At 40.4% G+C, this 58,081-nt stretch overlaps 1 protein-coding gene across 1 annotated transcript; it reads left to right on the top strand.

Annotated features, from left to right (window-relative positions):
* Window positions 1–24,840: 24,840 nt before the first annotated feature.
* On the top strand, window positions 24,841–53,742 carry TRUB1 (TruB pseudouridine synthase family member 1). The gene is given in 9 exon segments (XM_017804129.1): window positions 24,841–25,001; window positions 26,704–26,796; window positions 30,049–30,104; window positions 43,598–43,679; window positions 49,229–49,301; window positions 50,489–50,628; window positions 51,755–51,811; window positions 53,200–53,408; window positions 53,410–53,742. Coding segments are annotated over 9 exon segments (894 nt in total). The 5' UTR covers window positions 24,841–24,856; the 3' UTR covers window positions 53,449–53,742.
* Window positions 53,743–58,081: the final 4,339 nt, after the last annotated feature.

The raw sequence follows: 58,081 nt of genomic DNA, 5'->3' as shown, positions 1-58,081 counted from the left end.
TCCTGTGGAGCATCTCCTGTAAATGAAGGAAGTTGCTGCAATCTGAGAAAAGCAATTTTCAACTTTCTAAAATGCAACTCCCTTACATAACAACCTCTCAGCAGAAGCAGCACCCATTACACCCAGCCGGCGGCACGGCTTGATTAGCAGGGCCAGGATCCCTCCTCCCTCCCCCCGTGCTGAGCTCCTCGGAGAGGAGAAACAAATTACCTGTTCTCTGAATCGTCATTATCCTTTACTTGAGGAACCCACTTCTGCTTCCCTCATCTCCACATTGACAGGAAGCACCTGTCAAGTTCATATTTCTTAATTTGGGTCATGAATTTTTCTTTCCTAAGGCTTTCAGAGACTCCCATTTTCGCTGTTGGCAGGCTGTCCATCAACACTGCACATTTACAGATAATTTTCCTTTCAGTTTCCTGAAAGGGGAAAAAAATCCTTGTATTGTTTATCCTGCCTTTTAGACTCACATTCTCCTGCCTTGTTAATTCCATCCTTTCAAATCCCTGAAAATGTTTTTTGTCTTGTCCTTCACCTGGAGGATTCAGCAGTCAGCAGTTTGTGCAGCTTAGCATATACGGACAACAGAGATAAAATCAGAGCTGCTTCTGCCCACCCAGGTCCAACTGCAGGATCTGTAGGGGAAATCCCATCTGCATAGCAAATGTGGTGGGCTGGTCAGAAGGAAAACCTGAACACGCTGAAATCTATGGAAATTTTGCTGTCAGTTGAAATGCATAGTCTCTCCTCTCTGCTTCCCATACTCAGTATGTCCACTAATATTTTTTTTAGAAGGAAAAACAGGAATGAAAAGAAAAAAGTGGATTACTGAAGAAAACTGGATAGCTTGGTCGTGTTTAAAAGAAAGACACCTGAGCAGATGTCTTCTGCTAATTTAAAGAGCATGTCGGCACAACTACTGACCCAGCAACAGTTTCAAGCTTGCCAACAGCTGTGTCTGATACCAGCTCATCACAGGGACAGAGGACGTGGCTTGGCTCGGGCATGTGTGGGACAACTGTTGGCTTGGACCAAAGGAAATGCAACAGCTTGTAACCCTCAGAGGGGATTTTACAGCATTACCACAGAAGTAAAGTATTAACGAATGAGAGGAGAAGCTTATTTCGTATATATTTATATATGTCATGTATGTCATATCTGTGAAATATATATTTCATATCTTTTATATTCCTGATTGCTCAAAAGTTTATTATTCTGGTGCTGTTTCTTTGTTCAAATAATCAAACACAAAATACTAAAGAACCTAAGCCTGAAGAGTTTGGGATCAAAATGTAGTCACCTGAATGTCATGGCCTTGCTTACATTGGCAAAAAATTGTCAGGATCATATAAGATACGTATTTAATCCAGTGATAACTGAAGTATTACCCTTCAGAGGATACACCAGAAGGCTGCTTCTCTGTTGGTAAATATGACCTTACATTAACAGCTTAGAATTCTGCTGTTCCCTGATTTTTTGCTGAAATTTGGGAGAAGTAATAGTAATACTGGCTAAATCATGCATCAAAATTGTGCAAGGACTTTCATGCTATATATATTAAATGTCTGCTTCTCTGGATCTCAGCTCGGATCATTAAATAAGGAGTTGGTTTATTATAAGCCAACAAATCAAAATAAATCTTGATGTTTCCAGGATGGCAAATATGCTTATCAGACCTTATTTTTACATTCTAAAAGATCAAGAGTGAGCACAAACCCTTTTCCCCCTCTTTTATAATTAATTCCAAATGTCAGTTGGATCTGCTAATATAATTCTAATTGCCAAATTTCTAAAATAGTGTTGCCTTTTTGTTTCTAAATATCAACCAAACGGAATAATGAAAAAATAGATGCCTTAATATAATTAAATATGATCTGATCAACCAGTGGGACAGGCCCACAGCTTCCAAACCTCTCTCTCTAGTTTATGTCTCAAGTGAGATGCTGACAAGGAGCATTTTGGCTGGTTTTGTCTAAGAGGGGAAAGGTGCAATATGAAAAGTTTCTACCTTTTACTTCTGGGGTAGAAGGTAGAAGTACATTATGATGTGTACTTTTGGATTATGGCATATAAACTTATCCTGGAAACCATTATTTTATTTTATTTTAATTTATTTTATTTTATTTTATTTTATTTTATTTCAGAAAGAAGCAAAGGTGTGGAAACTGTAAATAATGCTATGGTAGTAATTCCAGCCAGCATATGCAGTAGTTGTTGCCATTTCAAGGCAAATACTAGTTTTTACCCCTGATCACTATGTCTTGTTCTGCCAATTGTTTAGTTATTTTTAAGCAGTTTGCTTGCTCACCACGCACTGAGGTGATGCTGAGTAATCTGAGCAGTTTTGTTGGGTTTGTGGTTGAGTGGCAAATATGGTTTTTTTCTTCCTGTGACAGATGGATGACTTAGTCTGTTAATAGAGGAAGCTGTCACAGAGGAATTACACATATAGACTTAATTTACATTTTTAAAGTACAAACTATATAGGTGCAATTTATCTTTTCAGCTCTTGAAAGGGGCTTGACTTCTTAGTCTTGACTCAGTTTTTTGCAGAAACTTTTTATGCTCAGCAGCTAAATGAACAATTATCAGAAGCCCCTAAGAAATTGCTCCAGCATTGGCCCCATTGTTTATTACTTTACTGGAAAAGTGTGGACTGCAAGAGCAAGCTGACCCAAGATGCCAGATAAAGATCATCTCCAGGTTGAAACTAAAATTTGATAACAAAAACTTGCACCATCATGAGCCAAGGTCAGTATAATTGTGTTACTCTACTGTTTTAGCAGCTGAAGATTCCACCTGATTAACCTATTTATAGCTTTGTATTAATTCAGTAGCACTTATTCCAGCGGCTCCATGGAATTTCATAAACACAGCCAAGGAGACACCAATCCCAAGTGCATTATGGAATGAGTTGGCTTTCATTAAGTTAACTCCTGATGTTGGGCTGATCTGTGTACCTGCAGCTCCCTACCTTGGGCAATGTATTAGCAGGGTCTGAGTTGGATGGGAAACAAATGGGAAACTTCAGAATAGCACAGTAATGCAGCCATGTAACCCTTTTGTGTTGTGTTGCCATTGCTACTAACAGGCCACAGATTTTGCGGTGAATTTGCAAGGCCTCAGGGCTGAGCTGTGACAGCCCCGCTTGGTCTGAACTTTATTGACCTGCCTGCAGCTTTGTTTTGATTTGAATTATCTGCAACAGCATTTTTTCTTCTGACCAGGTGGTTAGGGCTAAATTCTTTTACTTTGCTTGTCATTGTAATGGTGCTGCTGTAGTTCTACAGTTTAATGACACATCTGGGGCTGGTAGGATGGCCGAGGGCTGGAGAGCATCACAGCAGAGGAATACTGGCATGGGGAAAAGAGATGGGGCACAGGCTTCACACCCACGGTGAGTTCAAGAAACACAGACCTGGAGGTGGACAAAGCTGGGTTTAGGGGTAACAAAGAAATAGTATCTAACAGATTTAAAAGGTGCTGTACATAGAAAATGCAGATAGGATGTGGAGGTGCAGAACAATGAAGGAAGAGGAAAGGTATAAATGTGTTAGCAACCATATTAAAATGAGTAAGACAAAACTATCAACATGAACAACCATAATCTTCCTGGGGAAAGACTCCAGAAACCAATGACCTGCTGCATCACAACCACCACCACCAGAATGACAGCATGGACTACAGACCCTGAGGAGCAGGGGAAGGGACCATCAGGAAACAGAGCAGGACATAGGAAGAACACTTTTAACAGGTTTATTATTAGCATTGAATGTTTTTGTGCCTAGACAAAGCTGCTTTCTGTAATAATTACATCTGAGCTGATGGTGACTGTTGGAACAGACTGCAAGTATAGGAAGTAAGAGGATCAAACACACCAGAAGTGCAGTCTCCTGCTGCCAGGGAGAAGACTCTGACAAAGCAGGGACAGATACTTCTATATTCTGATGGAAAATGTCATCTGTTGTGCTGTTGATTTTGATCCTGATGCCCTCCATGCTGTTGAAAAGCTGCTTGTGGGCTTTTCCTGTATGAGAACAGTGACATTTGATCTGAAATCTGTCTGGAACTGAGACTGGGGATATGCATAAGGCTGTTGGTAAATACCATTCTTCAACATTTAAATAGTGCTGTAGCTCCAATTTGGAGACTTTAGCTGAGTGCAGCCATACCACCCCTATTAAAGAAACAAGGGAACACCTGAGTCCTGCCTCCAACCAAGCATCTTATAACAAAAGCTCTTTTTCTTTCGTTTGAATCTGGACATATCTACTCAAGTCATATTCAACTCTGCTACTGCCTCCAGGTTTAACCAGAATAAAAAATGACTACTGTGACAGTCAGTATGACCAGACTGCTAAAATAGAAACACAGAATTTCATTTGGATGCTCATCATTATTTAATCCAGCAAATATTAAAATTTCATTTTACCAGAACATATTTTGCTTTGGATTGGGTCCCAAATAATTTCATTCTCTGGTTATTGCATTGTTTCAGTGACAACATAACCACAATTATTCTTAGGGGGATCAATGTGCATATGGGAAACAAAGCACTCATCAGTGGATACCATTCTTAGTATCCATTTGTCTCTTGGTTCCCTGAATCACTGTTATGAAGCATTTCCAGGGAGCTGATACTTATGTTTTAAACCATTATGTTTTCTACCATCTATAAGCATGTCTGAGCCAGAAATCATTCCGTGGCTGTTGCTGCTGCATCCTTCAGGGACAAAATGTTCTAAAGAGCTAATGTTGCTCTTTCATTAAGAAACCTATTCAGAACCACAGAGAGTGATTTTGACAGTGCAATTGGTAGTTGCTCTAGGGCAGGAGCTTGACAGGAGTCCTATTTTAAGCTAAATGAATGTATTCTGTTTATTTAAAGAAGCAGAGCCAGTTATAGATTTTGGTGTGCATGCACAAATATATACCTGTGTATCTTGTGCACTCTGCCTCTCCAGATTGCACAAAATAATTCTGCCTTGATACATAAAAAAAAATAAATTGTTGTTTCTGGACAGCCCTGGCATGGAGAGTAAGAAAGAAATAGGAAAGGAAAAAGGAAAAGAAAATGAAAAAGAGAAAGATGGAAAGAGGAGAAAAAGATAAAAATAAAAATTAAAAAGAAAATAAAAGATTCCTACAAACCTCAGATCAGTCATTTTACTCTGTCTTGTGCTTTTCTAGCATAAACATATTTTGCTTTTTCATACAGAATCATAGAATCATTTAGGTTGCAAAGTACCTCTAAGATCATTGTGTCCAACCATTAACCCAAGCCCATCACTAAACCATGTCCCCAAGTCCCACATCTCCATGTCTTTTAAATCCCTTCAGGGATGGTGACTCCAGCACTACCCTGGGCAACCTGTTTCAATGCCAGACCACCCTCTTGGTGAGGAAATTTTTCCTAATATCCAATCTTGAGGCTGTTTCCTCTTGTCACCTGGGAGAAGTGACCAACCCCCACCCATATGTTTTGTTGGGTTTAAGTGTGGGTGCAGACAGAAGGACATTTAGTGAATAAGGGAAGTTAAAGTGATGGGTGTTAAGGTTCAAAGTGACAGAAGAGATTAACTGCTTGCAAAAATGAACAAGGCTATAGTTTCACGTCAGGGTTCTTCTGGTGGCAGAGCTGGTTTTAAAAAATTCCTATCAGCTGCTGGGCATTGTGTTATATAAACAACATTACACTGATTATTGCATCACAACCCAAAAAGTTCAACCAGCACAGCCAAAGGTTATAAACTGCTGCATGAAAGTGGAAACATGAACTGGGGGGGAACGAGCAGTACATTTCTCTTTGTCTTCTTGAAGCAGAACTGGAAAGAGCAGCAATCTCTGAGAAGGAAGGATGCTTGTGTGTCTGAACCGAGGTCTGGGGAGCTGGAAGAAGCTGGTGTCTGTTCCTGACCTCTGTCACTATAGCATGGGAGAAATATTACTGGAAGTATTTTCAGAAGGATGTAGTCCTGTCTCATTAATGCAAGTGTAATGGAAGATGGCATAAAAACACAGCATTGTTATCAGTCCCTCTCATCTTTATAAGTGTCACTGCACAGGTAATTGCAACCTTTCAAAATTTGATCTCCTGGTAGTGCTACCACACACTTACACTTGTGTCTTAGCAAAATGTTCTTTGCAAGGGCTTTGGAGATCAAAGAAAGTCGGAACTTGATTGGAAACCAATTATCTACTGCTCTGTGGACCTTTGAAAACTAACAGGATTTTTACTTCCTTTATCTTTTGATCCCCAAAATGAGCAATATAAAGATAAGGAAAATCAGAACAAAAGAACAGGTGTACCAAGCAAAGAGTGGAAAGGGAAAGCAAGAATGTGTGTACAGGTTAGTTGGATAAATTTAAGAAAAATTTTTAAAAATCAGGTTTCTGGATTAGAAAACTCCAACAAGCTACAGGCATAAGTAATATATCTTTCAGCTCATTATCTTTGTAACTCAGAAAAACATCTAACCACGGAGCTGCAGTATGGATTACCCATGGATATCCATAGGAAAGACATTTTTTTGCTCCATATGCAAATTATAGAATTACTTGTGCTGTTGGTGCTACTCAAAGTACCATTTCTCCAGCAGTACATTGATGTACCTTGGATCTTGTTGCTTAATTTCTTTAGCCTTTCTCCTACTCTTTTCCTTGTTTGGCTTCATTTTCCAGGAAGAATCTAATGCCTAGAAGTGTGTTTTACCGTTCCCACTCTGCCTTGTCATTTCCAGTGCTGTCTGCAGTCTGTGGGCCAAGGAAAGCAGATGCAGATCCATCCACTCCTGTAGCATTTCACCCACTTCTGCGGCCCTGTTACTTTAATTTTAGTTTTGCTGTCTGGGGTCAGTCCTTGTACAGAGACAATTAACACTGAGCATCTGAAATCTGATAGGGATTTAAAGCAGTGGGTGAGTGGTTGCCACCTGGTGAGCGGAGGAGGAAGGAGGGGGAGGATGAATGAGCTGGCCCTTTTCCTTTCCCATCCGGCGCACATTAGTGGATCAATGACTGAAATGGATGAGGGTGCTGCTGAAGTGTCACGGCAGTGTAATGATGTAGCTGCTATTAATGGCTAGAGCTCCAGCCCGGAAATTATAGATGAAGAAATGGAAAAAAATATTTCTGTGGGCTCTGAATTGGTGATTTGAGGACTGTAATTTAGTGCTTGCTATCATATTTCATAAAATGGCTAGTGTGCACATTTTCAGAAGTTCACTTGTTAGTTAAGGAAGGAATAAAGTCAATAAAGTGTGTTTGATCACAATTCTTCCATTTCCCATCTAAGATACAACACACAGTCAGCAATGGTGTCTTTCCTTTAAATCAAGGTTCATGCTTTTCAGCTGATCTGTTTGCAGTGGGGCAATGTACCTTCAGCCCTCTGGCTGTCTGGATTTAGAGCAGATATGCAAAATATGGTAGTTTATATAGCCTGTGAACTCAGCATATTTCAAGGTCAAATTCCTATTTCACTGAAATCACTGGCAAACCCATGGTTATCTTCAGGCAGCCTGGATCTAGACATAGTAAAAAACCCCACAACTGATCAAAGCAACCCAAAAATCCCACACCATAAGCACCTCATCTTGCAAAATTGTTGAAAAGGACAAATCTGCTATTCTCAGCTAAGTCTGTGACCCAAGGGAAGCTGTACCCTTCTACCAGCAGTTTGACCAATACCAGGATCCAAAAGGGTTTTATCCATATTGACTTTCTCTGGGCTGCCCTTCTTCTACAGCAATTAGACAGGTCAGAGGGGAGAGAGCATGAAGGGAGGGAGTTCAGCTCCCTCTTCACTGGAAATAATGCAAAGAAACGTCCTCTGCTTCTGAGCCACTAAAAAGTGAATATACAGAATTCTATAAGAAAGATGTCTGTAAGAGCACTCTTTCCACCCACATCTTTCAGGCTAACCTACTTTCTGCTGCTTGCTCTGAGGCTTTTCCCTTTGTCCCTGCTGCGGGTGGCTGCTGTAGTTGCTACTGAGGCTGTGGCTGCCCTTTCTGCAAGCAGGGAAGGGGAAAGCATCCAGCATGGATTGGGTGAAACAACTGACCAGATCACTTAGTGGTTAATAGCTGGGCCTGAAAAACAGTTCCTACCTAAAATCCACAGCAGTCAGACCTGCTGAGATAGGGGGAACTCTGCCCTTCACATGCTGAGGCACCCTCTGGTCCCCACTCCCAGCCCTTTCTGCCTGACAATTAATTCTCCACAGCTCTCTTAGTGGAAGCTTCAATGTGTGTCAAAAAGGTTTTTCTCTAATTTCAGCCTCCTAACTTTTAATCTGTGCTTCCTAAATAGCTAAGGCTGTCTGATAAGGCAGCCTGGGTTGAGCAAGGAGAGGAGGCCATGAGATAAAAACAACGGGTGATTGGGCATAAATATTTCAGAAAAATGTGTCATCGTAAAAGGCATGGCTGCAGCTATTCCTCCTCGGGGGTCAGGTTGCAAAAGCCTGTTCCTCACTCCCCCAGCATCTGCCTCCCCGGCTCTGAGGTGTGGACACATCCAAGTGCGTAATAAATTTCCAGGATGGGCAAAGCAGGAAAGCAAGTATTTACTTTGCGCTAGTAAAACAGTGATTATAATTCTGCCTTGTGGCTGGCTAATTAAAGCTCACACAGCCAGTTCATCTCCAGTCAAAGGCTGCGAGCCCTGATCATCACCAGGCGGTTCTGCCCCCGTCAGACCCATCCCGATGTGTACCCGAGTGTTTCACTGTAACTGAGCCGCTCTGTGCGCGCCGCGTCGCGCTCGGCTGCGCCGGCACCCAGCCCTGGGTGAGAATGGGAATTGGCACATCAGCGGTTTGACCCTTTTCTCACAGACTGTTTAATAGAAAACGCTTCACTGCAACTGGTATTTATCTCAAAATGCGCATTACAGAAGAAAATCTGTAGCACCCTCCCCGAAGGATCCGACACACAGATTCAGTGCACCCTGGGGGTTTCTGCTGCGCTGCTTCAGAAGGCTGCTCTCCCCCCACTGCCCACGGCTTATCTGTCCCCAGAGCAGGGGCAGCAGAAGGGCATGATGCATCTGCTCCTGACCTCCCCTGCTTCCCAGGCCAGCTACTGCCCTAAATACATCTGGTATATCCTGCAGAACTGTAGCACAGCTGTGTTGCACTGCAGGACAGCCAACCTCAGCTTTCAGCTTTGCTGAGAAGATGGGAACATCTTTGCTCTGCTTCATTTTGGTGGGAGCTGGAATCTGAGTCCTCTTATGCAGCCTGTTAGTCCAAAATATCATGTATTAAAGACTGATGAAGAATGGGGGAAATTCCTAAAGGCTATGGGCTGTACCATGCTGTATGTACACCCTGAAAGTCACACTGGGCCCAAATATTATGTCCACAGAAGCGTCTTTAAAAAACTCAAGTTGTGTGAATTAGAGTACATGTCAGCTTGAGAACTCCTTATGGATGGATTCAAGCAGTGGGACTGCTCTGTAAATAAGAAGGTTGTTCACTGTCCAACTTCATCTAACATTTATGTTTTCTAACAATCAGAATGCCTAGAGGAAAGGAAATGCAGCAACCTCTCGAGTTCTGGGTTCATCTGAGGGCTCACAGGTTCCTCTTGTGCCCTTCAGAGCTCAGCCAGCCTCGGTGCATTGTAGCCCTGTAGTCACAAGGCAAAACATCCTTGTGCTCCCAGAAGGAAAAATGCTGCCAGAGACTCGAGGTTCAAAGGCCTTGCTGGTGGAGTATGGGGCATTTTATAAAAGCTAGGCGGTAGTCCACTACTACTAATTGGTAGTAGTGTAAGACTTTGGAGATCAGGAATTATCCAGCTGTCCAGCGGGATAATTTTGTGACCAAAATCTGAGTCAATATACAATCAACTCAGCCAACTACTGCCCTTCTCTTAAAGAGCTTGGGTTCATTGATTGACCAGTGTCTCCGAGACAGGTCTGATATTGAACACTACTAAGCCCTGTCTCAGGTTACACCATTTTTTTAACCACTGGTTAGATTGCTTTGCTCATTGATAATTTTTCCTCTGGTTCTCATTACGGAGAATGATACTGCTAATCAGGACATTAGAAAGTCAATCAAATATTGCAAAAGATACAATAAAGGCCTATTATAAAAATATTTCTAATTTTTTCCTCTGTCTATCTCTGTAAACTCACCTGACTATATTTACGTTCAAGATAGATAATCAACATAATTTTAAACTCCTTTGTGGGAGGGAGATAGTTACTTTATGAACTAGATGTGTTTTGAGAAAATACAGCCAGAATGTGGATTTTCCTTGTCAAACCCACTGCTTGGAGATAAATGATTCATCTTTGTTTTAACATGCAATTTATTAATTTTTAATTAATAGTACAGACAACACTGGACAATTATTGTTACTTTTTTTGGCCTTTTCCACTTATCATGGAAACCAGAAAAATAAAGCTTAGCATATTCAAAAAGATTCAACAAAATGTTAGTTCTGACCCTGTGTAACTCTCAAGGTCATTTCACGTAGAAAATAAAAGTAAATCTAATACGTATTATTTGAAAGTGTAAGGGCAGAAGCCCAGAACCAACACAGTGGTCCCAGCTTCTTGTCCTCTAAAGGTCAGCTGTGAGGATGTGACACTGTTAAATTACCAGGGCAAAAGAAGCTGAAATGCAAAAGAAAGTACAGAAGTACAAAAGAAAAAGAAGTCTTAAATAATTCCAGGTCACTCTATTGTGGTCCTCAGAGCATCCAACTGCTCTGTAAATGCTGCTTAATTAAATGAGCTTAGATTGATAGCAATATTTAATTCCAATTGCATTAGAACAGAATCACTACCTGATGATGATGATTATTATTATTATTATTATTAACTAATTCCAAATACTGCAGCAGAAGCAAACTAGGGGTAGATCTGAATTTACATCCTGATCAAGAATTTATGGTGCAGGTCCAAAAGCATCAAGTCAAAGGACAATATTAATTTGTTACAAGGTCATACAGACCTCCACCTCCTTGATTCATGTTCTCTGCTCCCAGCTTTACAGAAGACCTGCTTAAAGGTCAGCTGCTTAGTCTGAATGTCTTGAAGAAGAATGAAGCAAATATGGTCACGCCTTCAAGTTTTAGCTTCCTAGAGAAAATCTGGTAGTAAATCAAACAGATATTTATCTTGGACGCTGTGGGGAGTGTATGCATTTTGGTGCATGGGGCAATGGCTGAATGAGAAATCTGACATGACTACAAAAAAATGGACTTATGATCTGTAGCAAATGAAGGTCTGTCAGTCAGACAAAATGTGAGACTCTGCTAAACCAAATGGGCTTGTTTATCACTGTAATTATATAGCCTTACAATGATAAGGTATTACATCTACATGTCTTACTCTGTGCCAGGAACTGTTTTACTGCAGCAACCCAGTAAATTTAATTACTAGAGGTAGAAAAAAATTCCTTTATTTCATGATCTATCCACCCCTGCAATGATTACTCTAGGGAAATTCTCAGTGAAGCCAACCAGATGGTTCCTACCTTGTTGTACACCCAGCTTATTTTCTTTTAAGCTATGAAGTGGTTTACAATGCCATTTTTCTCTGGAGCTGCCTTGCATTTGGCAGAGTTCTGACTGTGGATGAATTCCTTTTTATTGTATATGTGAATAAATTGCTTGGTTTCTTTTTTAACCCAGATAACAAATCCCATTTTGGATTTATATAAATAAGGACATGAATCAGACAAGTATCTAGTCCAAACACACTTTAAACAAGATGACTCCCACTGACTTTGTTACAAGGGAGTCAGATTTAATGTCACTGTCTCTGGTGCATTTCCACAAACATCCGAATTGAGCTCTTAAACACTTGTCTGTGGACCAATATTGTGTATTTCTGCTTCTGACCAATCCCTTGTTCCCATTTTACACAGATATGTACATTTGCAGCAAACCTGAACAGATGTTGGTTTGGTGAGGGAGCTGCCTGCTTTCCTTGTGCTGCTGGTAACCAACATTGATCCTAAGGGCAGGATGAAATATGCCTGTGATACTCTCCAAGGTAAACTTTGTCCTTGTGTCAGAAGTCAGCTCAAGCCCTACACACTGTTCAAGGGATTTACCAAGGACAGAGGTGTGGTACTGAATTGTTCTCAGCAGAAAGGTAAAATTCTGCTATTTCTCCTTTCTTCTTATAACTATTTCAGACTAGCAGGGCTCTCAGAAGAAATATCATACAGGTTTTGGAAAAGTGATGAACACTGATGATATATCTCAGGAAACTTTTCTTTAAGTCAAATCTTTGTAAAACTAGAACTGCCCAGATTAAAGGCTAAACCCAAATTGGCAGGTGCCTGATTGAGGAATAGTATATACTTTATCTGATTTGAGACTATGTAGCTCCAAGGAATTCTTTAAAGAGAGATAAATCATTAATCCCCACAATCAGTTCAGAGCAGCCAGAATAGAAGATAAAGTTCCCATGTCTTTGTGCCACATATACCTCCAGGCATCTTCTAACAGATTTCTCTGCAGTTTGAATTCAGCTCTCTACTTCAGAGTCGGAGACACAGAGGGAAGCTATGTTTGAAAGCAAAGAAAATAGCTGAAAACTCTCAAGAGATATAATTTAAAATGGATGGTGTGGGGGGGGAAATTTATTTGCAAGCATTATGGCATATTTTTCTCTGATACCCATTAAGGGCATACACAATACCTGGATGACTTAACCTGTGACCATTATTTATTGTAACCTACTTTTTCCCCCGAGTGAATGCCTGACTTTGAATCTTCCATTAATCGCTAAGTGCACTTCTGGGAAGGGTAAATACAACAGCAAAGGCCTGGATCCTCAGGCAAGAAGCACACAGCAATCAAAACCAGAAAGTAGAAAAGTGGTTTTAAGTGTCCTCTTTGCTCCCTGAGCCTGGACAGGCTGTATAAGGCTGGCCCCAATGGAAATGAGAAGACCCTGCAGCTCGCTCATTCTTCTGAGAGTTTGCTTCAATCCTTCCCTTTTTACTGTGGAATAAAGAACCTATTTTCAGGCTCAGGGGAGAAAAACATCCACCCAGGAATGGCTCCAGCACAGTGATTTGTGTGGAGCAGTGATTTGCCACACAGTATCTTTGATGCAGAATTACTGTGATGATCAAAGCAAGTTTAATCAGCTCAGTGGTTTGTAAGTGTTTGCAGCCCCTTCTGCCTGCCTGCAAGTGGCCAGGATGTCTCCTTCACTTTGGACAGCAATGATGCAGGGAAAACCAGTAATAGCTCTGTGGCAAGCCTTCCCTCAGGCATGTTTTCACCCTCATCCTTCAATGGGAGGACAGATGGAAATATGAATTACGAGTGGGAGACATTGCCAACTCTACCCATTGAGGGAACAGCTTCTGAGGGAAGGTCATCCTTTCTATCTATTCCCTGCCCCATGAAACCTCTCAAACAAGCTCAGAAGGTTTTCAGAAACGTTTGGAAGTGAGTGCCTATGAACTGAAGCTTGGCCTACCAGCATCATACAAGGCTGTTGTTTCAGCTGCTGACCCCAAGCACAAAGCACAGCTAATTTTGGAGACATGATAGTGATTCTCTGACACACAAACACCTTCCTGGAGCACCTCATCTGGCTTCTCTGTCGTTTTTATGCTGGTCAGACAACATGGAGCTTCCTGGGGAAAAAGCAACTGTACTGTGTTGCTGAATCTCACAAACCCCCTGGTTTTCAGTGTTGAAACAGTTGGACTTTGAAGCTAAATCCGGATGAATGCTTCTGAAGAGGAAAGCAGATCCTTTTAGTGTCTGAACCATTAAGAATGACGAAAAGGTCTCACAAGTCTTGTTTAATACAAGCTGCTATTCTAGGCTTCATTCCTCCCCCAGCTGGTATTTCCTGCTCTGCAAAACATAGGGGAAGGCTAAGGCATTATTTAATGGGATTTCTCTGAAAGAGAAATCTTTAAACTCTGCTATGGCACAAGAAACACAGGTGGCTGGGGGAGCTGCATGGCTGGTACCTGCCCAGGAGTGTGTGCTGTGCAGACAGTCCTGGTGAGTGAAGAGCAGAGAGGCTGCTATTCCACAGATCTGTCTCTGCAATGTCCAAGACAAATCTAATATAAGCTTTATTTTTGAGGATTTAAGTGGGGAAAAGCCTTGTCCTTCTTTCCTGCACAAGAGATAAGCTCCCAGCAGCTGGAGCTGCTGGCCATGGAGCAGCTACGATAACTGTTCCACTGTTGCTGAGAAGTAACTTATTAATTCGACTGTCAAATCACAGATTTCTTTGTGTCCCTCTCTTCCATTGCCAGTACTGAATGGGCAGGTTCCCATATTAACTTTTTGAGTTGCTGTCATTTGCAGCAATTCATCTATTCCGACTGTTTCCCCCTTAAGCTCTTTTGGACTGGAACAACTGTAAGCTCTTTGCAGTTCATTCATGGGGGCTCTCACTTTGGCAGAGTATCAGACTGAGCCAGGACAGCCACGGCCATGGGATTTTTTTAAGGACATTTAGTTCCTGCCATCTGTCTGTTGGCTCAACTCTAAGAAATTTAGATTCCGCTGCCTTCCCAACGTTTTTTTTCCCCCTTGGCCTGCTGTCAGGATATGCAATCTGTCTCTGTGAGTCTTCCAGTGAGACAGCACTTGAGATGCAATAAAATTCCTCCAACTCTTACATGTGTTACTGTATTTCTTAAGAACAGGTGACGATAAAGACACAGTACCACACACATCACTTGAAAGGCAAAAAGAACAAAGAGCTTCCAAACTTTTAATGTGGACTTCGTGTATTTTAGGAACAGTGTAACAACACTTTCTCTGCTATTTCCTCATTTTGGCCTTTTAGAGCAGGTTGTTTGGTCAAGCTGAGGTGTGAGATGAGTGACTAGTTTTTGTGCTGCCACTAATCCAGTCTGGAGGCAGTCACAGTGGGGCCCTTTCATGCAGCAGTGCAGGCATTGAGGAAAAAGTGGGGCTAGTGCACTGCTCCAGGGATCCTCCTGCTTGCACATAACATAGTTACACCCCACCTTATTTTTCATATCTATTTTCCTCTGAGATGTTTTGAAGGAGGCGGTATTTCACTGATGCTCTGGTACCCCTCCCCTTGAGCCTGGGTTTGCCCATGATGTCTGACAGCCCACTAGACCATAATAGCACTGAGAGACCTCAGAGCCAGTGCCCTGAGCACCTGATCCATTTTGATGCTGGGCTTATGTACATAATGCATTGAAGGTTTAAACTTTGGAGTGGTTTATGAATGATTCCCATGAGAACAGAAAGTCTCTAGTAGAAGATGGGATCAGAGGACACAAGTCTCCTTAAGTGAGCTGTTCTGCTTTTGTGAAAGTTGGGATACATATTTTACAATCGGGTTTTCATATATGACTTCTAAGAATGGGACATTCCCAATGATAAATCTGAAGGTGTGACAGATTCTGTCTGTTTTGGTAAATATCTTATGAGCCCATCAACATTTACATTATAATTTTAGAGACTGCTTGAGGGACCAGCTAGGTTTAGATTAGACCTTTTACCTTACAAGGTTTATTTATTTTAAAGACACTAAAAATATTACATTGATAGTATGTTTCTGGATCTAACCCATACAAAAGAGACATTTAATTTATAGAATGAAACAATAAAAATCTAAAAATGTGGGAGTGCAGCTGGTTAACATGTGTGTTCTTGTCTAATTGACATTTTTTAAAAATGTCAATTAACTAGAAAATAAAATCACTGCTTTTAACAAAACACATCTTCACAATCTTACTTGATTGCAGGGCTCACATTTTATATATATAGCTGAGGTCCAACTAAATGATCTTTGTTTTTAGCTGACTGCAGTGCTTCTGCAGAGAATGATGATAAATCTTCAAGTGACAAAAACTGGATGTTTTCAGTTTCAATAAAAATTACTTATTTTTTTAAAGTGACAATAACAACAAAGAGGCACAAATTAGACAATGTAGGATTTAGATAAATTTAGGGTTATGACAGCTCGCTTGCCCTCAGCCAGTATAATGAATAATTTAGAGCCAAATTTAGGGGCACTCCAGGACTAAAGTATTACATTATCTAATTTCTGTTGTTACTCTGAAGTGTAAGCAGCAAGCTTATTAAATATGAATGGAGTAATCAGACAAATTCTATGACTCTGTGTGTGAGCTTCTCATTAATGATTCACAATGAGGCATCATGAAAGACTAAACAGACTGCACTGGATTTAAAGGTAATAAACGTACTGCAGAAACAAAGTAATTTAATGACCTTGCTATGAACGACAGGGCTTAAAGCAAAAGGATACTCAAGCAGAGTATCCTTATTGAAGCACTAACTCAAGTAGATCATCTTAGATCATCTGTGGCACATCTCTGGTCACCTCTTGAATATCAGCCTTGCCATGGTACGCCTGTTTAATGCCTCTTTCCATGCTACGTTTATAGCCTGGTAGTCTCAGCCACCACAACACCAGGATTCCATCACTGCACGGAATGATTACTGGAAACTGGATTCTTAGTAGGACACAGCACGTACCTTCAAGCCAAGTGAGCAATTAGGGCATGATTTTGAGCATCCTTTACCTCTCACTGACTTCAACAGATAACACTCCTGGGATCAAGCTCTTCAGCTGTGTAAGTGAATACTGCTTCAAAGGGAAATTTTGAGCTAAAAGAAAAAAATACTTTGGCCTTTTTTCAGCTTTCCAAGAAGCAGTTTTCAATATCTAACAGAGAAAAAGATTCCTTAGTTTATTTTCTATGTTTAAGATTGGGTGCACTGATGTTTCTTTCAGCAGTGGAATGTGAATCAGGATATTGAATATGAACAGCAATTCTTTCCCTCATCAAACAGTTGAAACAGAGATTCAAATTAAACAAAACCAGTTTAAATTTACTTTCTAGGTGTTATCAGATTTATAGTTCTAGCTAATAGGGGTTTTTTCTAAGCAAAAATATTTTAAATAAACTTCTCATTACCATTTCCCCATAGTGATTACTACGAAACCCAAATGTTCTCTTTGTCCAGCTGTCTAGAAAATATCCTTACAAATCCTGCAAGATAAAATAGCCAATGAAGGAATGATAAAAATACATGAAAACCTGGAAGAGATGTCAAAAAACTGACAAATACTCAACTCCATTTTACTTTCTCATTTCAAAGAAAAGTACAGGTCTTCAGACATGACAGGAAAAATACAGTCTCAGGGTCACTTGTTGTCCATGATCAAGATATGAGATGGGATAACCCAGACTGAGTGGAATACTGATCTAGGTATATGTGTTGGCCAAAATATTTATTACTTTGTTCACACAGATATGGTAAATATAGAACATAATTTTAATGATTGCAACTCAGAATAAAAAATCAGAACTCATCAACTTTTTGATCTCCTTGTTTTTAACAAGGTACCTCTAAAATCAATCTTTTTTGTCTCTGCAATTTTAAGTCCAACTTCACGAAAATAAAAAGCAGGCATTATTAGTTTAATCTTACAGTTGGCAAACAGCATCTTTACAGACTCCAAAGACTAAACAATTAAAAGTTGAATAATTTATGGCAAATGGAACAATTCCTGTCAACAGTATTATAACATGCATTTGAAATATACTTTGCTGCCTGGAGCTGCCTGATGATTGATTCTGGAGTGCTCATTAGTGATGCAACTGGAGCCCCCCCGCCGTGGGCAATGGCTACTTTTGTTTATCTGCACTTCTGAATTAATTGGAACTAATTCACGGTTACTTCAGCTCATTGAGAGTGAGAATGTGCCAATGAAAGAGGGTGGAGGAAGTGTGCTACGGTTGTCTTCATGCCAGCAGGTTCTGTTCCAGTCAAAACGTGCCAGAATGGCCACTGACTCCTCCGGCCAGGGAACACAGCAGACGCTGCCTCAGCTCCAATTTCCTTCTAGGGACAATGGATAGCAAGTTCACAGCTTTGACTTTCTTATCATAGGTAGGTGCTGGTGATGTTTACAAGCCTCTCACAGCAAAACAGGTGTTTAGCTGGGCAGATATTAGAGAGCAGCTACAAGGTGTGCATGATCAGGTAGAGGAATATGGGGACTGTCTTTCTTTGAAATGGTTAAGAGCCAAAAGGATTGAATATTTCTAGGGAATAAAAGCACCAACAAGATGGCTTGGAGAAAACTGCCAGGTTAAAATGAGGTTGAGAAAGGCCAGTTTCTGCCAACGCGTGGGGCATGTCTCCACTTAGAGGAGAGATTTGTTGACTGAGGTCATGTCTGGGGAGTAGTCATTTACTTAATGATCCTGCTCTTGGTAGGAAGAATCTGAGATACTTAACCATCGCCCTTTGTGGGGTTTCTGGACAGCTCTTCCCCTTCAGTGTGAGGAGAGATATTTTTTCTTCTTATGAGCATATGGCAAACCAGAGCTTTTAAGCAATTTTTACATTTTGAGCTGTAACTCCATGACCCTCATGTGGAATGAACCTTCATCTCTAAGCTTCTTCTAACTGCCTTTTGCAGAAGTGCTTTTCAGCTGGCTCTTCACTTTCCTGTGAGTCACCCAGTGCAGGCCATTCTTGGGAAGGATGTGAAGGCCTGTCAGACTGGGAGGAAAGACATAAGCAAATAATGACATGTGCTATCCTATGTCTGCAGAGAATTATTCTTTCCCCCAATAACTGGTGTGTTTGTCCCTCTAAAAGCATCCATGCAATGGAAGATGGAGGATGCAGGGAGAAAGAGAACAGCTCTCAGGCACGAGGCAGCTTCCCTTGCAACACATGAAGTGTCAGTCAGGAAGTGTGGTGAGGGCCTGGGACACCTGCTACCATCTATCCCCTGCTCTGTTAATGATGCTACATAATCTCACAGGTGCAGAAAGAGGCTCTACAGCTGCGCCCAGAAGGTCAAGCTTTGCACCTCATAAAGAGGTCAAAAAAATAAATTGGGTGTTAAGAAGTTTAGGAAGGAACATAAAGCATAACAGAAGGTCTTGTCATGCCGTGCTGTAAAATCAGAGCATGGCCAGATTTTAACTGCTTAGTAAAATTCTGGTGATCCCATATCAAGAAGGATGTTGTAAAATCCAAAAATAGATGGAGAGAATAGAATCATAATGATGATTATAAGCCAACAAATAGCCTCTGTCCAAGGAGCGACAAAATAGAGAGCTTCAGAAAGAATTAATAGGATTCTTCACACTGAGAAGAGACAAATAGAGAAGAGCAAGATATGATTTAAGGCCTTTCAAATCATGAGAGAAGTGGAGGAAGTAAATGTGTGAATTTTTCATTTTTCGTTGTATGGGAATTGAGAGGTACTTAGTGCAAGTCAAGGTAGCTGGAAGTAAAGGACAAAATAAAAAGGACTCCTTCATATAGCCTCCAACGAACTTGAGAAAATCACTGCCACAGATTAAAAGCTGAATGTACATATTGTTTCAAACAATTAGGCAGATTAGACAACAGCCAGAAGATCCATGGATAAGGGGTAAATATAATAGTCTACTTTCCAGCTTTGGCTAAAAATACCTCCAATTGCTGACTACAAGAAGCCGAGAAGAAGGAAACTCCTTGGAGTTTTTATTCTTATGCTTTCCCCAAGGATTTGCTCAGGCTCCCAGCAGTGGCCTTGAGACCTGGGCTTTTGGGTTGTTCGTGCAGTTACAGCACATTAAATCTGGAAGTGCAAGAGTGTTTCAGAAGAGGAGCTCACACAAGAAAATTACACAACATTTATTTAACTTTGATATGAGTTTAATGGTAGATGTTGAAGGCGGCTTTTTTCTAGAGGTACAGTCTCTTCCTTCACTTGAATGAACAGTTGAGGAAAAGAGGTCATCTGAGGAGCTCAGGTATGCGCTTTTCTGCACATTCATCATAAACCATTAATCAGTCTATATGTGTGCTCACAAGATGAGAAAGAGTTCCCAAAGGACAGATAATTAAACTGTTTATTTATCTGAGTGCTGAAATTGTACAAAGCCAATTGAGAAAACAGGTATAAATTCGAACTACTAGTGAAGATACAGCTCTGTGTATTTCCTTGTCTCCCACTATCTCCAAATCAAGACTGAATGTTTTCCAAGAAAACACACTCCAGGTCAATCATTGTTGAATTTATTTTCTAGCTGTGGTATTTAGCAGCTTCTCAGATTTAACTGTGTTTAGGTCCTTTTGACCTTATGTTCTGAATCTAGAGAGGGGCAGGTTGGACTTAAATTGTCCATATAAACAATCCTTTATGTGATGCTTTCTTCCACAGATACATCTAGTGAGTTCTTCATCATTCCTAATTACAATAAAGGTAGTTGGAAAATTACTTCTTTGAAAGAAACTGTAATAAGAAACTGTATAAATTTAAACAAAACCTGAGAATCCCACTGACATTTTCTTAGCAACAAAATCCAAGATTTTCAAAATGTATTTTCTTTTTTTTTTCCCTCAGCATCACTGAATCTTCTGATTGCATACTATGCTTAGTCCTCTGTCATTATAGACAGACCTGGGCATGTATCAGAGATTAAAAGTTTTTCCAGATCTGTCATCACTAATGCAGTATGTTTATAAGGGGTCCATAAGGAGCAATTGAAATCACATCTGTATCATATTTTTCTGTAGCTCTGCATCTACCAGTGGTGAGGAAAAATTGCTGTGTTCTTGTTTAGCTAACTGCCAAAACTGCATTTCACAGGAAGATGGAATAGCTAAAAGCATTTGGATTCTACTGTAGTCTATCCAACTCAAATTGACACTATAAATGTGCATTAAATCAGCTCACCAAAACCTCCCCTTATCTCAACTATTCGCAATTAAAAAGAATCCCTCTAATATCAAAGAACCCAGAACAAAAATCTAAAGAAAATATTCCTATAAATAAATAAGTCTAGACTTAAAATCCAGATTGGTGTAAACATTAACTGCTGATCCTCTTCTGAACAAAATGCAAAAAATCTGCTCATGAAATACTTGCAGTTTAGGCATCTTTTTTCACGGGGAGAATGACTAACAATATTTGCCAAACCTAGATGAGTGTATGCCGTGGGTAGTTCTATCTTTCCCTTGCATGAAGTAACTGATATTCCTTTTTTTCAAAACTGCTGCAGTTCAACAAGATACTGAAGAATTTACCTTTGTTCAGAAGAACCACACACATGATGAGTTATGTGCTTCATGCCTGTTTGAACAGGACCAAATGAACTAACAAGTTGATGTTATTTATCTACACCTTATTATCCAAACAGATGGAACAATTAGAGGGGAAAAAAAATCTAAGTATTTCAGACTTTGATAGTTCCTACTACAGACAAAATCCCTCTAGCTGACAAGGGAGCTGTTTACATGACTGTGACCTGAACCTTCAAACAGCTGCAACTCTTCGTTTTACAGGAAGACCATGAGCTGTGATTGACCTCCTTGCCATTGTTTGCTCTGATTTTGCTACAGATGATAAAGCTGGAATATGAAGTGAGCACAAATACAGGAATGGCCTGTTGCTGCTGAATCTACTTAGCTGTACTACAGCACCATTTTCCTCTGCATTGTGGTCTGTGAACGTTACCTCATACAAAGCCAGGCTGAAAGCACACAGAGCAGTGAGCATTTGCTGGAGGAGGTAGAAGAAAGTGTTGCATCTGTTCTGCACAAGCAAGTCAGGGATTTCTCCTCCTCTGCAATAGCACTCATCTGCTGTTTGCATGTACAACAGCTACTATCCATTATCTCTTCTGTATAAAGCATAATTGCACCAGATCCTTGAGGCATTACTCTCTGTAATTCCAGATACATAAGTGGAGGATTTGGCCTGCCTCTAGTAGACCTGTCATGTTCCATGCATAAAGCAACATTGTCCTTTCAGCCATTTACTGAGCCCCTTTATTAAGGTTGCAAATAAAGTCAGTAACTCTAATCATACTTCTGGTTGTTGTGAATCCTGGCTTGGCTAGGAATCGTTGGAGATAAACATCTCATTTCAAATCAGCCACTGAGCAGATGGTAATGACTTCTAATCACAAGCAACACAAGGAAAATCTGAAATAAAGCCCTTGAGATGAACACTTTTGTGCATCATTCCCACCATTCTGAATGCTGAATAACCTTGTCCCACAAAGAGAGCCATGTGTGATTTATGTACACATACACTTCCAGCTAACTAAAATACTGACAGTCATTAATTGTTTTTCACAATTCTAACTTTGGGCCCTTGTCCAATGCCCACCGAAGTCAAAGCAAACATCTTCTTTCTAAGCCTTCAAAGACTCCATCTGCTGCAATTACAAAGTGTTGTGTTTTAATTGCGGATGCAGAAGTTTGGGGGACCTACAAGAACTTCCTGCTCAATACTAAAAATGAGATTGGGGGCATGATTAAACCATGTCTGCAACAAAAATTCCATCACAGTTTACAACATGCCTTCCACAACTCTGCTTAAATTCTAACTCCATGTAAATCAGCGGCAATTTTCCTGCTGACCTTTCACCTGAGTGTGGCTTTGCCGTTTTATCTTCTGGAGAAGGACTTTGACACCTCACTTCATGTCCTGCAATGACAGCCATGTGTACCACTCATCACCACCCTCGCAGTTTATGGTAATAGCCAGATTACAGCCCTGTAGATGAGATCTAAGCAAATAAGGTGCCTGGTTAATAATACACACAAGAAGTGTGCAGGGGAGGCTGCTCAGTTTTGCTGGAGGCAGGAAGCCGTTTCCCGTCTCATGGATGCAGTGGTGGCAGCTCCAGCTGGAAGCTCCGTGCCCCATGCAGCTGCTGGGGAAGGTGTGAGCAGGCATGGAGTGAGCCACTGACTCCAGCGTGGGCTGAAAACCCACACAGGGACCTTGATCCTGCTCTGCAGAGAGATAGCCATTGACTTCAGCAGGAAGATTTGCTTCTCTCAAGCTCTGGGAAGGTCTGGGAACACGCAGAGCCCTTAGCTAGCCATGTATTTTTTTCGCTGTAACAGTGTCTCTTCATCTGCAGGCTCTTACAAATGAATAAATGAAATCCATGAATGAAACATCTAAGCTCTCAGTGCCTTGCTGGAGCATAGCTTGCTCAAATGCCTTGGGAATGTTGTCAGAGAAATGAGTCTGTACAAATCAGTCCTGAAGAGGAAATCCCACACACTCTACTTATGTATGGAAGTGAGAGATTCAGATGAAGCCTTCCCAGCATTCTCTTACATGACACATAAGAAGGCAGGAAGATTAATGGACACAGCAACTAGTCAGCAGATTATCACAGAATCAGCTGTGTTGGAAAAGACCTCTGAGATCATCGAGTCCAACCTATGACCCAGCACCACCATGTCAAGCAGACCATGGCACTAAGTTTCACATCCAGTCTTTCCTAAAACACCACCTCCAGGGATGGTCACTTCACAACCTCCTTGGGCAGCCCGTTCCAATGTCTAAACACTCTTTCTGTGAAGAAATTCTTCCTAATGTCTAACCTGAACCTCTCCTGGTGCAGTCTGAGGCTACCTCCTCTAATCCTCTCTAATATAATTCTTTCAAGTTGAGCAATGAATGTACCACGACACGCTGGTCAGTGAACTCTCCCCAGCAATACCTGCAATACCCTCTGTGTCTGGTGGAGCCACAGTGGGGAGCATCTCATAGCAGACAGCCCACCAGCCAGCCGCTCCCTCCGGCTGTTGGGCTGTGTTGGGGGAGCTCTCCTTGCCACCCAGCAGATCTCTGTGGTGGTGCCTCTTTCCAACCCCAACATCTCCCCCCAAAGGCCATACTGTGATCTCAGAAATGCTTATTAGGTCTTCACCTTGACAAACAGCACCTGGGCTAAGCTTCTCTTGAGCTTATCAGAAATGTGGTCTGTTCCCAGGAACTTGTACTGTCTAATGAGCTCCCGTTTTTAATGAACAGCCTTGGAAACTTATTTTTCTTGCCTGAATAACAAGCTAAGTGGAATGATATTTTTGTTATCAAACTTTCAAAGAAAGTTACTGAGCTGAATTGCAGCCAGGATGGAAAATCACTACGACTAAAGCCAAGTCTTTTGTAACCCTATAAACAGCAGTACTAAGAGAGACCCTTTGAGTTCTCCTGGACCACACTGGGCTGTGACCAGCACCTCCCTCTGAGTGGGGCCTCTCAGAGCCCCCACGTGAGTCAGTGAATTCTCACGTTTGCTGTACTTTGAGGACCATCACCAAATGCTGATGGAGCCCGGGCTGATACCCCCATTCCTCGAGGCTCAATCCTTCATCTGTTGAGAAGATGCAAAGGCATCTGACATGAGCACTTTCACAGGTACAATACCTTGTACAGACTCCTTTAGGAGTCTGTATGTGCAAGTGTGAATATGCTATAGCCAATGTACCATGAATGCTGCTCTCTTAGATTCTTAAGTACTTTAGATTTGTAAGTTATGCCTGTGAGTTAATGTAGACCTTATAATAAATTCTATATGAATCCTTTGTTAAATTGTTTAACTTAAGCTATTGAATACAAGTGCTTTAAGAGCAGTTAAACCTTTAGGGCTAAACTGTTGGTGAATTTCGGGGGTTCAGTTTGTCAAGGGGGTCCACTCTGAACCTTGTCATCAACGGGAGGGTCTCCCTTATTCCTCTTAATCCTTACCCTTTCTTATCCTTACCCTTTCCCCCCCACCCCTCCAGCCTCCACATAGATATTTTTTGGAGTTGATTTCGGTTTCAGATTGATTGACTTTACAGATTTCAGTTCGCTTTTTCTCTGCGTGCATTAACCCCCTAGTAAGCAGCAGCGCGAACCTTGCCCACGAGCTGCTTCGTGCTTTCGCTTTTGCGTTAAACCCACTTTTGCCGAGACCTTTGCCGGTGACTCTTTAAAGCGACCTTAAAAGCGCCGGTTCTCGCCGCCCGGACTCCATGTCCCAGCGGGCGCTCCGGGCGCGCTGCCGGGAGCGGGGCGGGCCGAGGGCAGCATGGCCGCCAGGGAGGCGGGCGGCGCGGTGCTGGGCACGGCGGCCGAGAGGCTCTTCTCGCTCAGCGGGCTTTTCGCCGTCTACAAGCCCAAAGGACCCACCTCGGCCGGCGTGCTCAACCTGCTCAAGGAGAGGCTGCTGGCAGGTGAGGGTGAGGAGAGGCGGCCGGGCCGGCAGCGGCACAGGCGCAGGGATGCCCAGCCCGGCGTGGCTGCGGGATGGGTGCCATGTGCGTGCGTTCCTTGGGCATGCTGGAATCACAACCCCTGACAAGCCCCCGCACCCTCTTTCTCTACAGTCTGCAAACTGAAGGAGAACTGGGGTTTGGTTTGGATTTTTGTTGCTGTTGTTGTTTCTTGGGGGGCTTTTTTTTCTTTGTTTGGTGGTAGTTCACAGCCATGGCATGGCCCACTCGGGAATGCATCCCTTCCTGTATACGTCCTGGCTCGCTGCACCAGGGGAAGTTCAGGTTGGACATTAGGGAGGGATTTCGTCACACAAAGGGTGATTAGACATTGGAACGGGCTGCCCAGGGAGGTGGTGGAGTCGCCGTCCCTGGAGGTGCTTTAGGAAAGGCTATCCCAGCGAGACTCCGTGTGTTGGTCCCACTGTACTCGGAGCCGAGACCACGTTCACCGCTCTGTCCTGGGGGCGGGCACCTGCTATCGGCTCAGGTACAGCAGGATGTGAACCGTCATTTTGGATGGGGATGAGATCTGCCCCAGCAGAAAGCTGCAGTCCTGCCCAGTGCAGGGGATCCCAGCTTGCTTGGAGAGCTGTCCTATGCCAGGCACAGCGTGTACCTGTCTGCCGGAATGGGTGTCAGCAGCATCTCTGCAGTGCAGTGCTGGCAGAGTGTTCTGCTGCAGTCCCACTGCCTATTGCCTCTGAAAAAATATCACCAAACGTGTAAAAACCACAGTGTGCCAAGGAGTTTGAAAGTCCTGGACGCAATCTGCAGAAACTGCTTTTTCAGAGTACGGGAAAACCTGGATGTCAGATATTAGGGAATAACATTGCAAAGGTGTGAGAGACTATGGCCTAGATCTTTTATATAATAAGGGGACTTAATTTATTATGGGGACTCGATCATCTAATCTGGGCTTTTGGGCACTTACTGATGAAGTGAGAGGATACTTTGAGACCAGTGAGTGCTTAGTGATTTACTCTGTAGTGAACTGTAGTGTAGGCACAGACTTCAATCCAGTTTTATATGGAAAAATCTGATTCCCTGAAGTGAAAGGCATAATAGAAAGATAATAGATATAAATAAGGGAGCTTAGGCCATTTTGTCATATTTAATACTGGTAAATAAGGGACACTGGAGTCCCCAGAATTCCTGGAGTCATCAGCTGCATAGGAAGTTTGGTGGGTTGAGACACTGACAGCTTGAAAGCAGCAGTGAGCAAGTTCAGTTCACTGCAGAGCTTCCATAGGGCTGCAAGCATGCAAATAAACATGTCACAGTACAAGGCAGTAAATACATCAAGAATTGCTCAGATTATGTAGCATAAAAATGGTGTATAATAGATGATTTGGGAACTCAGCTGCTGGTTCTTGCACTCCTTGTAATGAAACTTCACAGGTTTGCTACGAGTATTTTCCGAACATCTGTTTGTGAGAGTATGTGAAACTTCATTAGAACCTAAGTGGAAATAACTTGCAAGTTGTTTGAGGTTGGGAGTAGATATAAATGAATCACTGGTCTTCTGCAGTACAGTAATTTCTAAATTAATTAATAGTTTAAATATTTGATTTTTATTTCCTTTAGCAGTCTGAAAATATGTGCTATTTTTTCTATGTTCTGAGGTTATCCTATAATGCTTCCTTTCAATTTCTATTTGCAGAAGCTGGTGTGCAAACAAATGAGAACAAAAGAAATCAGGTTTTGAAAATTGGACATGGAGGAACTTTGGACAGTGCAGCAGCAGGAGTTCTGGGTAATAAAAAACATAATTACAGTCATCAAAAGATGATTTCAGGAAACATTTTCATGCCTATTGAAATCAGAGGTGGAGGAACATTTTGGGATACACGTGGCAGGTTTTGGGGAAAGGACAAATTACTGTGGAAGAGTGGTCTGGGTTAAATTTCCTCTGTATGTTCTTTTACATACATGTAACATGGTTCTTAACAGAAGTCTATATTCTCCCTTCCTGCCTCCCCTTCCCAAATCCTGAAATAACTTGTGGGTTATTACAAGAAAATATAGGCTCTTGTGTAATGAATTGTAAATTACCTCAGAAATTGATGGCTTTTTAAACTTAAGCTGGGGATTTATAGTCAACATAATTTGTTGAAGTATTTTGTCTCAAAGTAATGCTTTCCTGGGATTTTGAGGGAGCCTTTAGGGCTGTAAGACTTGCCAAATAAAAGATGTATAAGAGCAATTCAGCTGCTGCTTTCCTTGAGGCTCAGTACAGAAACAGTTTTTGCTTCCTGTCCTGTCTTGCTTCATAAAGAAGAGTCACCAAAGATATTTTCTTTTAATTTTGATAGCAATCCCTTTATTGCGTTCCTTTGTTTTATTAAAGAACAGGATGTGTCAATTTGCTGGTGTTTAAAAACTCAGCTGTGGGTGTGTTATTCCCACATCATACTTTGTCACCAATGGTTTTATTGATAAGTAGCATGCAAACTACAGCTTGCTTAAATGATAGCCTTTTAGCTCTGCTTGGCTTGAAGAAATAACAGCAGTACGTTTTTGCTGCTGAAAATCAACAGGTACAGCTCTGAGCATACACTGAAAGTAAATGCACTGAGTTGTGATGTATGATTTCTCCCCAAAACAATTCAGCTTCAAGGAGAGGTTGGTTTGCTGTGATTGTTGCTGGTAGAGGCCTGTAGGCTGGTAATTGTCTCTGTCAGTTGTGAATACTGCAAAATCTAACCTTGTTGGGCTAGAAATCAGCACTAGCTTGTTTTGTTCCAATTTCCTATAGTGTGTGGCCACTCACAGGAGAATTCTGTGTGCATTGCTGAAGCAGACATTTTCCTTTTACACAGATGTTGCCTTTGAACATACTACTTCTTATTGTGCAAAGTCAACAGCATTGATCCATAGGAAAATAAAAATCACTTGTGCTTCTTAATTGCTTCTCCTGCTGTTCTCTGATACCCAGTAGTCTCCAAAGCCTGCTTCTGTGGCATGACAAAAAGGGCTTGGGCTTGATGTGCTTGGTAAAGACAAGAGAAGGCATCACCTTAATATGCTACGGATCGATTGAAAAAAGACATAGGATCTTTCATTCCACTGCCATACAAAACATACAGGGAAAAATCAATGGTAGCTAGATTGGAAAGGACAAAACTGGAGAGGAGCGGGAAAGGGAATATGCCCAGATTTCTTGTGGTAAGGTAGTGAGGAGAGAGGGAAGGACACAACGGAAACAAGTTATTGAGAATATGTGTGCTGCTTTTCAGGATGGGCTGGTGGAGCAGAAAGCTTGCTTTCCTCATGGATGGTAGCATAATAGAAGTATTTATTTTCTGAAACCTTTCTTAATCTGTACTGCTGTTTCCCACATTTTATGTACTGCATGTTTATAACTGTGTTCATGGGAATTAGTTGATACTTGCTTAGTGTGCCAAGTGTACTCCAATAACTGAGCACTGCTTTTCATCAAAAATATACTTTTGTATTTCTCTTCTTACTGACAGCAAATGTAGATGAGGAAGGACCTTGGAGACAGAGGTCAGTGATCTATGATGTGAGAGAAAGGCAAGGTCGGGTCTTAGTGAATATCTCATTCTAGAGCTGTGGTTTCAGTTTGGTGTTTGCTGTTGTACAATGGGAACCGCATTTGACTTGTTTTTGTATGGCAGTAGTGAATTATGCTTCCACAGTAGAAGAAAAAATGAAAAAGTATAAAAAATAAAAATAAAAATTCAGTTAAACCTTGTTACGTTCAGGGCAGTCTGGCAAGTTTAGTTTATGTCACCATTTAATAATACATGTGCTGCTGGCGATTAATGAGAAAAAGTGCGTCTTGTTCACAAAAGCATTCAATGTCTCTTTAAAATTATTCTATTGAATGTCTTGACACTCTTCAGCGAACTTCAGCTCAGTTGTTGAAGTGTCAGTGATGTCACTGTGTTGCAAGAGAAGTGCTTGGTTATAAAGTTTTATCTGTGTGCTTATCTCCTTTTGTCAGCCTTCTTGCAGCTCTTTCCTATCTGGCAAATGACAGGAATGGGCTGAACTCAAGGTACACAGAAGCGCAAGCACAAGGACATGTGTGACTAAAACCCCTCAGGAATAAGAGGAGAAATAATTGAGAATAGAAAGAATCTAATGAGTTTCAGAGCGAAAAGATGGAGAAGCATTAGAGCACAAGTAAAATATTTGGGCTTTAAAAAAAAGAAAAAAAAGTTAATTTTCAATTTGGTGTTTGTGGTCCTGGCCCCTGGCTAACACAAAGCTAATTTCCAGAAAGCTCCCTTAACTCCTGTAATTTTGTTAAAATCAAGTACATAAGCTGATACCTATTCCAAGGGTTGTACACAAAATTAATTTCCTTCTAAAATTTTCTTTGTATTGCTGTATGTGGAAAAAATCAATAGGAAAGCATTTTAAACAAAAGCACCTTGTAAAAAGCTTTAAAGTAAAATATAAACTAGAGCACTTTTTCTGTCCCTTCCCTTTATGAAAAGCTGACTGCTGTTTTTTAGAATAGTGGTGTAAGATTGAAATGGCAGTAGCCTGTACATGCACAGTAATAGGAAGGTTTGATTATAAAAGACTTTTTGACTGAGGCAGTTGGACCTTTTGATTATTTTTCTTGCTGTAAGCCTGATAAACAATTTCATTATGCTGTCTTGGCTGTATTACTCTTGGTCACTATCAACCTTTAAAAGGGCTGTTTGCTAACAGCAAAGGCTACATTCATATTAGTGAGCCATAGCCTTCATCAAACCAGAGAGTGTTAATTGCACTATTCATTTCTTTGGTGATTAGAAGATAAATAAATCTAGGGATTGAATTAAAGTATTTTAACCATAGATGAAGGTTATTTATCTCCTGCTTTAGACTTTTTTCCCTTTCACTACTCCCACATTGTCAAAAGTGTTGACTCTCTTCATATGCTAACAGAGATTGTTTCTGACCAGCATAATGTTTAGCAGTGAATGGTGTTGAGTAAGGGAACTGCAGGGCTGGTTTTCAAGTAGCATTTCTTCTTCTGTCTTTGCAGTGGTCGGTATTGGAAAAGGAACAAAACTGCTGAGAACTATGCTGGCAGGTTCCAAGGTAAGGAATGCTAAATGACTTGTATTAGTGGGGTTTTTTGTTTGTCAGGTTTTTTTTTTAATTCCAGTGAAGAGCTGAATCAACATACAAATATGTCAGCCATCCTGCATACTTGGTTTAAATGCGTACTTCAGTTCCTTTTTGCATTTAGTCAGAAATTTGATACCGAGACTTTTATGTCCAGATTGGTTATTTAAAAAACTTTGCTTGTCTTGGTTTTCTACAAACTGTTAGTAAATACCAAATTCCTGTTTTGGAGGAAGATTTCTATACTATTTAGTGTATTTTAAAAAAAAAAAAAAAGAGAGAGAAGAATTGTAATGAAGAAGGCACTGAAAATGATGGTTTTGGGATGTAGTTGCATATGACAGTTCGATTTTTGGTAATTTTCCTTGTGTGTAGATAACTTAGTTGTTGTTTAGCTTGCAGTGACAGATGGTCTTCATTTCTTTTCTCTCTTCTTAAATACCATGAGGCCTTAAGAGGCACCTCTTGGAATTAAGAGTGCTTTGCATTTGTGATAGTAGCTATCGTTGCACATTGCAGCTGCTGCAGATGGGTGGTCCACAAACACATCAATAGGCACGTGTGAGTAGACAAAGGCAGCAAAACCCTGTGGCTGCATGAGATAATCCAGACCAGAGCCTTGACAGATAGAAATCTTGTTCAGTGCTGGTTTTGATTAGTTGTACTGTGTCTTTGGTGAGTGCACTCCAGATAGTAGGTGTTACATACACAAAAAAGTGCAGGTACTCCCAAGAGTAATCTACCAGTGTTGATTCCTTATTCACAAGTCAGATTCTGTGGTTTTAGCCATTGTTTTTACATGACAAGTCTAGGTAAGAATGACAGGCACAGAAATCAATTAAGCCTTCCAAATTTCATCCTGTTCTCAGGGCAAGTCAGTAGTGGGCTGTGTAAATTGACAGCCTTTATAATACATTTTATTTTGCCATTTTTTGCCATTCTCTTCTGGTCTGAACACTTAGGCTCTTTACAGCTGCTGAACTGATAGCTTAAAGGTAGAATTTTATTGACAATCTTCAGTTCAACTCAAAGGCAGAGAATTTGACAGAAGAGAATACAACAGGATAAAAGGACATAGCTGTAGAGTCTGATCCCAAACTTACTGTTGTCAGTATCAGTCTCTGCACTGACTCTAGTGGTTTTGGATTTTGTTTATGTGACCAGTTTTCAGAGGCATCTGTTTTGAAACATGCAGGAAGCAGCTGGATTTACAGTGGAAACGTAAGCAGTTACCACCTGACAGTTCCTTTCAAAGAACTTTAAAGTAAAAGAAGTCATAGAGTTACTTCTGCTAAATTAAGTCATCATAGCTAATTGTGTGAAAAATGATGACTCAAAAACACATAAAGCAATTGAAGTATCTCTTAGGCTGATGTTCACAGTGGAAGCAGCTGTGATGGCAGAATTATACACAGTGTTCCTTGATGACTTAACTATAAAGTCCTGTAGCAGGTAGTAGTGTTATCCAGCCAGACCTTGTCCTCAGATTGCTCAAAGTGGTTTAGAGCTGCTGCTGAGGGGCAAGGAAAGAGAAAATGGGCAGGTGGGGCAGTCCAGTGAGCTACACCAGCCAGATCCATCAGCCCTCACCTGGCCTTAGGTTGGTGTGGGCTGTTGGCACTTGATTCAGTGAGGCAAAGGTACATCCCTACAGAGATCAGCAGCTCTTCCACTGCACTTGTTGGTGTGTTCTGATGTGGCACAGAGTGTGGGGTAGCTGACGTCCATGCCAGGTGGCACAGAGTGGCAAACATTTATTTGGAGCTTTTCCTGTCTGCCTTCCTGTTTTCTATTTATGCTTCAATAAATTAGACACGCAATAAATGGGGAGGCTTAAGGAAGTTGAAGGATCTCCTACACGTCTGCCTATTTGTTTTTTTGACCACACTGACAACATCTCATAATGTATCAAGAGATAATTCCATGACTGTCTAAATAGGTTTGAGTATCTTTTTGCATCCTGTGCCATGTGCTTGGAATTTAATCTTATTTCTTTTTTTTTTTTTTTACCATTTTGCATGCTAAAGTGTTTGTTGACATGTGATGTTTTTCTTTTGTTCCTTTTATTACTATGAAGTTCTGATGAACTGTCTGACCCTCTCTGGACAGGATTTACTGTTTGCTTATAGGAATGTGTCTTGTAAAGAAACAATTCAGTCTATCATTGTTGGCAGCAGAGTTATACTGAGTGGCCAAAACGTATGTTACTGCAGTAAACTCCATATGGTGACTCTGCCAGAGATTGGACTATTTCTGATTTTTTCCCAAACGTTGTGTGAAACTTTCCTGACTCTGTGTGGCAGCTCTGAGCATCATCACTTGATGTGCAACTCATACACATTCTACAAGCAGTGTTACTTTTTCAGTGTAAGCCGAGTTCTTCATTGGTTTGACCTCCTTATGCGTTAACTCAAACCAAATAGAAATGTGCAGCCAAGGGCAATACCTGCTTAGTGTTCCATATCTCTCATTGAATTCTTAATATTTATCCAGAAATAAATATATGTACAATCTGGCTTTGTTTGTTTGTTTGCTTTAATTTGTTTCAAATGTTCCAAGTGAGAGGGAGAAGCTGAATGCTCTTTGGTCTCGAATTTAAATACTAGCATTTAATACATGCTCCGTAGGAGAATCACTTTTTCTTCTGCTTTGCTGAGACTTGGACTTGGTCTTGCTTGGACTTTTTGCACCGCAATATTTTGAGAGAATTTTTATTTTTTTCATGTTGGCAAAATAAAGACAGTAGAGTGAGAAAATATTTCCCGCTTCAGCAGTAAAATAAGTATGATGGGGGTGGACCAATTTTTGCTATAATAAAATGTTTCTGAACAACTCAGTCTTATGGATGACTAGTCTGTCTCAAACACAGTGTAGAAGTGTGTTTTTTAGGGGGGAGAATGGGTTCAGAAATGGTACCTTCGGTGCAGTTTCCAAAGTGGTAGTCCTGTTTTAAAACCTCTCATCTACCAGAATGTGCTGCTACATAGAAACAATGAGAGAAATGATCAGGTACTCATCAGAGAAGAAAAAAAAGGAAGAGCAATGAGCCATGAAATTCTGCATTATTCTAGTACTTTCCATAGGGAGGAGATGTCTCACAAAATGTAAAGCCTTTATTTTTAGATGAGATAAAACAGGATAATTGAAACTTTCAGACTCAAGTTCTGTGCTTAATTTGCATTTTTTTTCAGTTAGATAAGACCTGGGTTCACCCTAAGAGAATTTTAGTCATACTAGTATAAACAAAGCCAGAACTTGGCCATCCATCAAACTGTTCTTGAAATCACTGCCTCTCAATGAGCAGAAAACATGGCTTTATTGGTTTTATCTGAGCATGCAACTTCTACTTATGGTCCACATACAATCTGAATGCCCAAGTGCTCAAGTGATGTGAGGGAAATTGCCCGAGTACTTTGCACTGGTTGCACAAGCTTGGGCAATGACTAATTAAAATAGAAAATCCAATCTCAAATTTTGTGGCTTTTTCAGAATGGAACTATCCAAAAAACCCCAAACCACTGGATAGAGTAAATCCCAAATTCCAAGTGTTCATAAAGCCTAGAAGGAGAAAAAGAGATTATAGGCAGAATGAAGATGCATCAGTGACCACTTTCGTTTATTATAATAAACTTTCATTTATTATAATTGTTAAAATTTGAGTTCTTATGAATCCTGGATAGAAAATGAGTGCTAGTACAGTGATTAGGTCTAAAATCTTGCCAGTCACACTTGTATTGTAAGGGAAAGGACTTGTCTGAGCAGCAAGTGGTTCAACTCACCTTAACAGAATTTCTGAGACATGAGTTACTTTTTGCAGTGGGATTCTGGGATTAGAGTTTGTGTATTGCAAAATTGTTTCTCTAGAAGGATGGCATCAGATGACAACAAAGTGTCCGTAAAGAATGTTGTTTCTTTAACTCCCATGATTACCTTACTGTCCTAAAAATTAGGCGTTAATTTGTATCCCTTAACTTCTCAAACATAAAGCTTGCAAGCTTTCTCCATGAATTAATTTTTTTTAATTAAGTCCTTAGGTTCCATCTTTTGGCAATGAGTTCAGTGAATTAATAACGCATTAAAAAGCACATCTAGTTGTTCTATAAGGAGCAAAACTAATGAAGCCTTTACTTGTGACTGTGTTTGTTTACAGCTCGTTAGGCACCAAAGCCCCATGTGGACTTTCTGGTATCCAGTAGTTCAGTGGGGCTCCCTCTGGACCCTTCTTAGCAGAAGCTGCAATAGATTTATTTCCTCTATCTGTCTGTTTTCAGGAGGCTTGTAAGAACTCGGCATCTCCGAGACCTCTATTCTTCTGCCAGCGTTTGTGTGTTTGCACATTGACATGCACACCATGATGGTGTAAGTGCTATTTCTTTAGAAATCCTAATTTCTTTTTGAAGAGCCTCACCGTGTTGGGTTGTTTGTTGTTTTTTTTCTCAGTGTGTGTTAAAAGCAGTTTGTGCTTCAGTTCATATATTTGAGTTATGAGTGCAAGAAAATTGAGTTGGCTTTCCTTTTGAACGATCCTCTTGATGGTGTGTGCTCTTACTTTTAATCTTAAAAATTTCTCTAGGGCTGAGCTTCATAGTGCTTTCTTTTGGAGTTAGTAAAACAAAAGCAATTATAAATACTGTGCACAGGGATGTGTTCTGTTTTCTTTTTCAGATTCTGGTATTTTTAACATTGTCTTGAAAGGGCAAGATTTATGGGCAGTTGTAATAATTTTATTAGACTGATAGGTGTAATATGGAAAACCAGGTGTTTGGATATGCAAGCCCTCTCTCAGATCTAAAATAGAAGCCGTGTTTAGAGTTTAGTGAAGTAGGTATCTTTTAGACCATTTCTAAAAAAAAATATTGTTAATGCTTGTGAGTGTGGTATGAACAATGCTGTGAGGGCAAGCAGTTGTATAGGTAATACCCCCAAGACTGTTCCACAAAGATAGGCTACTTTTTATTACCTGCTTTAATAAAATAGGTTAGAAAGCAGTTTATCTCCTGAATGGGGTAGCAAGGATTTGTGCACAAGGGATCAGCCAAGCTCCCAGGCACAAGGTGAGGGGGACTGTTATTGCTTGTTTGATGATTCTGCAGATCCCATCTTGCTTGTGTTCATCTGTGATTTTAGTTGGGCTTTTCCTTCTGAATTGCAGTATTATCATATCCAACTGTCTCTACTTGTCTTGGAGAAATCCAAGCAAAAGTGGTTTGTTTGCTCTTTAGCCTTTTCCCTCGGATATTTTTCATCTGCAGCACCTTCTCATTTTTCACTCTGTGGTTTATGCCCTCTTACATTCTCACATCTCTTTGTTTATGGTATCCCATCCAGCAGAACCAAGGGTCAGACTGAATTTCTTTTTGTATTGAGATGGGAGAGGTGAGAAAAAAAAAAGAGTGCAGTATGTGACCTGCCCATTTAAACAAAAGGTGTTGTAGCTACACAAAATGTCATTATTTTGCCTGTGTTCAAGCCCAAAGAAATTATTGTTTCCTTACAAGGGAGGTAGAAGGGAAAGGAGGAGATGATAAGGTTATCTCCTAGGGGAAAGAGAGAGCCTGGTAGATTATATATTGTGGCATGTGAAGGGGTTAGTGTGAGGTAACATTATAGCGTGCCAGGAATCCAATATCTCTGTTGAGCCCGTGGTTTTTTCAGAACCCAGTGGAGTTATGAATTTTAGTTCCCAGGCTTATTTTGAAAGATGTTTTGTAGGTTTCCCTTGAGGAACAGGACTGGCAGATTGGAGGTAGAGTGGTTGTTTTATGGGAGATGTTAACCCACGGGCGGATGGATGTGTTTTAGCCCTTGTAGACTGGCTGGGTGAATTCTTCCTGACATGTACTGGTTGCTTAATTTCACCCATTTAATTACCATTTTGGGCATTAGATGAAGTATATTATGTTCCTTAAATATAGGTATAGGGCTGAGAAGTCTTGACATTTCTGTTACATGGTATTTCCTACGTTATTGTGCAAATATTCACAGAATACTTCTTCGTGTGTTTGCATAATACAGTGCAAAGATGTCTATTAATAAAACTTGTCCTATTTAATGTCTGTAGACTGCAATAGTACATCCAGGTGCTGCTATAATAGTTTGGTGGGGGTTTTTTAACCACTACTGGCACCTGAGGAAGTTTTTGCAGAACCAGAACTTTCTATTGGAATTCCATGACCTCTTTCTAGAGGAGGGGAGATTGGTTCGGAGACCCATTGTTGTGTATGCAAAGTTAGCACTAGTTTCTATCTTCTGTATGTTACTTTACAATGAATTTCATGTTCCCTGAATGCCTCAATATATTAAGTAGAGATCAGTGTCAGTTTATGAAAGTGTGATTGTCCTTATTTTGTCACAAGGAAAATGCCTACATGAAAGGAAGGCTGGGAAAATGCATGAATGAGGTTGGTTTTGATGTGTTTTGAGAATGTGTAGAAGGTGTTATCAAAACTTGAAGTGGTGTCTGTACAAAGCAAGATGCACTGAGGGGATGTTAAACTCTCACAGTGGAGGATGCAGGAATCGGGAAGGGCTGAAATGTTAACTGGATGAAATGGCCTTACACACTGTCAACATCTTTAATTACCTGTTACTGCAAAACATAAGATACATTTTTTAACCTACCTTTTTTTTTGGTAACAAATCGTAAGAAGAGAAGAGGCTGATTTGAATATGTAGTCTTTTCTGCCTTGCCTGATATCCCCAAAACAAAGTTGTAGAAGAAGAAGCAGCTGTTCAGTAGTATAGATATGTACTGTACTGCAGTGTTACTGTTAGTAAGCTGGCTTAACATACTGTGTATTGCTCAAGTCTCTTTTATGCTCACCCCAGAGGCCTAAACTATTAATAGCACAGCTTCATGCTCTATTAATATTCACACTTTTTTTAAACTGTTGGAAATCTTGAAGAGACTGCACCTATTGTGCTGCTCTTTCCTCAAAAATGCCAAATATTTTATGAGCATACTCTAGTGTGATTTTTCTGCTGTTCCATTCAGGAGGTCAGTGGCACTTTCTTCCCTCTTGACCTTTCTATAATTGTGCATATGGCTGTGCTACATGCACAGTTCTTGCTTGGATTCATTAAAAAATTAAGGCTACAACTTGGCAAGGCTTTTTTCTCATTCTTAATAAAAATAACAGAAAATAAAAAGAATGGTAGCTGATTTTAAGCTGGCCATTCTCCGTTGTTTTCCCTAGTGTTCATTTCTAGTAATTTGGAGGTGCTCTAAAAGGTGCCTTTTAGAATTTGCTGCATCTTGGCTTTAGCAATGCCTTTGAATTCAGGCTTTCATGCATTCAGTTGTATCTGTATGTAGCTATCAAGTCTAACCTCTCTGGAAGGACTTATATTTCTGGGCAGAGAATTATGTATTTCCTTAAAACTCTGTTTCCCAAATAGAATTTGGAGGTTGTCTTTATTTTGTTTTATCTGTGATGTGGGTGCTAGAGGACAGAATAAGGAAACGGGTACTTAAGCTGAGGATGAAATTTAAGAGCCAACCTGAGACATTTTGGTGAGTGAGAGAGGTTTCCACAGAGCGCAAGTGCCAGAAGGGTTTGCAGCCACTTTTGCACATTGATCTGCATCCCCTCTTGGATGTTGTGAGCCTATATTTTGTTTACAAATGACATGTGGCCTGGTGCTACCTCAGGTGATTTAGCGTTCCTGTTACTGTTGGGATTGTTCTCCCACCTGCCCTCTTTCCTGTACTTTCTCTGACACCAGAATTTAAACTTGCTGCAGTTTTTAGCTGACACTTTAAAGTTTCTTTGATCTACAAGTAAAGTATCTTCTGTGGGTTCCCCTATTACAGCTGGTTCTAATCCTTCACATGAAAAATCTGGTCACATGTTTGAACATTGTGCAGAACTTTGTAAGTAAGCTGACATAAGAGGTCAGAAAATCCTGTTTAGTCCACAAGTAAAGATCAGGTAGGTCTTCAGCAATGACAGTACAATCACAGCATCTAGCAGTTAATAAAATGTAGTGCAGGCTTAGCACAAAGTCAGCTTTTTCTTTTAGGAGAAAAAAATTAGTGGTAGAGAAGTTGTAATGTTTATGTATATCAAGAGGACATGTTTGGTGTTTGATAATTTTGGATTTGCTCTATCGTGAAACATGCGACTCCTCCCTCACCCTGCAGTCTGTATTTTGCCCTCTGTGCAACCTGCTTTTAAGAGATTAGGACTCTGTGCTTTTAATATATTGGAATCTGCTTAGTGAGAGTGCTTTGTTTTGGAAAATAATTGAAACTATGGCAACCCTTGGGTTTTTTCCCAGCTTACTTGTCTACCTTATGTACTTCTCGGTTTTGGTGGATGATTAGCACACTGGAAACCACTGGTAGCTGCTTATGTTATACAAACAGCAAAATAAGTTATGTAAATATTAAATCCAGAACATGTTATTTGTGCTTTAGAAATCATTAAACACAAACCGAACGTCACTGTAAAACTGAGAGTTTAAGGCCTCTTCATTATCTCAGTGGCCTAAGTCTGCAAAGCTGTAAGTGCAGATGGAATGGGTTTGGCAGAGGAGCACCAATTCCGATCAGTGCTTGCCTGCTGTGTGCTCACTCTGATTTCTGTCAAGTTCTCTAGAGCACTTGGGTTTTGTTTGTTTGTTTTATGTTCCCTCAAACTTGTTAGCCACATGCAGACATCAGTTTACAGAAATTGACTTTCTTTTTCTATCCAATATGGCTTTTCATTCCCAGCTTTGAGTCTCTTGCACAGGGGACCGTAGCCTTTTTTTATTTATTTTCCTTTTACACTTCTGTGTTCAGTTGCTGCTGTGACTAGAAAATGGGTCATCCTTGGATGAACTCTTATGAACTGCCTCTTCCAGAGAGTTTGCTTGCCTGGGAAATTCTTGTAGTGGGAGCCATCTTAAAATCTTCCTGACAGCTACTAGTGACCTTGTTTCATAATTACTTGTGTTTCTGTCTAGCTCTTCTAAAGTGTTGCTTCTCCATGTTTGAGAAAGCTTTTAAAACATGTTATAATTTAAGATTTCAACTCTCTGGCTTCTTTCCAAATAAAACCTTGATATATTAACAGTTTAAACTGAGAAGCTCTGTTCCATGGTCTGTCTGGCATTTGCACTGATAAGTGGGGCAGACATGCCTGGCAGTCAGCCCAGGGGCTTTAGCCTCCCGGAGCGCCCCCCCCGCCGGTGGGCTGTGCAGCTAAAAGCTCTGCTGGCTGTACTGCCTTGGAATGGGAGGGGATTCTTCTTCCTTCTCCTCCTCCTCTTCCTCCTTTCACTGTTAAATATGTATACTGATAAAGTCTTGCCTTTTTCCTCTCTCTTTTTATGGCTATTCTTTCCCTTTCTATGTTAGTCTAAAGATTTTTCTGGATATGAAATAAAAAAGCCAAATTATAGCTATTCTCTTACTAAAAAAATTATTGTAAACATATGGTTTATTATTTATGAAAATGTTGACTGTGCCCTGTGGTTGTGACTCTAAAACAGAATTCCTGTTCCCAAGATCTGTGAGATTTATTAGAGTTTTTGTAATTTGTTTCTTATGGGTTCCTGTAATCCTGTTTTTTCTCCAGTGCTGTTTTTTTATGGCATGTTTCTTCCTGGTCATGGGTATGGTAGCAAATGCACACGGCCCAAGCATTTCACTGTCTGTCTGGTCTTGCTGAGGTTTTATCCAGCACATCCCCCAGGCCGTGTGACAGAGTTTGTGCATTATCATTGACAGAGTGCAGTGGTTTGGCACTGTAAAGTATCTTCTTAAGGCTATCTCCTCCCTAGTGTGAGTAGAGGAGCTGCTTATGCTCAGGGGCTTCTGATCACTTTGCTGCCCTTTGTTTTGGTTTCCATAATGTCAAGAAGATGTTTTTCTGAAGAGCTGAGAGACACAGCCATTCCCTGATGCAGGAGAGTTTTGGGATGGTCTGTACGTGCTCAGGGTGCTGTTGTACAATTGTGAGGCTCTGCTTTGGGACCATGCAGACCACCACCATAAGCTGGAATTAATGCACAATGCTGCAGCACTTGAGAGTTGTGACTGGGAATGCTTGATCTTGGCTTTTAATGTGCTACCCTTGTGGAATCCCATAGTGAAGTTGAGGTGCTGCTTTTAATCTTTAAATGATTTGGGTCCTGGTCTCTTGAGATGAGTAGAGGGCAAGGATGTAGGGGCTGTTGATTGGCAAAATGTTCTGTGAGGAGCTGCCAATAGAGGGATGTTTTCTGCACTTGCCAGGTTTTTCCACTCCTGCAACACCTACTACCTTCTTTTTTTGTTTCAGATTGAGTGGGTTGAAGGCAGCGTGGTTGTGAGCAGTTGCTGTCTGTGTTCCTGCAGTGATTTGTAATTTGAGAGTACAGGAAGAATGCTCCTAGATGTATTTTAGAAAACTGGAAGAAATAAATGATTGCCAACAGAGGTGAGAAAAGGTCACCGAAGACTTAAGTGACTCAGAATCCATTGGGTGCTTCTGAGGACAAGTGTGAGTGAGAGTCTAGAGAGAGTCAATGCTGAATTTTGGCGCAAAGTAAGAGGAACAATAGATTAAGTCTGGACTCTAATATTATCTTCTACAAGCTCCTGGTCCTGCACCCTAGCAAAGGAAAAGTAAACTTTATTAAGGCTAGTAAGAATTATGATATATAATTGTAGGTACCCAAGGGTATTCCAGAGACTGATCATAAAACAACTGTAATTCTTAATTTCCTGACCCGTTGTAGCCTTTTTTGTGGATTATTGCATTGATGTCTTGAGTATTTTGTGACTCTATAAAGGCTTCTCTAAGGAGTGGAAACTTTTAAGGATGTTCTTTTTATAAATTGCATACTTTTTTGCCTTTGTTGCAGAGATTAAGTGATGAGATTTGGATTGTATTGTTCATACAGTTATTATCTCTTTATTGCTGGTAGGTCAACTATAACATGTTATTGTAACAGACAGCCTGAAGCAAGATAGCCAAGACCAGAATTAAGAGGAAGAAAGTAATTTGAACTGAAGTAGTATGAGTATTTTTATTTGGAAACATCTGAAGATGGAGTGTGAGGTTTTAATTTTTCAGATTTAAAGTTTTACTGAAGTGCTAAGATCATTCATCATGCTGTTATAATGATGATCTGCTCACATGTTTTTATTAACCTCTAGAATAATTGCTGAATAGTGTCTCTTTCTAGCTATGCTATTAAATGTTCAGAACCAGATCATTAAATGTCTTGGAAAGCAGGCAATTTTATGGTCCTGAAAGCACATAATATGCTTGCAAGTTAATTCAAATATTTGTTGTGGAGCAGCCTTCATCCATTCTTCCTTTTGTTTCTTTTTTATGCATTCCAAAAGTGCGTAAACTTCAAGAATTTTATTTTAAAATACCCGCCTTTGCAGAGGTATCAGAGGATTCATACATCTGCAATATTTAGGGAAAAAGTAGCCCTGATGTAGTGTTTAATGTGGTTTAACCTGGCAGGCAGCTAAACACCATACAGCTGTTTGCTCACTCCCCTCTGAGTGGGATGGGGGAGACAATCAAAAAAAAAGATAAAACCCGTGGGTTGAGTTTAAGGCAGTTCAGTAAGGAATGCAAAGCCATGAACACAGGCAGAGCAAACCAGGGAGTTAATTTCCCACTTCCTCGGGCAAGAAGGCGTTCGGCCATTCCCAGGAAAGCCAGACTCTGTCAAGTGTATTGGTGCTTTTGGCAGGCAAACACTAATCACTCCCAACATACCCCCCTTCCTTCATCTTTCCCCCACTTTATAGTTTAGCATGACACCATATGGTCTGGAATATCCCTATGGACATTTGGGGTCAGCTGTCCTGGATGTGTCCCCTCACAGCTCCTTGTGCACTCCCAGCCTGCTCACTGGTGGGATGAGGAGCAGAAAAGGCCTTGACTCTGTGTAGGCACTGCTCAGCAGTAACAAAAACATCTCTGTGTTATCAACACTGTTTTCAGCATAAATCCAAAGCATAGTCTCATACTAGATACTATGAAGAAAATTTTCTCTATCCCAGCCAAAACCAGCACATGAAGTAAGCAAAGAATACAGTTATTTTTATATTAAAGTCTGCACTCTGCTGCCTTTTGTCTGACTGTTTCTGCTGCTGCCATTTTGTGGCAGTTGCTTGAAGAAATACATAGAAGTGGCAGGTTGTCACATGGAACAAAATCAACGCATGTCTTAGTAGTCCAATGTTGTGGGTGTGATTTATATGCCTACACTGTTATTACTTGAGCTTGTTTGTACTTTGCAAGTACATGAAAAAGGATGCATTGCATCAAAGAGTAGAATGTTAGTGCTTATGCTTGTTTGGATGTGTTCCAGTCGAATTTGGTCAACCAGTTTCTAAAAGATACATCCTTTTATGACTTGGTTCAAATTTGTATTAACTCGGCTGGGGGTGAAGTTAATTGAAACGTTACTGGGATGTAGGCGTGTTGAACACTTTGATTTTTCTCTCTGAGGCTTTGTTTTGAAGGCTTCTGGATTTAACATAGGAAGCTGAGGGAAATGGAGTGGCATAGGCAGTGGATCAAACCACAGATCTTAATCCCTGATGGTATCTGCAAACTTGACCTAAACTCACGTTAGAGAGTGAGTCTTCGGGTGTTGGTAGCCTTGTGACAAGACATGGAGCAACTGGTTCCTGGGGAGTCTTGTCAGCTCCAGGAGATTGTGCCCTATGCCCACAGCATGGCACTTCTTAGGGTGAAAACATGAAAAAGGGGGGCAGCAGGTGAAATGCAATAAGAACGAGAGCTACTGTCCTGGGAACAGGTCAGTTCCTTCTTGCAAACTACAGACACGTACGCTGAACAGTTTCTTAGAGAAGAACCCTGAAAAACCCTGAAACAGAAATATTCAGAGAACTCATGACAAGCAGAGGTGTTGCTCAGTGGCCTTGCACTCCTTGTGCTGGTCACAAGGTCCTTAGCAGATTCCAAGTGATCAAAACTCCAGCTTCAGGCTATTGCATATCACTGCATTTCCTGGCAGAACTGTTGCAATGCTTTGCCTTGGAAATGGGTGTTTTGTTTTCACAAGTAAAGATCTTTGTATGTTTTTTTTTTAATGTGCAAAGGAACAGAAAAATTGTCTGTGAAAGGTACTCTATGTGCCTTGCTTCAACAATGACATATGACACCCCACAGAGACTTTGATTTTACCATCCTATTATTTTCTTTATGGTATTGATGTATTTATAGTAAAAATTGGATTCCACGTTGCTTCTTACTTGGGTTTCTAAAACCAAAATCACAGGGGTGTGTAACAGGATTTACTTTTGTTTAGTTCCATGTCTTTCCCTCTTGACTTTTGCTTACCCAAAGTTGCTGGATTGACTACTCAGGTAGTATCCTTCTTGTTCTGATTTGAAGTAATTGGTAGTTGCAGTCTTTATATCAAAAAAAAAAGGAAAAAGAAGAGAAGAAACAACCTTGAACACCTGACTCACTAGTCTCTCCATCTCTCTTCTTCCTTCCCAGAAGTACACGGCCATTGGAATGCTGGGCAAAGCTACTGATACATTAGATGCTACAGGAAAAGTAACTGAAGAAAAACCTTATGGTAAGCATAAATTATCTATACACTTGATGTAATTTGAAGGCATAAATGGTCTCTGTCATAGAAAAGCGGAAGAGATGTTTGGGACTCTGAATTAAGTTTAAATGTGAAATTAAACTAAGATTATTTCATCTTCAACTTAAGTGCTCATGTAATTCAAACCAGCTTCATGCAATTATGTCCAACGCAAGTGTTCATTTCTGTTGGAAAAAAAGCAAACCAGGCATTAGATTAGGAGGGAGAAAATAGAATTGGGCAGGACTGTGTCATTTTAAATCTTTGACAGGCTGACAAATGACGTGCTGTGTCCAGTAACATTTTCCTCTCTCTGTGTATAGTCCCATGAGTGCTCTTTTAGTAAAACCCTTCAAGACCAGTGGAGGAATAAAGTACCTGGATCTTCCCTTTAACTACAGACTGCTCAGCACAGAATGAGAATGGCATAAACCACATTCTTCGTATGGTCACCTACCAAATCTTGCTCTTGCTTGCAGCCTGTGTTGTAACATCTTTAATAAATGAATTTTTCTGCCCCATAGAGCACAGTGCAAGAGTTTAAGGCTTCAGAACTCATCCTGACTGTGGCTTTGCTGAAGTGGACATTCCACAATACCCAGGGCATTTTAGAAACAATGTAGAACTAACCAGGGACACAGTAAATGTATTTGCCATTATTTCTTTCACAGCCTGGGGGTAAAAAAGAAAAACAAAAAAAGGTAACTGGTTGCTTAGCAACTCTACAGGCTCTACACTGTTTGTGGTACCTGGTAATAGGTACATGAAGTAAATTATCTTTTTTTTTAATAGCTTGATGAAAAAGGTAGCCTGGATTTCACTTCTCACCCCCAGTCTCCTTTCTTTTGCAGTTTTAATTTTTGTATGAGACAGGCAAGCATGAGTTTCTTGTCCACATTAACATGATGGATCATTCTAAATAGTATTATTTACTAGGTAGTGTTATTCAGAGGTGTTGGATCATTTGCTTCTTCTTCAGGATCAAGTTTTAAATCTCTCTGAGCTTCTGAAGAATTGGGCTGAGCATGCACATGGTGTTAGGAGTTGCCAATGCTTCATGATGGTTGGAGAGGACACTTTCTTGGTTCATTCAAGGTGGAACGTTGTGGTTCTGCTGCACTAATTGGTATTCGTTGCAGATACTTGCTCATATGTAAGCTGTGAAATACCATTTTAAGTAAATGCAAATCCCATAGTTAAATTAAAAAAAAAAGTGTTTCTTGTGACTCTGGTTTTACTTTTCTTATTTTGTATTGTTTACTGCAGATAGAATTTAGTGTTTTCAAGTGCATTTCTCTCGCTGGCTCTACTGTTACAGTAGTTCCCACCTCTGCACCACCTCCTCTGTTATGGTGGTTTAGCTTTTCTGTTAGACTGTGTGCTTGGAGAACTTACTTGGGTTAAAAATACCCCCTTTTTTGGGTTGCTAATCATTTTAAACTAAGATCAGTTGCATTTGCAGTTCTTCAAGTGGTCTCATGAAGAGCAGTATTTCTCTTCTACTGAGACTGAGAGTAGAAAGAAAACGCTCATGAAATTGGTCTCAGTTGCTTTCCATGTTGGTGTAAATCAGTCAGATTTGATTTCTTCGGAAAGAAAAGGAGGGAACATGCATATTCCTTTTTTGTTTTCCGTGGTACCTACATGTTTTGTATTTCCTTCCTTCCTCCCATTCTAATAAGACAGATATTTCTCGTCTTCTCCCAGTCAGCTTGGTTTTCTGCAGGGTACTCTGGGTGGCCCAACATCCCTAATCTCTAACCCTTTACCAAAACCAGATATTTGAGCTGAATTGCAGTTTTCCTTTGATACCTGCAAGGATCTCGGGAGAAGCAGAGCGTCTGCTAGGGAATATAATCCTGCTGTGCCAGGATTGGGCCTTATTGCAGAGAAAGGGCACTAAAACAGTTTCAAGTTATATAAAACTCTTCTTGAATGACTCCATTGGACCACAAGAGGAAAGTGCCTGCAGAAAGGTGCCAGCTGTCTTAACTATAAGAAGTGTTACATTTTAGTCCTCAAAGTGTCCCTAGACAGCAGCTGAGGAAGCAAACTGTACAGTTAGTCACAATGAAAGGATGTACTGAAGAGTTCCTTGGTTTTAACTCCTCCTGAACTTCTCATAGTTTTTTTGATTGTTTCTTATCAGATGAGTTTGCATTTCCGCCTGAAATGGTTTCATACTGCTGCCAGGCTACCAGATGCTGACTTTGGAAGCACCTAGCATTTAGAGTTCTTCTGATGCCTTTTTGAGCACAGTAATGTTTGTAGCCCATTTTTAATATTCGTAACTATGCATAGGGATGTGCATTCTGAAACCCACTTCCTCCCAGCTGCCTACAGGCCATATCCAGATATGGAGAACAGGATTAATGAGGATTTTCTGCAGGTCTCTGCTGATTATGCTGAAATATATGTTTAACAGAGCTACCTGAATGATTTGGAAAATGTAGTAATTTCAGCATTCTACTTGTCTGTTTTCAAATAATTTGTGCCAGGCCAGGTGGAATTGAGATCATCTGCTGTACTTTTGTTAGACTGTCATGGATAATTCTTGAGTTCTGTTTAGGTGTTGTTTGTTAACAAGCCTTCAGTGGAGGCTTCTTGAGGTTGTGGCACAGTTGGCACCTTATGGTTTGGTAACTTTATTTTCCTTCCTTTATAGCAGGAAAAAAAATCAACAGTCACCAGTGTTCAGAAGCACACAACTGTTCTTTGGAATTTTTGTTGTTAGAAGCTAATAGCCTTATATTAAATGTTTTTAGAAGCACTGGAGGCCAGAAGTTCTGGGTACTTTGGGATGCTGGTAGATTCATAAGGAATGATCCACTGGAAGATGCGGAGCCTGTGCAGAAACCATGTAACTACACTGCCAGTCTAAGGGCTTAGGAGGAAATTTAGAAAAGAGTCTTGAATGGAATGTATTCCAAGTAGTGTCCTCAGAGCAGGTACAGCCTTTTTGCTCTGAGTTAAGGTTGTCATTATTCCTGGTGACTGGATGAAATTATCCCGTGAGCTAAACCTTGAAAGTCCTTACTGAAATCATTGTGAATCAGGGGGGCAGCCTCCACAGCCTTCCCTGGAGGGACACAGAGGTGCAGTTTTGAGGCCAGCTTCCAGCTAAGACTCATGGTCTGCAATAGAGCAGACTGAGGATATTTAGTATTTAGAATGAGGACCTTGGGAGGAATAGGTTACTCTCTTTAGCAAGGGCAGTGTCAGAGGTGTCCTGCAGAAATGTCTCTCAACCCTTTACTCTCAGGGAGTGGAGAAGAAAGTCAAACAGCACATTTTGGGACATTTCATGCTAATTTGCCTTTATGGATGTGTTCATATTCGAGTTGATGGAGGGCTGAGTCCAAATGCTGCCCTCAACTTGCTGACCAGACAAGCTGTTAACATAAACCCAACCCCACAGCTGCACGAGGAAGACCTGTGGCCAGGGTCCTGAAGGGAAAGAGTTCTGGGCAGCAGGACCACATTCCCCTCTGCCTGTGCTGTGGATGTAGTGACTGGGAGCTGAAAGATGGTTCAGAGAGCCCTGCAGAACCACGGGTCCAAGCTGGTGCTTGGAACAAATACAGAGTTTAGACATAGTTAAACTGTTTGGGAGAAGACTAATAAAACATTCTGGAGTGCTGGAAAAAGCTCCACCAGCTTGCATGTTGTTCTAGGAGAGGACAAGAATCCAGTACAATCCATTAACACAAAGGCAGTGTTGCCTGTTTACACGAACAACAAACCACATGGGTTTAGGTTTTCAGAATGTAATACTGGCCAGCTTGTGCCACGATGTATTGCAGAAGACAAATATGATTTATTCTAGATCTTAGCAAACTCATCTGTAAATATTTACTTTGATTACACACCACACAACGTTTGTTTGTTAATGGCTTAATGCATCATTCCTCACGTGGGGATTTTTTGTTTATCTCCTGAGACAGAGGTTGCCTATGTTACGAGTGACTTCCTCAGAGGCTGCATGTAACTTCTCAATCGGAGAATATGAGATCAGAGCCAGAACTGAACTCAGGCCTCTCATTAAATGCCTTTGTCACAAATGCGGTTCATGGGATGAAAATTGGAAAGAGAACCCCCAGGGACACTTATGCTTAGGTCTCAAATACTGAATTCTAACATGAAGCAACTTGGGCTTCACAAGAAGGCTGACAGGATCATTGTCATAGAACTGGGTCATGCTAACTTTCCACCGTGTAGTTTTGTTGTGATATAGAAATTTGCTAAATAGAAACAAAAGATTGAAATAACAATGTAAGAAACTCTTCAGAAGATTCAGACTTACTATACAATTGATTTTGTTGTTCCAAGTCTGTATTCTGATGTAAATTGGTCTTTCTCAGCATCCCTGACTGAATTTTGTGCCTCTTGCCAAGGTCTTCCAACCTTACTGTCAATAACACTTCTCGGGACAGCTGCTTGGGCCTAGGGACATACCTCCTCTTGAGGCTGCAAAGTGTGCTTTGCAAGACTGAGGTACCACAATACCATCTCCTAAAGCTGCTGTGAAAAGAAATCTCATCTTACTTACTTACAGCATGAAGTACATCTGTTTTGTAAGGCTTGCAATTAAAGATCTGTTCCAAAATATAATGAAGGCCCAATAAATAAATTTACTTGGTTTCTGTTCCAGAACCCTGTTGACTTAGCAGGGTGACACTAATTGAATATAACTTATAAGAAACAGGACTAGTGAAGCCCTAGACAGTAGAAATGCACTGAAGTGCATTGTGATCACAGATCTTGTGTTTGCACTCTCTAAACAAATTAGGGGTGAATGTCATATCTGTTGAATAGAGCTTCAAAGGACCAATGCAATCAACTACTTAGGTTATAGCCTTTTAATAAAAATGGGACAGATGTGTATGTGTACTCTTAAAATAGATTGCCTAAAACAGCTGTCTTTTACAGGATTTCTTTAGTAAAATTACCTTACTTAGTATGTAACTATACCCTGGTGTGCATTTGCAAGTTTGACAGGGAAATTTGATGTGTTGTTCCAGGTACAATCTTCTTCACTAAAAAAAAAAAACCAAAAACAAACAACCCACAAAACCCAATGGTTTTGTTCTCTAATTATCTGTTGTGTTTTCACCAGCAGTTAGGTACTTTTAAAGAGAAGTTCCCAAGGTTAGATGAGCATTTTGTTCTTTTTGGTGCTTTAACAAAAATTAGAATGTGCCAAATGTTGTAGTTTTGGTCTAGTTCCCAAGAAAGATAGATTTGCAGCCTCAGGTGAGGGAAATTGCAGAAGAAAATTGTGTATATGAGAATTTCTGCCCTTCTGAAAGTGTCCAGACTGTCTTAATCACCTTGGACAGACAGTTTGTTCCACTCTTTTTGTGATAATTCACACTCCTACCTACATTCTGTTTTTTCTCTTTTCTTTGGTGTTTTTCACTCAAGCTAAATTCACATGAGAGGGAACTCTGATTTGTACCTGTTTGCGGAACGTGATTGATGCCATTAGTGCCATGTGAATAATCAGTACTAACATACTGACTATTTTCTTTCTACAGACCAGGTAACAAAAGGAGATCTTGAAAATGTGCTGCAAAAATTCACGGGGCACATCATGCAAGTCCCTCCACTGTAAGTTCCACAATATTCAGACAATCTTGACAGTTGTGTTCTGCTCTGTTCTGTTGTCAGGACTTGCCAACAGAAGTCAGTTCTCCCAGAAGTATTGAGACATGTTTTGGCAAGAGGATAGAGGCAAGGCAGTCAGAAGTTTAACATTTGCAAGTGGAGGTCATGCCCATTTGGAGATTGAGTGCAAATGGTGACCTGGAGTCTGTGGGTGTTTTGGGTAAATGTCAAGCAGCAAAAGTCTTGAACAGCTTTGCAGGGCTTGATGGCTTCTGTCCTGCCTTCCAATCTTCCTGACATCTCTGTGGAAGTGCCTTAAATGACTTTGAATTCGTTTTCTGCAACCTTAGAGTGTGAATGAGTGATGAATGACTGAGCAAATTTCTTCTGGTCAGGTGAGCCACAGTAGCTGGCAATGTGCAAGCACTTGGCTTGTGACAGATGGCTTTTATGGTGATTTCAGCTAACATGCTTTCCTTTGCATTTGCCATATGTCACTTACCGTGGTTCCAATGTAAGCCCTGTAAGGTCTGGAACTCTGTACGTGTTCTGCTTCATGTGACCTGTTTCAAATTGCTCTCTATTAATTTGAGCAAGACCTTTTTTGATTTTTCTGTGGTCATCTTGCTGTCACGACCAAAGTTGGGGCTTTGGGTAAAGTTCCATATAATCAGTGAAATCAATTTCTTTGGTTCTGTAATGGTTCCCTAAACACCCTAGAACATGGGTACATAACTTGGAAGTTGCTGTTCAGGAAAGACCCTGGTGTGAGACAAGGAAAGGTGCAATGCAGAACTACAGGAGTTGTCTGAGCGACTCCCAGTGCTCAGCTCAACATAATGCTAGAACAGAGCATGCCCTGCAGACTTCTGAGAGACAGGATGTTAGAGGCAGATGCAAGTGTTGTAACCCTGATAGAAACCCTTTTATTTCATAAACTGCAAATTGAGTGATGAAACACTTTTAAATCTGTACAGCAAGAGATAAATATAGGACCATCTCCTCTTTTCCAGTTTATAGACTTGCTGTCAAATGAGATGATTCTGTGTCCAAGAGATTTTGTGGTTTTTTTGTGAGTACTTGGAGAGGAGTAAAATGCTACTCCAGTCCAATATTAACAGGATCTAGAGAATGGGAAGCTTGTTCTGTTACAACCGTATGACACGCATTTTCATGCTCTGTCTGATCAGCTATTCTGCTTTGAAGAAGGATGGAGAAAGGCTTTCAACTCTGATGAAGAGGGGAGAAGCAGTTGAAGCAAAGCCTGCTCGACCAGTGAGAGTGTACAGCCTTTCTCTCCAGCAGTTCCAGCCACCACTGTTCACGCTGGGTAAAGGTCAAAGTTTATTACATAGAGCAGTGCTCCCAGCTTGTTAGTGTTTATTTACACTCACAATGGGACTAAGATAGTGAAATGGGTTTCATTTCACTCAACTGCTTATTTTGGTGTGAGCCCATGTGCAGAGACTTTCACTTTGCATTAAAAGCACCATGTTTTGGGTTTAAGTTAAGCTGATTATATGTAATCTTTCAGTGAGGGAAAATTCTGAGACTGGTCAGGGGATTATTTGCATCTGTCCATGATTTTGCAACCTCCAGCTCATTCCTGTCTCAGGTCTGCTTACTCCACTTTGCCCATTCTTTTACAGAGATGCCCAGCCCTGCTGGCATCTCTCCCAGGGCGCAGCAGGGACCAGTATCAGTTACTGTCAGACCACTTTCTTCGTTGAGGAGGCAGGATCTCATCCTTCCTTCTGTCATACATCAAGAAACTTGGATAGTACATTAAGAAGCACATTAATAAATAAACCAAAAAGAACTGTTGTAAATGTTTGATGCTCCTGTAAGGTCAAGATAATGTCTTGCATTGATCTGCCTGCCTAGTTGACCTGTGGTCCTCTGGTGGACCAGATGTTACATGATGAGCAGGTATGAGTGACAGAGCTCAGTGCTGTGTTACTTCAGCTCTTACTTTTTGGTTGAATGACTAGTAGCTGATCACTGGCAGAGGGGGAAGGGAAGACCCGAGATAGCAGGGAAAGTTAAAGGTGAATTTTAAAATTTTATGCAGCTGCCTGCCTGCAGTATCTTAAAAGCATTGGTAGTCAGTTTAGGCAGTACTTGAAATAACTTGCCTTCATCATTAGAAATATGAATCAGCCTTCTGAAATGCTTAAAATGAATAGGATTGAAGCATTTGTTCACATACCACAGCAAGTACTTAAATTCCAGTGAGTTAGTTCAGTTGCCATTTTATTTGCTTTCCCTCCTGTCTGGCTTAGCAATCTCACCCGCACATATGTTACAGGATGAATAATTGATGGTGCATCCTATAAATATTTTATCACTGGGTTGTTTGCTTAGCTCATTTTTACATTTGTGTGGGGGCACGGTTTCTATGTAAAGTAGATTTCACATTGCACTGGCAATTTACTATGTCACTTTTAACATTCCAGATGTTGAATGTGGCGGTGGCTTTTATGTCAGGAGCCTGGTCAGTGACATTGGCAAAGGTAGGCATGAAAAAAAACCAGGACAATTTAAGGAGTGAGTGTGTGTTTATGGAGAAATTCTGTCATTTTGCCTATCTCCAGGAACTAGACCTATGTGTTATTTTGCAGAATTGTAGTGCTATCACTTGTTTTTATATACTAAGGTAATTTTCTTGGGAGCATGGGGGGAATGAAGGCTGAATAATTGCCAGGGGACCTTGGGGGCTGGGGGATAAAAGTGGAGCAGGCAATAGCACTCAGTAAGATAATGCAGGGCAAGGTGGGGATTTTTTTTATTTCCTCCTCCATGTGTTAAAGCTAACTCAGATTAGGGATAAGAAGAAGAAAAAGGACACTGTCTTTTTAAACATTTAAACATTATTCATCACATTTTGAAAAGAGATTGAACAGAACATTACCATGCACATAATAAACCCTATCTGCTGGAAAGACTTCTACATTGGTGATGATTTTTCTAGTGTTTTCTTTCTGCTTTGCCTTAACTGTGAATAGTTTTGCTTTCCCACAGGGTTATTTGTTTTGTGCTCTATATCTGTCAAACTGCATGATGGAGAATAGATAATCCATTTCCAATTCTTTTTTTAAATTATACATTTGCAGTTCAAGAAGGCAAGTAATGTTGGATAACCCTATGAATTTCAATGTTGTTATTTGTGCTTAGGCAAGTCAAAGTTTCTGTTACTGCCTTCTGATCATACTGGCTTATGTTTAGCCTTTTAATGATAAACCAAGATAAAGTCTGTCTGAAACTGGTTTCTTTTAAAAAATTGAAAATGCAGTGAAAATCTTCCTGCATCAGAAAGGATGGGAGAAATTATTTTAGTGTACCTGTGCACTTACAAGTCAGCTCTGGTTGCTGGTATGTTTTGTCCCCCTCGTTATGTAATTATGTCCTGCTGGTATTTATTTAACACAGCAGAGCATTTGTATATATTTTTTTATTTTTCCTTATCTTAGTTTATATTATCCTGATAGGCAGCACAGGATAAAAATGTCAAAAATTATTCTTGAAGGCAAGAAGTGCTAACGCCTCAAAATCTGTGGAGAAATAGTTCATGGTCACTTGTGAATGCAGAATGTTCTGTTTACATCTTATGACATTATTTCCTCTCTTTTCATTCTGATCTAAATCTGGGAAAATTTTTGACAACTTTCTGTCAGATTCTGAACTCTTTACTACTCCGGAGATCTACTGAAATCAAAGGACTTCCTGGGCTTGCATTTAAGAAGATATAAATGAGTGATAAATCTTCGTCAACTTCCTTCTCAGGCAAAGCAGAATAATGTAGAAGGCTACATTTAAAAATACATTTTAAGTGAGCCGCAAATGGTTAAGCTTTTAAAGTTTATCCATGGACTTTTCCCAATTCCTCTTTTTCTTCCTGCAGAACTCTCTACCTGTGCCACTATGCAGGAGCTGACCCGCACCAAGCAGGGGCCGTTCACGCTGGAGGAACACGCCCTTCACGAAGACAAATGGACAATTGATGAAATTGCCCGGTCCTTAGAGCACTGCACAGCTCTGCTCCCCAGAGAGCCATCTCGTAAGAAATTGAAGACAGAGCATCCTGGTGAAACTGCTGTGATCTGTGAAGATAAGTGATAAGTTGGGTCAAGGAAAAAGACTGAATGATTGAGATATTTTAAGATTGGATTGGTGCTGTCCCGCCTCCTGTGTAAATCTACAAGTCTGTACTGGGAGGGTGACAAACTGCAACACAAGAAAAATGGCTCTTTTGTTTTCTGGGGCTGGAACGTGCACTGAAAATATTCAGTGCTTGCTGTGTCCTGATTGTTTATTTTCCTTTTTGCACAGTGTAAATGGGTCTGCCACTGATGCCAAATCTTCATAAACTTTTAAAGAACTGTCAAGCTGCAAGATAGCTGTTATTGCTAATTCCTCAATAAAAAAAATTATAAACATTGTCTGATAAGTGTGCTCAAAAAAAACCATAATCTTTTTTTTCTTTAATGCTGGTAACCAAATCCTGAAATACCACAATGGCAAGACCGTCACTTGAAGGATACAATAATGTGGTGTGGCAATTTGCTTTCTTGAAGTCCGTTTCAGGATATATCCATTTTACCTTAGTATTTCCTTTGCTTGTTCTTTCAGTCAAATGCTTGCAGAATACGGTAAGTGCAGGAGCTAATATTTTAAGTTCAATCTGAAATGTCAGCATAAATGAATAGTTTTAAGTATAAACAATCCCTGAAGATAACTGTTTGCTAACAATGCTCTGAAGTGGACAGTCATGATTACTGGTGTACATATCTTATTCTAGTCCAATGTCCCAGTTGGTGACCATCCATAATTTAAAGTACAGTTAACTGTTGTGCCCATCATAGGGCTTATAAAGTTAATTTTTGCCATCTGTATTTTGCTTGATGGATTCTACCATGGATTGAGTAGAAGGCTGATGTGCTTCCAGGCTCTGACTGATTTGATCCTGACTAGTGTGGGCAACAGAGGGACCCCTCCATCAAAGATCCTTGTTGAAGCCATTTTATTTCACTCGGGGCAGTGGGAGCCTGTTCCACAGTTCATGTGGTCAACAGAACTTAATTGCATGGGTTTTATCACCACTGCTTCCCTTGGGATTTTCAAAATTACTAAAAGGCAGTGGTTTGAGAATGGTATAATGCACCCTACTTTGTTTCCATGACTCTAACTAATCCTGTTATTCCCATACAAGTTAGTAGTGGGTCTGTTTTCCTCTCGTCATAGTGAGGAACATGAGGAGTGGTTGAAACAACTGCTCTTGAAACTGTCACTGCAATGTCACCAAGGAGGAATGGACTGACAGATGACACCGTTCCGTGCTTCTGGTCACCAGGTCTCTGTGGCTTTGTGCAACTCCTGCACCTTTGGACTTTGGTTCTGGAGTACAGGGGGTTGACTGAGGGACTGAATGCTGTAGAGTCAAGAGTTTGTGCTTATATTAGGGTGTATCTTTTAGCTAGAGACATGAAAATTTGATTTAATGACTCTGTGTTAGTAGTCTTGCTACTTCCCATGGTAAGTTATCTTGGTATCTGATTACCTCTATTGCTTAAAAGAACCTGTGTTTTATTCCTGACTTGACTTCAATCTCCACGTGCTGTATTTTATGTCTGTGTCTGCACCTTACTGAAAGGTATTATATGAAAGGGTCGAGTCCCAATCTTACCTTCAATCTAAGAAATTAAATAAATATCCTGAAGTTTCTCATTGCAGGATACCTTTCCAGACATCTGTAGTATTTTTTTTGTTTTCTATGCAATAAGAAATGGAAGTCTGTGCAAGAATAATGAAGATTTTGTTTAGAAGGAAGATAGAGGGTTTTTTATTGTTTTATTGTTCAGTAAACAGACAGTTTTTATTTGTGTATTCTTACAAAGAAATTAAAGAAATGTTGAAAATACCACAAGCAAATTGAAATGTTAGAGCACTGTAGCAGCATATATAATATACACTATGGATGAAGTAACTGATATAAGAAATTTTGATTTCAGAGCTGGGAGAAAAGCTTGTGTTCAGTAAGGGAACAGTGGGAGACTTTAGTTGTGTCTTTTTAGGGTGGGTTTTCTGGTACTTTGAGTAGAAACAGAGAAGAAATAGATTATTTCCTAAAGAAATCAAATAAAGCAGAAAATTTCATTTTCCAGTATACTTATCTTGAATGATCAAAGGCTTTAATTGAAACACAGCTTCTCTTATTGTCCAAATCTGTATTTTCCCAAGAACCTAATTTATGTTATCCCAGTGGTTTTCTAGATTAAGTTCTAATTTTATTTATCTTTCTCATTTTTAAAAAATAGCACAGTAGATATAATTCTATTAGTCTACTTCTTTTGTCTTCAGGGATTTGTTTCTTTAAAAATTAGTGCAATTGAGAAATCTCTGTATTAATAGGGTACATTTGTATGAAGTGTTATAAGTGTCTAACACATTTTTTGTCTCATCTGTTTGTTTAATGCTTACCAAGACTTTCTTGCTATTCCATGTAAGAGCCCCTGATATTTTTAATTTCAAAAGGAGAATTCTGTTTTCATGAACTTTTTGGTTAACTTGCAACTAGTCTGTTGTAATTATTGCTAACAAATCTGTGATCCTGAGAAGACAGGATCTGTTCCATAGTCTAGTCACTCAAGGGAAATGAAGTAGCAATCAAAAGAAAGCCTCTTGTGGACATCAAGTTCTGGTTTAGGCTGCAAGTCCTAATGCATATGGAAAGCATAGGGAGAGAATGCAGTTGTACACAGTCAGGAATCTACATGCAGTGTGTGGATAGTGTTTCTAAAGACTGGAGACGTGTCAATTTATGAATGCAACTTCCCTCTATGCTTTTATTCTTCTGTAGCAAGTAGAGAATCATGGAATCATTCAGGCTGGACCATCAAATCTGACCATTAACCCAGCACTGCCAAGTCCAACACTTCACCAGCTTTAGCTAGATCTTTTTTCCTGGAATTCCTCTCATCTTTCCCAGTGCATCAGAAATAAAGTCAGAATTTCTTTATCTCAAATTGATGACAAATTTCTCCCCACGTGGCTTGTGTTGAACTACAGAAGGTTTTTCACTTAGAAGCTGGGTATGTGTGGTTGGAGTTGTAAGTGGCTGGACAGCAAACCCATGGCAGGCAGCACTGGGTATTCTTAGAAAACAGTGTAAAGAGTGCATAAATAACCACTGATGAGTGTCACTCCATTCCTTTCCTAAACAGTTGAGCTATCTTTTCAAACATTGAAACTCCTCTGTCTACTTTCCAGTGTTTTTCCTGTGTCCTTGGCCTCACTAGCATGCTGTTTCCTAAATTCCCCTGTGCTTTAATGGTTCTCTACCCTTTGAGCCATTAGTTCCAATGAACAGTAATTGGGAAGCCACAGAAAAATCTAGGAATAACTTTTTTAGATATGTTTTATTAAGTGTTTAACCCAGTAGCTTGAAACTATCCAGATCTGGAAGTAAGTGGTGGTGTTCCCATGGGAACCTAGGGAAATACTCATTTTAACTTTCATGTTCTTATTAACATGCACATCCCAGGGATACCAGGCTTCAGAATTGTGCTGTATCCACAGAAAAACGTATTTTTTTAGAAGAAAATATCCCATGATCTTGGATCTCGATTACTGATGGTCATTGATAGTGCAACAGTAAGTCTATTTAGGGAGAGAGAAGAAGTGTGTATACCATATTTCTGAGAGTAGTAGAAGAGTTAGTACCAAGTTCCCAGCTGAAGCAAATGGTAGTTAATAGGAATTATATGGTAATTTGGCTAGAAAATATGCTTGTCTGTGATTTACCATTTAAAATATACCCTTGACACAGATTAATGAGCATTGTTCATGGGGAAAGTCCTGGTACATAAGCATGTCCTGCTTTTTGGGCTAAATATGGTCTCTCTTGACTTTGGACTTGCTGTCTTTAATCCACAGCAGTGTGGTCCCATAGCTTGGCTCTGACAGCTCCAGTGCTGCTGCTGCTTCAGTGGGGTTGACAAGGGTTTCATAATTTGTCTCCCTCCAGCCTCTACCTGGCTAGCTCTATTTCTTCGTTATTTAAAGGGTAGTTTTCACTTTATAATATATTTCTCCTGCCAGTGTGTTGAGCACTTTTTAAATGTTTTTTAAGCAAAATCACTAGGATTTTTTTAAATATTCATCAAGTCTGAGCCATTAGTAAAATATTCTAGGAATGCCTTCATCAATAACTAGGCATTTAGCATCTTACCCTGTGGTTCTGTTTTTGATTTATGTGTTTATTAGAAGAAAATAAAACTTTGAATAACTGCCCAAATTTTGGGATACCTTAGGATTTTATTTTTTATTGTAATAGATGGTGAATTTACTATTCTGGGCATGAATGGCTCTACAATTTAATGAGTAGGGTCATGGTGTTTGCTTGGCAGAGTCAAGGAGTGAGTTTGCAATAGTATTAATTTTATTAAAAAGGCCTTACAGAAACAAAGCTAAAGTGCCTGTATGTGAGAGTTTGACTACAATGTACAACCAGAGGGAAATCACAGAGACAGTGAATGGATTCAGCCAGCCTGGGCAAAGTTATTGTCTCTATTAAAAAGAAGTCATTGTTTCTAATAGCTGTGGGTTTAATTTGCTTCTTTGTGAGACCTGATTAAGTAAATCACCAATAGTTAAAAGCATGTCAAGCAAACAGGTTTTTCGTCTGGATGCTGATGTCTGCTCTGGGTGATGAGATGCTGTGTCTTCTCTTGCTGTCTCTGGAATCAATTGCTGAGATCATACAGGTATTAAAACAGGCAAAGCAA

Source organism: Lepidothrix coronata, unplaced genomic scaffold, assembly GCF_001604755.1.
Source record: "Lepidothrix coronata isolate B3197 unplaced genomic scaffold, Lepidothrix_coronata-1.0 Scaffold8, whole genome shotgun sequence".
Classification (NCBI taxonomy): domain Eukaryota; kingdom Metazoa; phylum Chordata; class Aves; order Passeriformes; family Pipridae; genus Lepidothrix; species Lepidothrix coronata.
This window is presented reverse-complemented; position numbering and strand designations above follow the sequence as displayed.